At 52.4% G+C, this 69,318-nt stretch overlaps 3 protein-coding genes and 1 long non-coding RNA gene across 5 annotated transcripts in view; 2 read left to right on the top strand and 2 right to left on the bottom strand.

Moving 5' to 3' along the window:
• Positions 1–137, top strand: part of LOC135318925 (uncharacterized) — a 3,635-nt gene extending 3,498 nt beyond the window's left edge. Inside the window, exon 3 of the long non-coding RNA XR_010377389.1 lies at positions 9–137. This is a non-coding gene — a long non-coding RNA (uncharacterized LOC135318925). The remainder of the gene's footprint in view (positions 1–8) is intronic.
• A 16,190-nt stretch (positions 138–16,327) lies between these two features.
• FOXL1 (forkhead box L1) lies at positions 16,328–19,530 on the bottom strand. The gene has a single exon (XM_031436624.2). The coding sequence runs from the start codon at positions 19,244–19,246 to the stop codon at positions 18,206–18,208; it is 1,041 nt and encodes a 346-aa protein (XP_031292484.1). The 5' UTR covers positions 19,247–19,530; the 3' UTR covers positions 16,328–18,205.
• Positions 19,531–27,714: 8,184 nt separating this feature from the next.
• Positions 27,715–30,546, bottom strand: FOXC2 (forkhead box C2). The gene has a single exon (XM_031436623.2). The coding sequence runs from the start codon at positions 30,059–30,061 to the stop codon at positions 28,556–28,558; it is 1,506 nt and encodes a 501-aa protein (XP_031292483.2). The 5' UTR covers positions 30,062–30,546; the 3' UTR covers positions 27,715–28,555.
• Positions 30,547–38,180: 7,634 nt separating this feature from the next.
• MTHFSD (methenyltetrahydrofolate synthetase domain containing) lies at positions 38,181–58,473 on the top strand. Of its 2 annotated transcripts, none has more exons than XM_031436622.2 (8): positions 38,181–38,233; positions 41,631–41,734; positions 42,263–42,376; positions 44,489–44,602; positions 46,993–47,083; positions 50,013–50,125; positions 50,379–50,504; positions 57,687–58,473. In XM_031436622.2, the coding sequence occupies exons 1-8, from the start codon at positions 38,218–38,220 to the stop codon at positions 58,173–58,175; spliced, it is 1,167 nt and encodes a 388-aa protein (XP_031292482.1). In that variant the 5' UTR covers positions 38,181–38,217; the 3' UTR covers positions 58,176–58,473. The 2 variants fall into 2 exon arrangements, with proteins under 2 accessions (XP_031292482.1, XP_031292481.1); XM_031436621.2 differs by lacking the exon at positions 42,263–42,376 and adding an exon at positions 42,409–42,522.
• Positions 58,474–69,318: the final 10,845 nt, after the last annotated feature.

The following is a 69,318-nucleotide window of genomic DNA, read 5'->3' on the forward strand; positions in this document are numbered from 1 at the left end:
TCTTCCAGAAGGCGGGTGCAAGGACGCTCCCAGCAACGTGACCCTGAGCCGTCGAGAACAGCAGACAACCCGAGCCGCCACCAGCAGGAGCACGAGGAGCCGTGGTTCATCCGTACGCTGCAGTGAGAAGGCACAAGCCACTGCCACACACAACCACGCGGGTGAGCCTTGTTACCATGGCGCGGAAAGAAGGCAGCCCACGAGGGCACGCACCCCATGAGGCATATTATATGGCAGACAGAACGGATAAAACTAGCCTGTGCTGGTAGGAGTCAAAAGGGTGGGCACTTCTGGGGTGGGGGTGTTTACTGGGGCTGGGCACGGGGGAACCTCCTGGGTGACGGAAATATTCCCAGTCATAGCCTGAGAGGTGCTCAAAAGAGTGTCCAGAATTTTATACATGGGGTGTGTGTGTGTGTGTGTGTGTGTGTGTGTGTAAAAAGTAAGATATGATCATAGAAATGTCAAGGCTGGACACTGAGTCAGAGATTGCCTTATGCTCCAGGGACTGCAAACTCAGAAGTCTACAAGGCCCAGGAAGGGAATGAGCCGCTGGTGTGGACCAGGAGACAGACCCTAGGCTGCTCAGATTGCTCCCGAGGATAAGATCTGTGAGATACAGTGTGTTTTAAAATATTGTTGAACCAGAGGAAACAGCTAAGGCTGGCGTGCCCTCCACCATCAGCTGCAGTCCAGGGTCGCAGTCTGCAATCCTTCACTCCCCAGTGGGGAGCACAGGGGACCAGAGACGCAGAGGGCCTGCCCATGCTGGCACAGCTGAGTGACAGAAAGCAGGCCAGGAGAGGAATCCGAGAGGCAGCCTCCTTCAAACGCTGTAAACCGGGCAGCAGACTGCGGGGGAAGGAGCCGACGGGGAAGGTAGAGAGGACACGGCCATTTGTGCCCGAAAGCTCTAAGGCTCCTGGAGTGGTCACTTACCCTCAATCAGTGCCTCACTTTCTTTATCAAGTAGACAGTGACTCTTGAGCATCGCCTGCTTGGCTGCAGAAACTCTATGTCGCTCACATCTTTGCCGTCCCTCTGGGGAGCCCCACTCATTGTAGGGGCTCAGCCAGTCAGTCATCCTGGACCACACTGGAGGGATGCTCTGAGAAAACACAGTAACTATGGAAACACAGCCAGGTTATCAAAATGCAAGTTGCTAGCCGGAACAGTGCATCACAGGAAGCTAGCCATCAGCATCGATGGTGCTGAGGATGCTTGGGTTCCGGGACCTGATCTAGGACCGTGGCTTCTCCCTCCAGAGCACTTCAGGTCGGCCGTCGCAAAGCAGGGAGACCAGTCCTAAATCTGTTTACAGATATCCTGTGGTCCAGTCACCAAACTGTCCAATATGTGCTTTCTAAATGTGATTTAAACTGATCTATTTCATTAGGACCCTTGATTGAAGGTGACAAAAACTCAGCACACTCTGGCTTAAGTCAGCTGGGCTTAAGAATTTATCAGCTCCTCCAGCCGAATATCTGGGGCAGAGCAAGCCTCAGAGACTCAAATGCGGTCCTCTCTCTCCACCTTCTCTTTTTCCTTGCGAGAAGAAAGAAACCACCACACTGACACTCTCCTGAGCAGAGTGAGATGATGTGGGAGAACTGAAAGGGGGGGACCTTCCCTCCGGGTGGCTCTGGTTCAGCTCCGCCACCCACCGCCAGGCGGGAACCGCCACTGCAGGCAACCCCAGGCTCCCATCTTTCTCAAGGAGTAGCTGCCTCCCCGGTCCTGTGAGAAAAGTCCTGCATTGGACTCTGATTGGCCCAGCAGGGGTCGCGTGGGTGAAGCTGGGGCCGATCGCTGTGGCCCGGGGTGGAGTCTGATGCAGACAGAAGCACTGGCGGCGTCGGGCCGCCAGCCCCAGCTATTTCTGGCACCTCCAACGAGGAGCTGTGGTTTTCTTTTCATCTCTTCCCAACCACCTGCGCTAGCTCCTGTTGAGCTCCAGAAGGGTGATGAATGAGCAGGGTGTCAGGAAGAGAGGAAAGACTGTGTTGAAGGACGAGGAGAGAAGAGAGAAGAAATGGTGGCTACAGGGGTGCAAAGCAGACGATTGAAGTACACATGGCAATCACTATTTACAGGGCATCACATTCCTCATCTCCGTTCCTCCACCGAAGCCCTGGGAGGTGGGGCAGGCGTTCAGGGCATGGATTGCCTCCCACTGCACTGGGGAGACAGGCAGACTGCAGGGGGGCCAAGTGACCACCTGCATTCACTGCTTAGCTACGAAGAAGAGGAGGGAAAGGACCCAGGCTTTCTCACTGCTTCCCCCGGGGCTTCCTCCTCCCCTGCACTGACTCTGAACATCAGCCACCCGTGAGCGTGAGGCTTCCCACAGCACAGACCGCTGCCCCACGATTTCACGAGGGTTTTCCTTTAAGTCGACATACTCTTTTCACTCTCACAGTTTTTAAAACTAAAAACTTTGAAGGATGGCTGTCCATGGACAGTCAGTATCTCTTGATATGTGGGCTGTAACCAAAAGCAGATATGAGAAAAGCAAAGCAGTGTTATTCAGCACCAGCCAGACATCGTTACCCGCCCACGGCTCTGCGCCCAGGCCTGGATCTGCCTTCCTTAAGTGAGAAACCTGGCAGGTGTTAGAGGGAAGTGAAAGCCCGTCCCACTGACTGAGACTCTCCTTGGTGCAATCGGATGGCACAGAGGAAAACGGAAAGGGGAAACGCTTCCTCGCCGGGGGGCTCAGTGATACGTAACGTGCAAGATCGAATGTGGAAAAGCGTGTTTACTGGTTTCTACAGCGACTGTACCATTTTCCTTTCCCACTAGGAAAGCAAGAGTGATCCAGCATCTCCTCACCTTCTCCAGCATTTGGGGAGTCGAGAGCCAGCGCCCACTGACACTGGCTGGAACGCCGCGCGTGCATTTCAGCTGAGGGTTCATTACCACTAATTAGTCTATTTTCATCCATTTAGCATCACTGAAACCTGGGTATGCAGTCATGTTAATGATACCGTTTTAGAACAATCTAGTTAAACTAGAATTATACGTGAAAGAAGAAAAGCATGTTCATTGTAGTTGTGTGTTCATTTTCGGGATTATCTCTGCTCTTTCCTGTCCCCTCATTCCTGATGGGTCTTAGCACATGATGGAACAGGGACCTGCCACTGCAGCACTTGATGTCTTGTAACCGCAGGGCCAAGTAAGTGAACACGTGTGTGTGTGTGAGAGAGAGAGAGAGAGAGACGGGGGCCGGAGAGGAGTAACCAGAGAATGAAGTTGTAGGCAGGGCCAAAGGGGATATTTCAAGGTAGATAAAAGGAAATATTAAGCCTATCAATATGTATAATAAATTCTTCTACTAGAATTGACTCTATGAAGTTTTTTTTTTTTTTTTTTTTTTTTTTTTGTAAATACATCAGCCTTAAAAAACTGTACTTTGTAGGGGAAGAGAAACCTGTTAAATGCAGGGACATAATCAGAAAAATCCAAAACGTGGGAAATGCCACGTGGTAAACGACCTATGTCTTCAAGAAGTAAACTGTCAAAAGAAAGAGAGAAGACAGTTACCAAAGGACTAAAAGCAGCCTATGAGACGCCGCCACCAAGTGCAGTGCGTGGCTTTGTCCAGATGCCAAGTCGAAGAACCCCGTTTCTTAACAATATGAGAAAATAGGGGGAAGTTAATGAGGATGTGTATGGCGTTTAGGAAAGTGTTGTCAATTTGTCACCAGGGTTTTGTGGGTGTTTCAAGAGTCCTTCCTTGTATTTTAGAGATATCGGCTGAAATACTGAAGAATGCAATGATGGAAAATCCAGGACTTAGCTCCAAGTCCAGGTTGATACTGCGGAAGCTTGGTGAGTACAGGGGGCATCCTCTACTCTTGTATGTGTTTTAAATGTTGTGTTGTAAAAAGTTTAATAGAAATCAGACATTATAAACACGTCAGAAGGCCCTTCTAAGTTCTGTTCCCTTAAAGCGTGTGGAGACCAGTCCTCGAAAACGCCTTCCAGCCCGTCCTTCTCTGGGCAGAACAAAGGTAGTAAATTAAAGGGTTTATCATTCCTGTCCCTCACTTGGCCATCGGCACGGCTCCTGGACGCAGAGCGGGCAGGACCAGGTCCTGGATTTGGGGGAGAGGGTCCTGACCGGTCTTCAAAGGAGACAGGTTTTGCCCATTTCACAGCCTACTGAGAATTCACAGTTCTCTAATTGTGAACCAAACATGAACCTTTTTTCAGCTAGGGAGCTCATTTATGCTTGGCAAAAGGCAACATCTCATTTCAAAGCCAGGAAAGGAAGACTTTACAATGCTTAAAACCCAACTCCAAAAGCTCCTTGGACATCAAATAGACTTTTTTTTTTTTTTTGAAACAAGGTTTTGATGAGTTAAGAGCAAATGAATCAGAAACATATGGATTAAATTCCCCTTAAAATCCACATGGGTTTAAAAAATGAAGGGGAATGGAGCTCGGCAAATACCTTTTTCGGTTTTTATCAAACCCCAAGCATTTTAAAAACAGCATGAGATGGTCAGCAAATCCAAAATGCAGCTGAATTCATCCAGTGCTGACAGCGGGCCTCGGGAAAGGATCCGCTGAACAAGCTGGGGACGCCACGCCAGGGGGCTGGCAGCGTCTCCTTCGTCCAGCAAGCTCAGGTCTTCCCTCCGCACGCCGGAGGGCTGTGAGCGGAAGCCTCCAGCTAACGGTGCCACAAAGGGGTTCTGGTCTTCATAGCGGCCCATCCATCTTGATAACTGCACTCGAGGAAATTGCAAAAGGCAGCATTTTCATTTTGTTTTGATCCCCACCCCTAAATCTGAGACACCCTCCATACCCCTCCTGGTAGCATTTATGGGGAACCCAAACGGCTCTCACCCAAAGAACATGATGTAGTCGCAGCTCTGTGCCTGAGATGGGGGCCCCCCCACCTCAGGCTCTGGACAAAAGCCGAGCTCACGTTCTTTGAGAACCCAGTCCCTCTGGAGGGAGGTCTGCGATCAAGCATATGTGCGGGGGCCCCTCTGAACTCAGAGACAGACAGACACCTGAAGTGTGTGACAATGGAGCAGCCCTCAGCCAGCCCGGGGCGAGCTCCCTTTATGACAGGCGAGGAAACAGCGCAGAGGGCACGGGGCCGCCCACGTAGGGCCACCTGTCCAGGTGTGCAGCAGCGATGCCGGCCAGGGGTGGGATCCAAGCTTCCCAGTTCCCAGGCCATACATCGGCTGCATCTCAGAACGCGTGTCGCACAACTGGAACGCATTCTGAAGCATAACTCATGATGAGAATCCTGTGGATGGTGTCCCAGGAGTGGGGCAGAAATGCGTCGGTGGCCTCGTGTTCCCAGAGCAAGTGTGTCAGCGCTACGAAAGGGGTGGCGCCTAATCCATCATATTTACGGAGGACCCGCCAAAGGGGTGGGTGGGAGAGTGATGGGAGAAGGGACTAGGGGCCAGCCCGCCTCCCGGCTCAACCATGTAGAGCTGTGTGGTGACGGGCAGGCTACCACCCCTCTCTGGGGCCGGCTCACTGGTCTATAAAATGAGCGCGGGGCTGGCAGGCCTGCGTGAGTTTCTACACTTGGCAAGGCTGCTGGCGCCGGTCTGGCCCTGGGGAAGCGCCCGCTCCGTGCCCGCTGTTGTGATTGTTACATGGTGCCCGTCCCTGCAGATACATGACCTCATCCCATTCCATCCTCACCACCGCCTTGAGGTCGTCACCCCATTTGAGGGATGAGACATCTGAGGCTCCAAGAGGCTGAATAACTTGGTAATGAGCAGCAAAGCCAGATTTCCATCTAGATCGGGCCGGCTCCCTGGCCACGGGAGCCCAGAAGGCGCCTCTTCACTGGGGTGCACAGGCTGGGTGTTCAGCCTTGGCCCCTCGGCCAGCTCTGTGCCATGGACAAGCTGCAGGACCTGTCGCCACCGTCCTGTCTGAATCCAATGCCTCCCACTCCTGGGACTCCAGTCTAGACTCTAGTCCCAGCTGCCACTTCCCTGCTGGGTAACCTTGAGCAAATTCATTTGCTGAGCCTCAGTCCCCTTGTCTGTAAAATGGGCCTGCTGTGAGTATTTATAGCACAAGGCTGGGAAAAATAAATGACAGAGGGCCTGCACTGCTCTCAGTTGGCAGGGCTCCCAGCACTTGCTAGCTGCCCGATAATTGTGCGGCTTAAGGCTATGTTGTCACTCCCCAGCGCGCCAGCCCCCACCTTTTGAAGTACAGACTGTGTCCATCGCAGGGTTCTACAAGAGAGGTTTCCTTTCCACAGCTCATCCCTCCTGCCCACCTGGGCACCCAGCCTCATGCCTCCCAGGACCTGCCCAGGACAGGGGCATAGAAATGCAGGGAAATGCCAGGCTCCCTTGTCTGCGTAGCTTCACTGACATTTGGGGGTTGGCCCTCACAATTGTTTGGTCCCTGAACCTGCCAGTGGCCACATACAGTCACGCTTCCAGATCCCAGGCCAAATGAATGGCCACAGTTCTGAGATGCCACCAGAGACGGGGTCCTGCAGATGGGACACGTTTCTGGCCCAGCGTGACAGCTATGGACTCAGCCTCCCTCCGCCTTGCTCTTCCCATCTGCAGGACAAAGCCAGTGGTGCCCGCTTCCTCCTCAGGGTGCACCGTGAACACAGGGAGGGCTCGGGAAACGGTCTGCCCCCAGGGGCGACTCCACTCCATCCCCAGTCCAGTGTCGCAGCAAGAGCCAAGAAAACTGGAGATCAAACCATAAGCCATCGGCCCAGGGATGAGTCCATCCCCCAGGCTCATCTACGATGAAAAGACGTGCTTCGCTACGTCAAGATCACAAACCTATTACACTTTTAAAGCCCAGAGAGGAGGCTCAGGCCCTTTGAAGCCAACGTAAATACAACTGTTTAACAGCTTACTTTAACCGTCCAGTGGGGGCCCAGCAGCTTAAATGGATTCACGCTGCCAGCAATCGCTTTTTGCGACACGGTGTTTGTTAGAAATTGGGGTTTTACTTCGCAAAATGTCCTGCGGTCGCCTCCACTTTGTTTCTTAACAGCGCTGTCTTTATGTGAGTTTTCTTTGGCTTGCCAATAGAAGAGGAACAGATTCCTTTTGAAGTTTTTTATTGATGAATGAGCCTCTATAAATAACCCATCGTGGCAGCCGCCCGAGCTCTGAAGTTTACTCTGGAATAATAGTAGCTGAGGGAACCGAGGGCCGTTCACGGCAGCGTGTCATGAAATACTTTAATGGGCTTCATACTGTTTAACTTAATCTTTACAGATGTAAAAACAGAAATACAATTATTTTAACAACTATTATTACATATTGCTTTGCTAATGAAAACAAAGCCTTGGGAAGCACCGGGAGACACTGAGGGGGTCCTCAGGAGACCGCTGGATGCCGGCTGCGGGTGAGGAGCCCCCTGCGATGTGGGGACAGATGGAGATTTTTGATTCCCCCCAAAGTCTCTTTCTGCCTCCCAAAACACACACACACACACACACACAACCACACACATGCAGCCACACACACACACACACGTCCTAATCACATGGTCGCACCGAGGGCAGCTTCTTGGAGCTGATTTCAGGCTCGGCTCTGCGGTATGAATTATGGGGCCCACGGAGAATTTCTGTTGCTGGGAAAGACAGCCGCTTGCTTTTAATGGAGCTCGAAGGACTTTTCCTGTTTCTCACAGTCCCCAGCTGCCACTCCATCTCCTTGTTCCTAACCCTCCCCACCCCCCTCCCCACCACCCCAGCTTCCAAGGAGCACCCTCTCGCCAGAGGAGACTGGGATACAGCTCACTCAAAAACCTATAAATCCAGAGGTCGCGTCTGCAGCTTGAACGTTCTCCCTGCCCCGCAGGGACGTCGCGGAGATTAAAAATGGGACCCCTGGGTCTCGTCCACGGCGCTGTAAAGACTGCCCTCCTCTTTGATTCTTCGCGGAGGTCTTTGCCTGCGGAGGCGCATCCAGTTGAGAAATGCATTTTTCTCATGAGCTGCAACCTGAGCCCCCCGACCCCTGCACTCCAGGCTGGGAGCTGGGAGCCCCCACTCGACCCTCCACCATATAGCTCTGTGCCTTGGGGAGCTCACTTCTCCCTGCTCCTCGGTGGGGTCCTCACCAGTAAAATCAGGAGATCGTCTGGATTCTGAGCCATTTGGGAAATGACAGGATTGGACAGAGAGAAGTTAAAGATACTCATTTTGAAAGCTCAGCTGGAGACTGTGGCTTGTGTCCTAGATGAACAGCAGACTCGCCCACTAGTCCATGGCTGCTCTAGACCCCCGCAGCCCCCACCCCATAGTTGTGGGGGGAAGTGGGCAGATCCTTGAGAGCAAAATAGAGGGCAGCTCACTGCCAGGGGAGAAGAGCCAGGCTGTGGCCCTGGATGCCTGCCTGGCTCTGCCCATGTTTACCGGTCAGATAAGCCCCACCGCCGCCCACCTGCCCTGGGCTGAGTGAGTGAAGGTGTGGCGAGCAGCCTCGCATGGAAGGATGCATTTGGAGTCTGGCAAGTGCCTTCCCAAGATTCTGCATCCTACAGGTAGTGACTGTCTGCCATGCACCGAGCAGTCGGTTGCAGTAAGCTGAGGGACATTCACTCTGGCAGGAGCATCAGACGTGGAGGAAAAAGCAGTCCTGTAACAAACATGTTTTGGACGCCTGCTTTTGTGGCAGGCACTGGGCTGGACATAATAGAAAAAAAGGGGGCACCGCAAAAAATGAGGTGACCTCTGCTCATTGCGTAGTGGGGAGGGACAGATGCGAGACTCATTATTGGGCAAATAATTACTTAACTGCAGTTGGGACGAGTACTCTAAACAGCTGTAGAATTCTAGAAAAGTGTGTGAAAGGGCAACCAAAGCGCATCTGTCCGAGCCGTCAGACGGGGCTGCGGCGGGGTACGCGTGGCTCTTTGCTTTTGTTTCTTTGTTTGTTTCGCGTCGCTCTTAGAAGTGTGGCTCGTCTAACTTAAGATATGGATTTTGCAGTCTTGGTACCAAAACAATGTAAAGCCTGCCAATAGCTTTTATATTAAATTACACGCTGAAATGATAGTATCTTAGATGGGTGGAGTTCAAGGAAATATATCACTAAAATCAACTTTACCTGTATCTTTTAAGTTTTTCTTTTTAAAATATGGCTACTAAAATTGTCACATTACTCTTTCTTGGCTCACTGGTCTAGAAGATCCAAAACTGCAGCCCTGATCAAGAGGCATTATAGGGCTTGAAAATCCGGAGAGATTGGAAGAAAATGGTACCGTGTCCAGTGCCACTAGCTCTGTTCTTCAGGCGTGGGGTCTCACCGAGGGACTACGTGGGGTTTCTCAAACCTCAGGGCTGTAAGAGTCGGATGAATCTCCACTGGGGGTACTGTCTGTGCTTTGCAGGATGTGCAACAGCACCCCTGGTTCCTCCCCACTGGGTGCCGTCAGCACGTCTCCCTTGGTTATGGCAACCAAAACAATCTCCATCATTGCCAACAGCCCCAGCCCGAACCCAAACCCAGCTCTGCCACGGACAGTTATGAGACCTTGGGAAATGACTAAGCTCTCCAAACCTGCCACCTCATCTGCAAAAAAAAAAAAAAAAAAGGAGGGGGACTACCATCCCTAACTCACATTCGGTGGGGGTGGGGGGGGAATGTGAGTGAATAACAGTGCATGCAAAGCGCTCAGAACCGTCCCCAGCAGGGGCCGGGCACTCAGCAGATGCTACAATGACAATTAGCTCCTCACAGAACTTATCTCTCTTTTATTGGCTTAAGTTTGTACTGCAAACTCTCATTCCATTATACAGAAAGAATTTGCATGTCGCTCACAGGATCTCTGAAGAGGCTACCCAGGGGGACTCTGGGCTGAGCTCCCAGGACTGAGTCCCTGCCCGGCACAGCAGGGCTGGCCCCCACTGAGGCTGCCCCCTCCATAGGTTGGGAGGACCTCAGTCCTGGGCAGCTCGCACGGCTCCCGGTCCCAGGACCACTTCCGTGGCCCCAGCACCACAGTGGGCGCACCGCGCCCCCCTCCCTGCCCGCCCGGCCCCTGAGGTCGCGCCTCTACGCCAGGGGTGGGGGCCACCCTAGCACACAGAGCCGGAGACAAGCAGGCTTTCGTTCATTTTCTGTGTGAAAGAACGGGAATCTGCCAGGAAGTGGAAAGCCTTTAAAAGATTTTGAGAAGCCGTAAATGTCAACAGTGCGTGTTGACGCTGCTTCGCCCGCCCGCTTTCCCCACCTGAAGATAAGCCCCTCCAGGGCGGGACCAGGTCCGGTCCCTTTGTTCACGGCTAGGGTGTGTCAGAGGCCAGCACGTGACACTCACTCTTGGATGGATGGAGAATGACAAACTATCCTGGTGGCAAAGGCACTGAGACGTATGTGCACGTGTGTGAAACGCAGCGTGCGCCGCGCAGACGGTGTGAGAGAGGACTGGAGCTTTGGGAATAAATGGCCTGGATTTTTGATGCAGGCACCTCCTGGCTGTGTGCTCTGTGCTCATCTATCGAGTGGGAAGGCTCCAGGCAACCGTGCGGGCTTGCCGCACTGATTACAAGAGGCCCCAGGTGGCGGGGTTCCTGAGCTCAGGACCTTCTCTGGGGGGGACAGTGCGAGGCGAGGGGAGGCCGTGAGCCCTGACCAACGGCGGCAGCCAGGCGGCTTCGTTCAACTTGAAACCCACTTTCTGTTTGTTCTTCCGCATAGTCCGGGCACTTGACCCCACGCCTTCCCGTCCTTACTGATATCGAAGCCGCTGGCTCCCGCGTCCACGTGCCCGTGCAGATGGGGGGCAGGTTCACACCTGCCCCACGTGAGGGTGATTAAATTTAAATGAGAAAATGGCTGTGAAGATTCTTGTACAAAATAAGTCTTGTTCACCTCCCCGTTCATTTCTGGGCACCTTCCTGCGAATCTGTAATTATTTCAAAACAAAAGACTTTTAATAAATAAATAAACAAATCTGTTTCGGTTCGCCTCTGTCTGTGGCCAGGCTGTCAGCAGTTAAAGGGCTGTGCCTTCCAGAGGCCTCAGGCCCGGGACGCTGCGTGTGCCCCGCATGGGGAACTGCTCAGCTCTAGGGTGGTGGCAGCACTGATGGAAGTGAAAAGCAATTTGCACTTATACATCTGTGTCTCTAGCTACGGTGCTATGAAATGTACAGAAATGTGTGACTTGGGGGGAACGCCAGCCGTGATCCCCGGTGCTGGGATTACTACAGGGGCCACACACCTGGTCTCTTTTCAGTGCTCTTCTAAATGCTCCACGTCTCTTGTGTGGACACACAGCTTGTCCGACGAGTGTTTGAGTGACGGCGACTCTGCCCTGAGTGAAGGGAAAGGAAGCTCGAGGTCACGGAGAGAAGCAGAGTCTATAACGACGACCGAGTGGAAGCTGAGTACAGATGCGCATAAATACGAAGGAGGAAAAAGAGACTCGCACGTCCCGCACTGCTCTCCCACCTCGGAGACCCGCCGGTGGCGCCGGTCTGGCCCCGCGTCTGGTACCAGGCTCTCCGTCCCGGCCCCAGAGCAGACCCCTGAAGAGCTTTCAGAAACACGCCATCGGGTCCCACCACAGGCCAGCAGAATGGGACACAGGCACTGGGGGGGGGGGGTCCTCCTGTGACACAGGGGTGGGCACACGGCCCCTGGTTTGTCCTTCCTTGTGCGGAGGCCCAGGGAACCCCCGGAACAAGCAGCAGAGACAAGAAGTGACACGCATTGGAAACAGATTTCTTTCTCCTTCACTCCTTCCCCCTCGTGTCTCTGAGTGGCCCTTACAGACACTGGCCTGCCCTGGCCCGGAGGTGGCTCCCACCCCCACCGCGTCCCTGCGCCCAAGGAAGGGGAGGAGCAGCCACTTGCGGGCTGGGCGCCCACGGCCAGAGCCCGCGTGAATTATTCATCACCCCCCCCTCAAGATGGAGCCCGCAGGGCCAGCACAAAGTCCAAAAATGTGGGAAAGTTTATTTATTTCTCCAAAACATTCCTGATTTGTAATGTGCTTTCTAAAAATGTCCAAGCTGACCAGACCTCTGCTATATTTAGCCACAGCATTTAAAGAAATGTTCCTTACGCTTTATAAGGCGGGCTGTGAAATGCATGAATTTCGGAGAAGCTGCACCCCAGTCTGGTCCCTTTGTCCCCAGGAGAGGGGTGGAGCCTCTCCTTGGCCTACAGGCCTTGTCTTCCTTGGGGGAGGGGGCAGAAATAAAGACTTTTAGTCCTTCCCAAGGCCCTTGAGTTCACAAGAGCTGGATGGCCAGCCCTGGGGGGCCCTTAGCTCCTGAGCAAGACAAGGAAACGCCGAAGGACTTGCTCTCCTCGCCTGAGAAAATCGCTCCCTGGGGTTTCCTAGGACCCGCACCCTGTGTGGCAGCCCGTTTTGCTTTTGGTTTCACGTTCGAACGGTTGAATCATCTCAAGAAGCGTAACGCTGCAAGGACGAGGTGAAAATGGCTGCCGGCCAGCCCGGGAGGAAGCGCTGAGAGAAGCAGTCCCAGGAGTTTCCAGAAAGCTCCAGAATCATGGACCATGAGCAGAGCTGTGGGTTCGTGATTTCGCTCCAGAACCAGGAAGTCACAAATGGACTTGCAAAGCACATGTGTTTAGATCAGAGGCGATGTCTGCGTACAGAGACAAGACCCCTGTTACTAAGAGCCTCTCGCGTGCCAGGTACCTACGTGCAGTGACTGATCTAATTCTGACAACCGCCCTGTGCAGGAGGCGTTACGATTATTCCCCTTTTTTCTAATGGAGGCTCTGGCGATCGACCCCAGGACCTTGTGCATACCAAACATGCGCGCCACCAACGAGCGACTCCCCCGCTCCGACTGTTCCCGTTTACAGATAAGAACTGGGGAGGCGCTGTCCCACGGACTTACAGCCGTTATTAAATTTGCTCCATACAACAGCTTGATGAGGCAGCTGCTAACATTGTCCCACTTGTGCAGACCAGACAGTGAAGGCACAGAAGGGTGAGGGCATTTTGCTGACATCACACAGTCCATCAGAGCAGAGCTGGGTTGTCAGCCTCTGTCTGGTGGGCTCACTCTTGCGAAGGCTAACGTACCCCTTCCCACCTTCACCTGAACGTCAGATTACTGGCTGGTCATGTGTCAGTAGGCGTGGGTGGGAGGGGCTTCCCTCACTAGTAGGCATGTCCAGAGAGACCTGGGGACGTGTGGGACAGCAGACGGTGACTCTACCTGGAGAAGTGTGGCACCCGGTGCTGGAGAGGCAGGATGTTTGTAACTTTCGCACTGAACAGCACGCGGACCACGTCATTAAACCTGGTGTTGTCCCAGATGACATGGTCTTGTGAGCAGCAGGGGGTCGTCCCCACTCTCCCCAGAGGGCCTGACCCAGCCGCTGCCGCGGCCGAGACTCTTCCTCTGTGCCTGATCTCGTCTGGACCTGGGCTGGGGGAACGCCCTCACCAGCCTGTGGGCCCCAGGAAGAGTGAGATAGCATCCTTCACTTCCAGCCCACTACCCAGGAAGGAATAGCTTTGTTTTAAATGCTCAGCCAACGGATACAAACCATGTGCAGCCATTCGCAACCCCCAGCCACTCAGCAAGTCCTCTCCAGGCTCAGAGATGAAGGGCAGACTGTACCGCCAGTAGCGGGGCCCTCAGGAGCTGAGTCCAGACCCTGCCCACCTAAGAGGGCCTCAGATTAGGGCCTAGAGCCACCTTCTCCTGGAAGCCTGCCAGACGGGAGAATCAGTCTCTGAGAATGCCGGATGCAGCTGCCAGTCTCGTCCCAGACATCCTAGCCTTGGCCCTTGGACATCGACAGTGTGGTCAGGGCTGCTGCAACCAACTGGCCCCGGAGGAAGAACCCTGCTCTGCTGGCCACGCTCACTTCACCTTGTCCCTACCCAGGTGCGTTCTCCACCCGCTCTGGCCCTGCGGGCTGACCCCACGGACTGCCTGCCCTGGGTTCCCTGCGGGACTGGACTTCTGGTGGGGTTTAGCCAGTCAGAGGTGTCAACATGAGAGGAGAGAGGTCTGCTCCTGCCCGTACCAGCTCTGTGGCTGCATCCACATTCACCCTGCTCACTCCAGGGGCTCCCTCCCAGCCCACTCCCCTGTAAACAGTCCTTTCCAGTGGCCCATCCGAGTGGGTCTCTGTTTCCTGCCGGAACCCTGATTACATAACTGATGGGAAAAGGAGGCTGGGACCCATGCCCTCCCTCCTTACTGCCAGGTAAACAAAGGCGCCCGAGGCCCAGGGCTTCTAACAGGCCTCCCACCCTCCCTCCAGCCACCTCTCAGGGGGAGAAGTGAATGTTGCACTCGGTCTTATGTGTCCACCAAAGTGTAGACCCTAGGCTGGAATCCTCATCTGGTCTATGAGCCACTTGTGTGGTTTTCCCAGTGCAGTTGGCATCTGGACACCACCAGAAGACACGGGCCCCCAGAGTTGGGCCCAGGCCCCACAACTCCCTGTGGCCCCCCCTAGGGTGCTGTACAGTCTAAAGGGTCTGCCTGACCCCGCAGAACCCCAAGTCTGGGCCTCCGGATAACGACAAGTGTGGACAAGAACTTGCCACTTGGCTACTCAGGCGTAAAAACTGCTTGGAATGTGGATTAAAAGAATTTTCCTTTTCCAACAAACTCATGTGCTTCAGTTTTAATAATCAGCTCGGCTTATTATCACATGTATTTCTGACTCTGTGAAACAACCCGTTTCAGAGAAGCAAGACTCCAGCCACCATGAAGACGGGGAGTCCACCAAGTCGTGGCTCTCACTTGGGCAGCCAATTCCTGGAAACGGCACCCACTCTTGTGACGTTAACAGCAGCCCACCCATGTCCTGGCGGATGGGCTCTGGCCTCCAGCTGTAACAATAACATCGCGTGTGGCTAATTTGTTAACCCTCACGTGAATATACACTGACCACTCTTCGTGAAATGACAGAGACCACAGGTGGGCTCCTTTCTGGGGAGATGCACTTGTATTGGAAGATGGCAAGACATATCCCATTCTGGTTCTGGAAAGCCTCATGGAGCACGGGAGACCCAGGAGGGCATTAGCTCCCACAGGAGCCAGCCAGTACCCAAGACCAGACGAAGCAAAAAGCCGCTGCAAAGTTCTCTTGCTTTTGTGAAAGTCGTGTCGGTAAAGGTCTCAAGTTGGTATGTCTTCCGAGATTCTTTGGTAAAGCCTTCGTTAGTTTCACTATAATTGTACAAAAAACTAAATTCTTGCTTGTTCAAATTATACAGAAAAACAAAATCTTTCCAAAAGTACCAATACTTGGGTTAATCTAAAAGAACTCAGCACTTTGACTCTATGTTCTAATTATGCAAAAAAGGTGAATTTCTGAGCATTTGTGTATGCAGCAAACAAACACACATGTGTACATACATACACACATGTATACATACACATACATAGATATACACACTTGCTTATCATTACACCTGCACCTGCCATACTCCCCTTTATGATCAGTGTACTAATCAGTGTGCGTGTGTGTGTGAGTGTGGGATCAGGGCTTAAGCCAAAGGTCATTTACAGAAAACTCTTTGTTCTCTTTGTTTACATGAGAACACAGAGGCCATCCTCAGCTTGCCAAAGACCAGAACGATAGGGTTGCTTCTGGTTTACCTGAAATAGAGCTGATTTTGTTTTTATTAAGAGTAGAAGCCTTTTCTTGGTCTCACTGATCCATAATTTGGAGCACATGATTAAAACTGGAACATTTGAACAGCTGTTTCAATTACTAAAACCCAAAGGCCCTCCTTCTCTTCGGCAGGAAGGAAGGAACGCACACGGAATCGTGCAGAACCATGGGAAACGGCCCCGCTGCCCCCTTCTCTCTGCTCTCCTATACCAGGTGAACGTGGGACTGGCTCACAGCTGAACGTGGGACTGGCTCACAGCCTTCCTTTTTCTGTAGGAATACACACTCTTACCAAGCAGACACATCCTCCTGCCTTTTTTTTCTGTGCCATAAAAATAATGTCTGTACTATACTTTTTAGTATTGTAATTCTAAAATACAATCCTTTTAAAATGACAGTATTAGATTATTTGCTTCTCCAGACAACAGCCACATGTACATTAAAAGCACACAAGATAGCAAATCAAACATAAAAAGGAAACATTGGAAACACGTTCTGTACAGTGAGGGGGTTCTCATCGTATTGCTGACATGCAGGCAGCATCCTCTGGTCCTGGGGTTTTCAGCTCTGGCCCCTGCAGTCTATGTGTGCACCCCACCCCGGAAGCCAGAGCCCCCCAAGATGCTGACGGGGTTCCCAGATGCAACCCCAGTCTCCCTTTTCCTGTTACCTGGTTTGTTTATTCCCACCCCCGCCCCATCCATTGAGCCAGTCACTGAGAGGTTAATGAAAAAACAACTTTATTCACAGGTGCTGAGACGTCGGGATAACAAAACATCCAATGATGGCCCTTGTACTACATTTTGAGTTAATCACAGTGACCCTGGACCTCAACCACAGGACCTCATCAAAGTTCTTAAAATCAAGGACACTGAAGCTCGCCGAAGTGTTCCCACCAGCCTGGGCAGGGCGTGGTCACGGACACACGTTTGGGTAGGTAGCACACGGCTTTCAGGATGAATTTTCAGCAAGTCATCTCTGTGCCTACTAATTATTAAGTTATTACGCTTGTCCGAAATATCCTTTCCAACATGTTACCAATAAGCTCTCTTGATGTAAAGTTCGTGTTCACTTTTATATAAGTCATGGAAACTGCTTGAAAAAGTTATTTCATAGACCTATCTCTGCCTGTCTCCAAGAACTCATGACTGACTGTGATTTTCCCACATCAGATAAAGTAACTTGGAGGCTCAGGGAGTCAAGTTTCAGAATTGCCAAAACAACCTAAAGAGAGATACCATAAGAGGTTACGTGCATTTTCCAAAAGTTCCAAGCTGAACCGGGCTGCGAAACTCTCAACTTCCATAACCAGACCTTTGTGGAGGTGGCTCCCTGCCTCCCGGCCCTGCACCAGACTCCTAGTCACCTCCATAAGGTGTTTATTTAGCTGCAGGCCCTGGGCCTGCCAGGCCGGGGCTGCAGGCTGGGAAGCCTCCCTCCAGCCTCCCGTTCCTTGGGGTCCAGAGAGCCGCCCTGATGCATGCCATGTTCTGCCGGGCCCTGACCCATCTCTCCCTCTGCCTGCTTCCCACGTGTTTGCTTCTCCCAACGCTTTTGATTGAAAGTAGTCCTTCACTACACAATTCTAGAAAAGGTAACAACATCAAACCTAGGTCTTGAGAAAAACATGGGAATCAAAACTCCTCTGTTGCCCGAGACCTCTTCCCTCCCCCTGACGCACTTCCGGTGTCCTCAGAGTCTTTTGATCCTTTAAACACAAAAACGAAGAGACAGGAGGGCTGCTGTTGTGGGAAACACGCATTGGGAAACATACGTGTTGATCAACAAGCTATCATAATGCAACAAAATGCTATATTATACAGAGTGCACTTTCTTAATAGAAGTTGTTAATGTCGACGTTTTCACAGGGCGATCCTTATAGTAAAACGAGTCAAGGGTTTAGCCAAAGAATATAGCATATTCCTTTTATGGTCTAGGAAGGAAAAAAGAGGAAACTTCTCTATTTAAAATAAAAGTGTGGTTTCTCAGCTTTCACCTGAACGTTGGTCCCAAGTCCTCCCCAAGCCCTAGGATCTGCTAAGGAACCTGAAAAACAGGGGTCACTCCCAGCATCCCCACAACTGGACTTCAGGGACAAACCTAGCTTCAAACACCCCCCACTCTGGTGGGTTCAAAGCCAAGGCCTAAGCCACTGCCCAGCCAGCAACGGGCAGATAGTGGCTCTCAGATAGAAAGGACCACACTGCGGCCATCTGTCTGCCCTCAGGTCGTCTGGGCCCCCGTTCCCCAGACAGGCAGGGCCTGCCATGAGTAGCTAGCAGAAGATCATGCCATCAGACTGACCTAAGGCCAAGGGAGTCTCCTGCTCCGGCAGTAGAAGGTCTGGGATGCCCGAGTCCTGGCGGGAAAGCGTCCTTTAAATCCCCGAAGCTGCTCTGGTTCTGGGAAGGTGCGCCTTGCGGGAGGCAGGTGGGGGTGTACCCATCTGTGCGTAGAGGTGGGTGATACTTCCCGGGATCCACATGTCCGCAGAGGAAATCATTAAAAAAAAAAGTGACTTCTTGACCCCACGGTGGGAGTCGTGGTCGCTCACAAGTAGCTCAGACCCGGGCAGGGGAAAGAACCTCGCCACCGATGGCTTTAGTGGAAGTGAAGCACCGTGTCGGGGAGCTGCAGAGGGAAATAGGAGAGGAAAGGGATCCCGAGCTGGTAAAAGCCGCCCTGGACGTGCGGGTCCAGCATCAGGGAAGCGTTGAAAGGCGGACGGAGGCTGGAGGAGGTGGCCAGGAGCGAGGCGCCTAGGAAGCCGCCAGGGCCCTGCTTGGCTCCCCCCGGGAGCTCGCCCCCTCCAGCCGGCTTTTGCCCCTGCCGTTCCGCCAGGATGCTGTCTATGCTGAAGCTCTTGGACTTGTCCGAAGAACTCTTCGGAGAGCTGCAGGAGGCGGGGTGCGGAGGGGACCCCGGGCCATCCATCGTGCGCGCGGGCCGGCGGACGGCCACAGCCGCTGCGCCCTGGAGCGCGTCCCCCGCGTCCTCCTCTGCGGACGCGGGCCCGGGCCAGTGGAGGGGCGCGGGCGGAGAGGAGCCTTCCCGGAGGGGCGAGGGGCGCGCGGGAGCTCCCTCGTGGCTGGGGGTCGCCGGGCGGGGGAGTACTCCCCCGCGCCCCACCTCCGGCTGCGCCTCTGCGCCGCGCTCGTGCGTCTCGGCTCGGGCGCGCTTGAACTCCGGGGCCCCAGGGCCCGGCTTGGGCTTCCTCTTCCGGCGCCGGTAGTTGCCATTCTCGAACATGTCCAGGCAGCGAGGGTCCAGCGTCCAGTAGCTGCCCTTGCCGGGCCGCCCTTTCTCGCGGGGCACCTTGACGAAGCAGTCGTTGAGCGAGAGGTTGTGGCGGATGCTGTTCTGCCAGCCCTGCCGGTTGTCGTGGTAGAAGGGGAAGCGGTCCATGATGAACTGGTAGATGCCGTTGAGCGTGACCCTCTGCTCGGGCGCGTCCTGGATCGCCATGGCTATGAGCGCGATGTAGCTGTAGGGCGGCTTCTGGGGGGGCTCCACCCGGCCCGAGGCGGCCAGAGCGGCCGCGGGGGCCAAGGCCAGAGGCAGCCCGGGTCTCTCGGGGCCGTACAGATAGAGCATGGGCGAGGCGGCCAGAGCAGGCAGCCGGGGACTGAAGAGATGGCTCATGGCGAGCGGAGACGGCGCTGCGCCCCCGGCAACGCAGACGACCCGGGTGGCTTAGGGACTGCACCCCGCGCCGCAAGGGCCCTCCCGGGGAGCCCGCCCTGCGTCTGTCTCCCGCTCTGCCGCTTTCCCCAGCCGCTGCGCACTCTGTCCCTTCTTCATGGCTTTAAAAATGTTAAATAATTGTTGTAACTTTGCTATTATATGTTGACTTAGCGCTGGAAAATAAATTGTCTATGATAAACAGTCGCTGTGTTCTCAGCCCACCCACATTAATTAAAATTTCATTGCTGAAAAACTCCAAGCTTTTCCCTCCACGTGTCTTTTTGATACCAGCCAATCGGTTTCGGGGTTATTCCTTCATTTGTTTATAGAATTAGTCTGTTGATAAGTCCGCCCACCCAAGTTGAATCAAGCTGTGTTTATTTGGAAAAATTTCCGGGCACCCAATATATAAACGCACTGATCTGATGTTTGAAATATCACGTCCACCCCTTGACGCTGTAAGCACACACAGTCAGTGAGGCAGGATGTGGATCTCCGCGGCTCAGAGCAGGGTCTGGCGGGCCAGGAAGGAGAGTGGAGGTGGGAGGGGCGTTTTACCTCTGGCTTGGGGGAGCCCCGAAACCCTAAGGCTTCCACAAAAGACCTTTTCTTCCCCCAGGCCTAATGGGAGCTGTAGGGGTGGGTGCCATAGCCTCACAGCTTGCCTTCTGAGGTCTTTGAGAACTCTCAGATATTTGGCGGGGGAGATGTCTGTCTCAGAGGAAATAGATGGGAGTCTGACTTGAAGAGTATGCGGCCCTCCTTGGAGAGATGCTCTGGATGCCCCCAGAGGAATTGGGGGTGGGGGCGTACCCCCTGGGGGCCTAGTATCCCAACAGGGGCAAGCCTCCACCTCAGGGCTCCCTGGAGACCTGAGGAAGAGGACTCCGGGAGCCCAGCTCGTCCCAAAGCCAATGGCATAGGGCACTGCAGAGTCGGAGAGGGTGTGCGGAGGTACCAGGTCCATGGCTCGGCTGGAGGAAGTCTCAAAATAAACGCCTTTGGAGAGTGGAGGGGGAGAAACTAAGGTCTTTCTGATGGATCTGAGGTTGCAAGGGAGGAACACCATAAAAGGGGAATTTGGCAGCTGGCGCGGGAGAGCTGGTATTTGTGAATGCGGGTCTCTTGCTTTATATTCTGCGCTTTCCTGTTTATAACAAGGAGGGGGTTATAACAACTTTACAAGTGCACGCAGCTGGCCCGTGATTACATTAAGCATTTGGGAAGCCTGCTCACTCTCCACCCACCCTACCCCACCCCCCGCCACCCACTCACCCTGGGGTGTAAGCACCCCCTACCCCCATCTTATTTTACATTTAGCCACGTCCATACTTGAATCAAAAGCCTAAGTGATGCCGATGTAGAAGGAGGTGTCCCTTCCCCCACGTCACCGCGTGGTGGGGGGGCACATAGCGTGACTAGTTCCTGTTTACAATCGCTGCTGAATATGGAAAGAAAAAAAAGAGCTCTGGATAACTGAATTAGCATTTCATTTAATAAATTACACGAATGCCCAAGAGAAGAGGGAGGGGTGAGGATGGCAGGTGGGGGGCCCTGCCCACGAGCCCCCCCCCCGGAATTGGGAGACACAACAAACGTGCATTAATTGGAGGGGGGAAGTCTGCCACTGCTGCTGTAACAGGGAGGCGACCCCATGCTGGGGACTGGCTGCCAGTGCTCAGGTCAAAACTGAACACCGAAAAACAGGGAAAATCCTGCTCCAAAATGGGGAATCCAGAAGATATCTCATGTGTTTGGAGGTTCCGGGGGGACCGTGTGGGGAGCAAATACATTTGAAATATGGAAAAGGAAGCCTCCATCAGGGTCGAAAAACCGGTTTGGGTGCAGGCAGGGCGTGAGGGAATGCCAGGCCAGGGCGGGGGACACCTCCAGGCCTCGGTCCCCAGCGCTCCATTTCTAACCTGAGCAGTGGCCTTGGGCCTGGGGGCGGCCCGCTAGCAAGAGGGGCAGGCGCTGTCTGCTCTGAGTGTCTGGCTTTCATCAGAGCACACCTTTCACCCCGAGATGGGAAGAGAACCTCAGTGTCCACGCTTTTGCAACCCACAGGTCCCACAGTCTCCGGAGCCACCCAGCCCCTCCTGACTAGCAAGATCAAGTCTGGATCCCACTAGGTGTCGACTCTGACAGATCCAGAGGAAGAGACAAACGAGTGTCGCTATGTGGATCCCCCACTCCGCACCCGGAGCCCTTCCTGGAGTTGCCTGGGGCACCCGAAGCCCAGCACTCACACCCCTGCCTTTCCCTAAAGGCGCTCTGCAGCCGCGCTCCTTCTAAACGCTAAGGCGAATCCAAGCTTGAATTCGTGCAATAATAATCACCGCCCAGTTTGGGCATGGGCGGGACGCAGGCGGAGACCAGCGCAGCTGGTGGGCGGGGCACTGATAGCAGAGAGAATAAGCCAGTTCTAGTTGCGGTTTGGAGAGGCCGGTCCAGCCCCCACGTGTTTGCAGCAGTTAGCAGCCTCTATGGGAGGCTCCAGCCACAGACCTCCAGCAGAGCGCCCCAGCCTGGCTCTGGGCGCCGGGAGAATCCTGGGCTCTCAGGTGACGTGTGTAACTTGAACTTAGGAGAGGACTTTGTAGGAAGGAACCCCGAGCTGGGACTTATTTCCGGGGAGTGCAGGGCAAAAGCACAGAGTGCAGGAGCATGGATGCGCCCTCGTGCGGAAGCCTGGTGGGTGAGGACCGATCGGAGGCTCAGTGGGGATCAGCCAAGCCTGGGAGACAGCTGGCCGACTGAGTGTCTCAGAGAGCCAGATGAGGACACTGCAAGTCCCTTGCAGGTTCATAAGCCTTCAGATCCCAGAAAAGCACCTTCATCTCTGAAGTCAGTGGGAGTGCAGCTTCCAGCCTGCAGAAAGGCCCTGAAATCACGCTTCGGGAAGGACCGTGGCGGTTCCCAACTCTGGGGCCCAAGCACAAATAAGGTTTGTTGAGGGGTAAGAGCAGAGAGTACCCTTTCCAGCTGCCTGGCAGAAAGCCTGCTCCTTGGGAAGGCCAGGTGAGCGAAGGCCAGGCAGTAGCCTGGCCCAAAGAGGCCTCAGGGGGAAAGGCTGAAGGGACAGAGACAGGAGCTCCTCCCACCCCACCCCCATCTACCTTTCTTCCGCTCCACCGGTAAATTAAAAAGCAGGCATCCAAGTTAACGATGATGGCGTCATATTTCCAAATATCTGCATCACTTTTCTAAGTGGGAAGACAGGTTACAAATTATATATGTGTGTATACACATATATATGATTCTACCATACATGTGAGAAGAGTGAGGGTGGAGAGATGCAGGGATCCCTCAGCCCGGTCTCCTTACTGACGACATAAAAGTGCCAGAGAGGAGGTTGATGATAAGGACAATATTAATAACTAATCATGACTTGAAGACTACTACGTGCCGGCACTGCTGTAAGTGCTTTCCTCGTACTAAGTCCTAAGGAACAGAAATCTTTATCATTCCCATTCCACAGACCAGGAAACTGAGGCCAGAAAGTTAACTCACCTCGGGTCTCCTAGGAGGAAGTGTTCCAAAGACAGGAAAACAATCACGTTATAGTAGCTATTGTGTGTGGATGCTAAAGGCCCAGTGGAAATTCTCTTGAGAACCCTGGCAGTGTCTGTGAAAGATGGGGTAGGGGAGTGGATTCACCCATTTCACAGATGATGAAACTGAGGCCCAGCACAGAGTACCTGAAGACAATGGAGGTATTAAATAGAACAGGGATTGGAACCCACAGGGTTTCCTTCACTGGTGGATTCACTGAGGTCAGACACCCTCAGGTGTCCACAGAGGCTGAGAGGTGTGTCTGGAGTAATCAAAGGGGAGGGGCCCTCTGGAGAGGAGAGAGAGGTGGGTCCCCAGAGCTGGGAAATTTGGGACATTGTAAGTGGGAGACCCAGTCCTTTATATCCCACCAAAACCAGAGAAGCCCTTCCCCCCCCTTACCCTCCTCTCCCCCCTTGAAAGGATCAGGGAGCAGTGTCTTTTGCTCCTCTTGGGAGAAGTGAGCCATGAAGCTTATGGTTGGCCGGTCAGCTAATGCTGATTGAAGCCCAGTGAGCAGGGGCAGTTAGGGCCTGGGCAGGGCCCTGCCCAAGGATATCGCATTTAGCCTGACATATGCAATTAACTGAGACTCAACAATCCTTCCTCTTCTGTTATCCAGGTAAATCCAAATAGCTAACAGTCCTTACTGTGCACTAGACATTATCAAAGCACTTTCCCAGCGGGCGTTGGGCCCACTGATCCTCAGGATAACCCTATTCGTGATCCATCATTTTTCCAGTTGAGAAGTGGGTCCAGAGAGCTTGAGGTAATGTGCCCGAGGTCATCTGAGCCCTCAGTTGACCTGTGCGTAGGCCCTGAGTTGGTGCATGTGGATTCAGCTTAGAGAGAAAGTCTCCACTGGGGAGCCTGTCTGTAAGAATAACGTGAGGGCAGCAAGAGCGCCCCAGAGGGGCTGTTGGATACGTAAGGCACAGGGCCAAGGGCCACTGAGCCTCCGTGAGGTCAGGCGGCCTCTCTGGCCTCCACGACTTCCCAGCCTGGGTGGCCATAGAGACTGAGCACACAGCAGTACCCCATGCCCGGAGGACGGAAGCCCCCCAGTGCTCCCCAACTCCACTCCCTTAAAGGGACCATGGATGCCAGCCAGCTCATCAAGCTGGCAGCCCACTCGCTCCTTCCATTTCAGCTTTCACACCCTCACAGCCCCAGGATAAAATCCCCGCTGACCCGACACAGGAAAAACCATGGCACCAAAGAGACACCTACAAGAATCGAACCCCATGCAAGCAACGCCCTTCTGCTTTTGCTGCAGAGCAGAAACGTTGCAGAAGGGTGGGGAATGCTCGCGTAAGCTGAGGCGGTGGTGTCTTCCCAGGAGCAGCGGCTGTCCCTGTCAGGAAGGCAGCTGCCCAGCCTTCCAAACTCCCTGCAACTTTCTGCCCCTGCCTTACATGCCTGTGTCGAAAAGCAAACATTTCAAATGCCTTGGTGAGCTGAGGCCATGGAAGGAAGAGGCAGGCAGGAATGCTTCTCAAAGTTTGGGAAAGCATGTCAAGTATGTGGTGCCAGAAGTCACTTGGATGGCTCTGACCAGTGCATCTCGCTCACCTGGAGTGGGGAGTCTGGCCCCCCACTACCAGCCATCCTCGGCCTGGCCGCACCCAGGGCATCCAGCCTCAGGTCTCTACTGTCACTTCCACCACACCCTGGGCTGCGGGAGTGCATGGTCCTGACGACGCAGGCACACATCCCCTGAGGCTCCGAGACCCCAGTGCTTCCTCCAGAAACTTGGTTCTGCTCACTCATCAACGAGTGTCTTTTCTCTGAGTCGCTCTCTCCACCCACCCTCAGGTTTATGGTTATTATGGTTATTATCAATAACTTCCCATTGGCCAACCTTGCCCAACACCCCTGTCCAGGTTTTTGGATTTGGGGTGGGGATGAGGATGGAGGAAGGAAGCACTCAGCCACGGGGGCTCATTTTCCACTGGAACCTGGGAGCTCTGCTCTATGCTTTGAGTGAAGCTCACAAGCCTCTCTCAGGCCAAAAGGTGACTCCCAGGCAGCCTTTTTGGGGTAAAGGGGAGGAGATGGACCCCAAAAGATTTATGACCCAAATGCTGAAGTTCCCAGGACTCGAGTTTTTTTCTCCCTCTAACTTCTGACCTTCATTTCTTGCTGGTAGGGAAGGGGAGCAGGGTAAGTGACGGGTGGTGGCTGGAGCTGGGCTATGCAGGAAGGAACAGCTGGGGTGCCCAAAATGCCCTTGCACTCACCTGCTCATTTTACAAGTGAGAAGACTGACCAAGGCCAGGGAGGGGAGGAGCTTGTTCACACAGTGAGATGTGGTCCTCTAACCCCAGCCCAGCGCTCCAGAAATTAGAGGATGCATGTTGCCACCAATTTTGGGTCCTAGGGGACAAGCCACTTGAATTAGGGCAGTGAGGGCCACCCAGCCACAGACCCAAGTCTGGCCATGGGAGAGTGGCCCAGCTTGCAGTCTCTCTCCCTGAAAGCGGCGAGCTTGGGGTGTCTCTCAAGTCTTACAAGAAGCAGAGGCTATTCCAGCTGCAGCCTCTCCAGGGCTTAGAATAAGCCGGATGCTCAAAGGCCACCGGGTCTCTCTGGCCGCCGGCGACTGTCACAACTGGACCCTGTTAGAGACACAGTCCACCCAGCCAAGGCCAGTCAGGGACCCAGGATTAACTCCGTGGGAAACAGTCTCTGTTGTGGTGTTTGGGTCGCTTCCATTTTATTTGCAGAATTTTTGACACCTGCTGAACTGGGTCTTCCTGGGTCAGGTAGGAACAAGGCTATCAGACACAGCTTCATGCAGACGGCGTTGAGTGAGCCGCCGAGCAAGGGGTCCCGGCAGCCTGCGGCCGGCATTCCCCGGACCTCCTTTCCCCCTTTCCGGAAGGGCTCCCGAGGAGCGCGGCGAGCGGATGCGTGGAGGCAGCCGCCCCGCGCCCCGCGCCCCGCGCAGTGCACGCACGCCGGCGGCGGACGGCCGGGCGGCGCCGGGGCTCCGCGCGCTCAGCCCGGGGCCGGCCCTTCGCACTCCGCGGGAGCAGCAGGCGCCCCGCGGCCGCGGAGCCCCTCGGTCCGCGCCGGCTGCTGAAGGCCGGGCGGAGCCTGGCTCCGAGCGCAGCGCCCGCACGCGGCGGCCTTCCCTCCCGGGCCTGCGACGGCGGGAGCCTTCGGGGGTCCGGCCTGACGGGCGCCTCCTCTCTGACGCCGCCGGCGGCCTGCCGAAGCCCCCAACACAGTGCCCTGGGTGCCCACGTTCCCAGGGGAACGGAAGGGCCCCTCGCCGTGGCCCGCTCGGGGTGGAGGAACCTTCTCGATCTACCCGCTCGGGCGAGTGGCCGGCGCACAGCGGGGACTTGTTTAAGAGGCCTTCCCCAAGGTAGGAGGCCCCGGCGCGGTGTCCCGGGCCGACCAGACCTCTGACCCCTTCCTTACGATTCTCTCTCCGCGCTTTTCCCCGTGTCTCTGAGACCTCCTGTGCGTTCCACATCTTAGGGCGAAGGCAGGCTTTCAGGGGGGCCTCTCTCAGACATCTGGGGGAAGGGAAAGCCAGCTAGACCGCTCTCCTCTGCTGCGCGAACAGCATAAAGCAAACGGGAGTCAAGTGAAACCCGCTCCTCTCTCTCTCTGGTCCACCTCACGCAGACGAGCTCGGCAGCCCGCGGCCCTGCTGAAAAGCAGGCACCCAGCGCGGACTCCCCTCTTCTGCGGTTGTGAAAAGGCATAAAACTCAGTCTTTAAGTCTCAACCAGGTGCCACCTCTGGGGCCACAGATGAGAAGAATCTGTGTCCCACAGATGGGGACAATTATTATGCTCACACTTTGCCCAATTCTGTTCAGCATAACATAGAGACAAAATACCATGCTTAAAACAACTTAACACCCAGGTTACGGTCAAGGCCACTGCATCAAGCAAAATCACCTTTTGGAAAATCATCATCTTCCAAAGGTACAGCTCACCTGCTGGGGTGGGAACTAATTCCCAGTTTGGGGCTCTGGCCCCCAAAGTCACACACAGAGACCAGGAGGGGAGTTGTGTGTTTTAGCCAGTGAAACGTATAATAAAGCCGCCCCTGCCCCCGCCGCCACACCTCACAAAGGTTGTATTGCTATTTAAAATTTGGAAGATGAAATACCAGAACTGAAAAGAAAAATAATCTATCATTTGAAGTCCTGGAAGAGTTGACAAATTTAAAACTCTTAAAAGCATTGTACATTATTTTTGAAGGGCTATAAGGTTAAAAATTTTTTCACTGCAATAGGGTAAAGATTTTGAAATCAAATCAAGAAGTAAAGAGGTCTGAAATTCACCTCCGATCTGGCCACCGCCAGGAACGGTCATGAAATGGAACAAAATCAATCCCATTTGGATTTTCGCCATCCCAGTTCAAATTCTTTTCTGGAAAACCTTTAAAGTGGGGAAGGAAGTCCGCATTTTAGGAAATCAAGGGAAAGCAGGACTCCCCCTGGTTTGCTGTTAGCAAATGGCAAATGTTTATCCTCCCCTCTGTCACCTCCTAAATTGGAGATGGCTGGACACGGGGACGGAATGGTACTGTTTGTTTTGACTATTGGCATGTTTTTCTGCATTTAACAAAATGCTTTACAGCAAAGGACATTATGGCACACAGTCCTTCAGGCAACCACGTCCAGCCAGGACTGTTTCTTGATTGCCTTGGTCAGGGTGGGATTCTGAATTAATCGAAAGCCTTTTCTAACACTAGCAAGACGGGGGGGGGGTCCCCCAGTCCCCTGTGATCATCTGTAGAGGTCTACACGTTTACCCACCTGTGTAACAAGAATAACAAAACAGGTGGATTCATGAAATCACCTTAATTTTTTTTTTAATTTGAGAATACAAACACACTGTTCGGACTTTGGGCAGAAAAACAACATGGGTTTATTTTAAGGCAAGTACAACAATTAAGACCACATAAGACAAACACAGGTGAAGTTAAATTTTTAGTTTTTTTTTTCTTTTAGGAATGCTTGGGGAGGACTCTACTATACAACACCATCACACTTTGTAAATAAAAAGTATCAGATACTTGACTTCTTTATCCGCCAACAACAAAAAATAAATTATTTTCTTGTTTTGTGAGAGACCTACAACTGGGAAAAGAATTATATCTCATAATTGTACAGGGGGGGAAACCCCACATAAGTTTCTTGAATTTTCAATTTGGCAGTTAGAAATGGGCAACATGAGAAATTATCCAGTGAACTCAACTTTAAATATTATATTAATGGCTCTGAACAACAACAAAAAATAGCCTGATTACAAATCCACACATTTGTACAGCACGGTTAGAGAAATTTAAAATTACACACAACACGTACATAATCTGTAGAGACCCGGGGTCTCTACAGAAAGTCATTACTGGGTCGCTATGGGATTTGGTCCATAAGTTATAATTTTGAAACCCCGAGTGGAGCAGTGAGCACAGCCCTCCTGGAAGGGGAGGGGGATTTTTAAACCAATATTCATTTCGCTGGGCCGCGTCCCTGTACAGGGGCTTCTTGGGGTCTCAGAAACGGGGCGGCGAATTAAAGTTACCTGCAGCTTCGCAGAGGGAGGAGGCTGGTGCGCGCGCTCTCTCTGCTCCCGGGTCAGCGAAAAAGCGGTGGGCATGTTTTGGGGTTTTTTGCATCTCTGCTGCCTGAACTGTCTGAGAGGGTAGCGTCTGGGAGGCATAGCCGGAGCGGGCCGGGGCAGGTCAGTATTTCGTACAGTCATAGGAATACGGGGCCGCGTGGCGGTAGAGAGATGGCGTGGATCTGTAGGGCAGCTGACAGCTCGCGTTGCTGCTCACCTGGGGTTCCCCAAGGGTCGAGTTCTCAATCCCCAGCCGGTGGGAGTTGAACATCTCCCTGACGTTGGGGAAAGTCTGCTGCTGGGCTGCGAATGTGTGGCCGGGGAGGTGGTTCAGGTCCCCGCTGTGGTTGAGATACCAGGAGGCTGCCTGGGCCGCGGCGGCCCCGGGCTGCGGCGCCGGCTGGGGCTGGGGAGCCGGCGGGGGCGGCGGCGCCTGCGGGTGGTGGTGGCCGTGATGCTGGTGGTGGTGGCCGGCGGCGGCGAGCGCGCCCTCCTGGCCGGCGGCGAGGTTGAGGGCGCTCAGGGGCGACGTGGGGCCGCTCGGGTGGTCTGAGAGGGCCTCGTCCAGCGCGGGCGGGACGCACATGTGCGCCGGCCGCTCGGCCCCAGTGTACAGGCTCATGGCGCGCATGCTGCACTGGTAGCCCCCGGCGCCCGCTGCCTCCAGGCCCTGCGCACACGGCTGGCCGTAGGCGGCGGGCGGCGCGGCGGCGTAGGGCAGCGCCAGCGGCGGCACCACCAGGCTTGCGCGCCCAGCCGCAGGGCTCAGCTCGCCTCCCGGCGACGACGTTCGCAGCGTCATGATATTCTCCACGCTGAAGCCGGGCAGCCCGTTGGGCGCGCCTGCGTGGTGCTCCGGCAGCGAGCCGTCGGGGGAGCCGGCGGGCGTGGAGGCCGCGCTGCGTGGGCTGCCCTGCAGCGCGCTCTCGGGGCTCAGCGTCTCCACCTTAGTGATGACCGGCAACGCCGGCGACGCCGCCTCGCTCTTGATCACCACCTTCTTCTCGGCCTCCTTGGGGGCGTCCGCTAGGGGGGGCCCAGCCGGGGCGCCCTTGGACGCCGCCGGGGGCGCCTCCTTGAGGTGGGCCCGCTCCTCCTTCTCCTTGGGAACGTCCTTCTTCTTGAAGCGCCGCCGGCGCCGCAGGAAGCTGCCGTTCTCGAACATGTTGTAGGAGTCCGGGTCCAGGGTCCAGTAGCTGCCCTTGCCAGGTTTCTTGTCGTCGCGGGGCACCTTGACGAAGCACTCATTGAGCGAGAGGTTGTGGCGGATGCTGTTCTGCCAGCCCTGCTTGTTCTCCCGGTAGAAGGGGAAGCGGTCCATGATGAACTGGTAGATGCCGTTCAGGGTGATCTTCTTCTCGGGCGCGTTCTGGATCGCCATGGTTATAAGCGCGATGTAGCTGTAGGGCGGCTTCACGAGGTCCTTGGGCGCCGCGGGCTGGTGGTGGTGGTAGGGCGCGTAGGAGCGGCCCATGCCCGCGCCGTACTGCTCCGGGTGGCCTGAGTAGACGCCCATGGGGCTGGCCATGCCGCCGTAGCTGCCCGCTGCGCGGTAGTAATTCTGCTCGCTCAAGTAGGGCACCACTCCCAGGGCGTTGGGGTCTGACACAGAGTAGCGCGCCTGCATGCTGCGTCCGAGACGCCACCGCCTGCGCGCACGGACCGCGAGGAAGGCCCTAGGAGAGCGAGCGCGAGCGAGAGAGGGAGGAAGGGAGCCGGCGCGGGGAACCCCGGGCGCCTGGAAGCCTCAAGGCTGAGCTAGAGGAGGCGCCGGCGCTGGGCGCCCGCCTTCGGGCCGGGAAGGGACGCTCGTTTTCAGCGGACCGGGCGGAGCAGCATCCTGGAGGGCGCGCCCCGGCGAGCGCAGCGCCGGCCCTTGCTCTCTTGCTCGCTCTCGATTCTCGGCGGGTGGCAGCCCGGGCGGGCAGGCGGCCGGGGACGGAGCAGAGACGCCTTGCGCGCGGTGGACCGAGGCTGGCCCCTCGGTCCGCGTCAGGAAAGGGAGGGCGGCTCTCCAAGCCCCCCAGTAAATCGGCAGCCCTGAGGGTCAGCGAGCCGGGATCCAGAGTGCTGCCCTGCCGAGCCCGGAAAATGAGGCAAAGTCCCTTTTAGGGATTGGGAAAAGTTTCAAAAGTCTTCTTGCTGAAAGCGAGTTTTTACTTTGCTCCGGCCACACCCCCTCCGGGAACTTTGGACCAATAATCCAGCCGCTGTGGGGACTTGGCGCCAATCAGGATGAGGAGCGCCGGAATCCGTCGGCTCTAAGACCCAGCCGCGCAGAATCATACTTCACTGCAGCTCAGTCTTAACTTGAAAAGATTTTTTTTTTAAAAAAGAGTTATATCTTATTAAAATTTATTTTATTATCACATTTTGGTTAATGGGCCCACGTGCCCAGAGGGGAAAAAGAACCGACGCTCCTTTGCAGATAAAAGTTAGTCTGAGATATAAAATCGAATTGATTAATGTGGTCCAATATCTCCCCAAAGACCTTGTAAGTAGCACAGAACCTGAGACTATTTTTTCTTATTAATGAGTGATGAGGCGAATAATTAGATTTCCTAATTATCGGGGCCCAGGTGTAATGGATTCCAAGCGAACGTGCTGGTTGGAGTGGAGGGGCGTCCGCTGGGCGTTGTCATTATTAAAGCAAAATAATAATAATAATAATAATAACCAACGGGGAGTTTCCAGGCTTAGGGCCGTCAAGAATGCCCTATAAAGGTTTTAGAGGCAAATTATAGAAACTGAGTGGCCCTGACCCCCACCTGAGGAGGCAGGCCGAGGCGTCCATGGGGGAAAGGCGCAGTGGGGAAAGGAGCGATATCCTGAGAATATAATCCTCTAAATTCGCCGTGGATTCGTTAAATGGTCCACGACATCGGGAACAATTTTGTGGGGTTTGGGGAAGAGAGTGAAATAATTTTACTCGTTCCCCCCTTCCGCTCCCGCGTAGACGCTTGCGCCCACCGACTCCAGCCTCGCAGCCTCTCCACCTTTTCCCAGAGATAAATTCCCTTTGACAAGCGGACTCCCGCGCTCCCCAAACGCGGGAACAATGCTCCAGCCACCCGGCCCCGGCTGAGCCGAGTTCCTTTGCCCGCGAGGAGAGACGCGAGCCGCTCTCCGAGGGGGCTTCGCCAAGAAGCGCGTCCTTAGCGCGGGCTGCGAACCGCGGCCGCGCCGGCTGGCACCCGCAACCCCGGCGCGCAGCCCCTACCTCCCGCTCCTGGCGAAGCCCCCTTGGGATTCTCCAAGTTGACTGTCTATATTTCAGTCTTTTTTGCTGGGCTGCTATTTGATGAGGTGATTTGGGCACCGGGGCTCCGTGGGAGGTTGGGGCAAGCGATTACAAACGGTTGAAGACACCCCCGGAGAGGGTATTATCCGGGATGTGGACCTGAAACGACTGGGAGGCCTTCGCCCTTCAAAGCTTTCTCCTTCCCTCTAGGAATTCCGGGAAGTTTGTTTGTTTGTGGACTGAGTATTCCTTCAACACCTCGAATAATCGGGTCCTCCTTTGCTAGCTTCCCTGAGGGGGCAGGACACCCCTAAGAAGGGCTAAATGCTGGTCAGAATTCTTCTGGAGGTCCTCTGTCCGACTGGGTCGGGAATACTTGAGATAAAAGTTTTTTATTTCAGGATTCCTTTTCCCCTCACTCTCCCATCAGATATTTATTAGATTCCTAGGAAAAGGGTTTGAGAGAATCCACCATCACTCTTAGCTTCTACGGAGATGAAAAGAAGGCTCTGGGGACACTTCATTCATTTTCAATAAAAGGACAAAAGACAAAAATAGGCATGGGCATTATCTATGAACAGTATTATCTCCTGAAAAATCCAAAACCAAAGGGGAAATACAGAGTAGGTTCCTATTACCTGGAACATTCTACTTTTGAAACATTTGCTGTTTTTTTTATGGGTGCTCTGGGTTCTTTCTCTAACTTGATTTTTTTTTTTTTTTTTGCAACGAAGTAAAATAAAGCTGCCAGTCCTCAGCTCACAGGTGAATGGTTCGGCATTCTCCCCACCCTTCTAACTCCCACTACAACTTTATTATTTTTCATACATCTAGCATTTTCACATCCATCAAAAATAAAAAAAATAAAATAAAACCTCTGGCAAAAAGTGTCTTTATCCTGGAGTATGTGACAGGCAGCCTGAGTTCTCACAATTTTACTGGAAATGCAAACTATTGATCAAGAAACACTCCTCAGTCTGTAGACTTCCTGGAGGAATACTGTTTACTCTGTTTTTACGAGGTGTTTAAAAGAAAAAGAAAGAAAAAAAGCTTTATCACAGCACAGGGCAAAAACCAAAATAGCTAAGGACTATGGAAAATAAGTTCCCAAATGGCAGTTCCTGCCTGGGTTTCTGTTTACAAGGACGTCCAGGTTTAAACCAGCGGCATCTGAAAAGAAATAGGTTGAGTTGCCTGAATTATTTCCCTCCCCCTCCAAAAAAAGTGGGGTGGGAGAGGGAAAAAATCCTTATAATCAAGACAGAAAAGGTGAGAGAGACATTTTCCTTTGCCCCTGGAATTAGGTTTCTTCTCCGCTCAGTAGGACTCCAGGAGAGATGTTTGTTCAGGTTATTAAAACAACACCTTCCACACACCTGGACTTTGCAAAAACCATGTTTCCGATCTTTTCTTTCTCCTGCCAAAGTATTTTGGATTGGGGGCTGCTGATTTCTTCCTTTCTTGACCTTGCTGTCAGTGAGCCGAAAACTGAACCGGGCCCCAGAGGACCCTGTGCGTTACTAGAATAATAAGCGACGATAAAGGCAGAAGATACTCGAGTCACTGCCGCACCCCTCCCCCACCTCCCACCCCTACGACCCCGACCCCTCCACCGCATCGCGTCCTCCCGCAGCGCCGCCAGCTCCTGCACCTGGAGGCGGCTGGTGCGGCCCTGTGGTTTTGGCGCCACCTTGAGGCCCATTGGGGAACTACTCCTCAAATAAAGTGGTGGGAGGGGGCGGACTCCCGACCGTCTGGTTACCATGGAGGTGCTGACACCTTCTGGATGCACCTTAGCATTGCACGGCAGGAATAAAGCTCAGAATCTCCAAGTGGCAGAAAAGATAAACTGTGTGCGGCACGTCGATTAAGAAAAAACAAAACATTTTCCATAGCTTTGCAATGTGTCACGAACATGATCTGTTGGAAAACAGAAACGTCCTTGAAACTGTTCGGGGAGCAAGAAATCCTCTCTAGCGAGACTCGCTGAGGTTTTAAGCAAATAAAATCTGCGCCTCTTGGGTGTCGAGAAGTCTGGCTGTATTTTTTCCAGGGTTGTTAACAAATTGCTTGCCCTCCTTTTCTTCACACGGCAGCTGTCTTTCTGCCTAATGTGTGGCGTGAGTTTCAGGGAATTTATCAGAAAATGTTCGTGCTGCGTGTGTGCGCTGGCAATCGGCTTTAACAAGGAGACTTAAACACCTCTGCAGTCGCTTCTGCTTTTGAGGTACAACAGAGAACGCAAAGACTGGATAAGTGAAAGGGATTTTGTGTCTTCTCTCATTATGTTCAGTACATTTCCCTCCAGGGCTCACGAGATTTTAGGGAAAGGGACCAGTAATAAGAGTGATATCAGGCTTCCAAAAGATACTTGGGATCTGATGAACCATTGGGTTAAACAGAGTCAGTGCTGTTTCCTAAAAGTCCATTGCAATCCAGCTTCTAGACATTTTTTCCGGGATAAAAAGGGTATCCCTAGTGAAAACTGTCCAAACCACTGTTTGCAAAAGGCAGTTCCATGAACAACAAAATAACAGGGGTAAGGACTATTCCTGGTTAAAAGATTAAAGAAACTCAACAACTAAATGCGATACCTAATCCTAGATGGAGGAAATTTTTTAAAAAAAATAGTAAAGTACAAGTTTGAGAATACCTTGGGAAATTTGAATCTAAAGTGCAGATTAGATAATAATCTTGTATCAGGGTTAAAATTCTTGAGTGTGATAATTATATGTGGTCAAGTAAGAACGTGTTTTGTTTTTAGGAGATACATGTCAAAATATTTACAGCTGATATTCATCATCTCTGCAACTTTTAAGATTCAGCCGAGGTCGAGGGGTGGGGTGGGGTGCGTGGACAGAGAGGAAAAGGAAAGAGAAAGTTATCTAAAATGTAAAATGAGAAACGTTGCTGAACCTATGATATGTGGGTGTTCACTGAGTATCATTCTTGCAATTTCTCTGTAAGTTTGAAATTTTTCAAAATTTAAAAAATTGGGAGAAAAACACCCTTGTTACTCTGGAAATTAAAACGGGATGTGAAGCTTTTGCACAGCAAAGGAAACCATAAGCAAAACAAAATGACAACCTACGGAATGGGAGAAAATATTTGCAAATGATGAGACTGACAAGGGATTAATTTCCAGAATATATAAACAGCTCATACATCTTAATAACAAAAAAGCCAAACAACCCAATCCAAAAATGGGCAGAAGACCTAAACAAGCAATTCTCCAATGAACACATACAAATGGCCAATACACACATGAAAAAATTCTCAGTATCACTAATTATCAGAGAAATGCAAATCAAAACTGCAATGAGGTATCACCTCACACCAGTCAGAATGGCCATCATTAAAAAGTCCACAAAGGATAAATGCTGGAGAGGGTGTGCAGAAAAGGGAACCCTCCTACATTTCTGGTGGGAATGCAGTTTGGTGCAGCCATTATGGAAAACAGTATGTAGATTCCTCAACAAACTAAAAATAGACCTACCATATGATCCAGCAATCCCACTCCTGGGCATGTATCCGGAGGGAACTCTAATTGGAAAAGATACATGCACCCCAATGTTCATGGCAGGACTAAATAAAATAGCCAAGACATAGAAGCAACCTAAATGTCTATCGACAGATGACTGGATAAAGAAGTTGTGATATATTTATACAATGGAATACTACTCAGGAATAAAAAAAAGGAATCAAATAATGCCATTTGCAGCAACATGGATGGACCTGGAGATCGTCGTTCTAAGTGAAGTAAGCCAGAAAGAGAAAGAAAAATACCATATGATATCACTCATATGTGGAATCTTTAAGAAAAGAAAGAAAGAAAGAAAAGAAAGAAAAGAAAGAAAAGAAAGAAAGAAAGAAAAGAAAGAAAGAAAGAAAGAAAGAAAGAAAGAAAGAAAGAAAGAAAGAAAGAAAGAAAGAAAAGGAAGGAAGAAAAGGAAGGAAGGAAGGAAGGAAGGAAGGAAGGAAGGAAGGAAGGAAGGAAGGAAAAAGAACACTAACGAACTCATCTACTAAACAAAAACAGACTCGAAGACATAGTAAACAATCTTAGGGTTACTGGGGGAAAGGGGGTGAAAAGGGATAATTAGGGTATTTGAAATTTGCAAATGTTTACCACTTATATACAAAAATAGATTTTAAAATTTATTCTGTATAGCACAGGGAATTATATTCAATATCTTATAATAATCTTTAATGAAAGCAAATATATGTATGTCTATGCATGACTGGGACATTATGCTGTACACCAGAAATTGACACATTGTAACTGACTGTACTTCAATTTAAAAAAAAAACAAACAGGATGTGACACAAAGCAGACATCTTTCCATGGAAGGAAATTAGGGTTTCCACATTGAAAACCCTAATGTGGGGGCCCAAATTGGTCCCAGTGTCCCCTCTCCTTGTGTTCTGGAAGTTTTTGAAAAACAATCTTGAACAGCCATGGAGTTTATCACATTAACTTGCGATTGTTAAAAAAAAAAATTCTCAGGAGCTTATCCATCTTTATAATTCAAGCATTGCCAGAATTAATGCCATCAAAATTGCAAGAAATCCAATAGAATACTGTAGATGTTTTCAAAACAGAATATTAAAGATACACATATGTTTCTTCTCAAAGAGTCAGTCACACACCTCTCTCTGCTGCACATTCCATACAAGTCCTAGACTGTTGCCGTTAGCTGTGTTGCTGTGAAATGGGTTTGCTTACATGATGCATCAGTTGAGGCTGGTGTATGCAGCGGTAACAAACACCCCAAGTCTCAGTGACTTCATTTTGAGCCAACTCAAGCTGGGTGTCACTCAGGAGTCTGGATTTTCAAAGGCTGCCTCTCCTGTCACATTGGCAGGGGCAAGAAAAGGAAATTCTGCCCTGGGAATTGAGTGTCTAAGGCCAGAAGTGACATGCCACTTCCATTCACAATTCATTGGCCTGAGCTGATCGCATGGCCCCAACACACCCTTGGGAACAAGAAGTTCAGTCTTCCCTGTGTCCAGGCAGCTGGGCAAGCTGACTTTGGTTTAGCAGCCTAATCTCTGCCACACACGTCTTTCCTCTCCTGGCAGCGGGTGACTCTGTCTTGTTTCTCTCTGCAGCCCCAGTGCGTTGCATGATACCTTGGAGCATAATAGGTGCACAAGAAGTGCTTATTGAATGAATGTATGACTTTTTCTAGACTTTTCTCCCTAATAAATGAGGGAAAATGTAATGCATGAATACCGTGTACCAAGATGGTCTGACCATGACATCTCATTTAATCCTCTTTTGGGGTAGTTACTGTTAGTATCATCATTTTACAGGTGAGGAAACAGAGGTCTAGAGATCTTAAATAACTGACCCCAAATTTTCAGCTACAAGTGAGGGAATCAGGATCTCTTAACCCATTACTTTGTTGCCTCTTTGAGATTAGGGTGAGGGTCTTGGAAATTAGAGGCAACTTAAAAAGTTCAAATGGACACTTCTATATAAATAGTCTATATGGAAACATACATTTATGTAATTTCATAACTATATATACACTGTCAGTAGTGTACACATGAAGGCATGACTTCTGAACACATAACTCAATGTCTATAAAGTTTTAGCTTTTTATACCACCAACTTGCAAGCCTGTAATTAACCCTGTTGGGTTAAAGGACTCATTATCAGACCCTGCAAGAAGCAGACTGCTCTCTGGGAGGTGCAGACAGGGCTTTGATTGATGGGCAGGGCAGGGAGAGGAAGAGGTGAGGAGGCTATTTGTTCTTCACCAAATTTGCAGACTGTAGGATGCGTGTTCTGAGCTTCAGGGAATGCGACAGACTTTGAATGCGACAGACTCTGAATCATCATCTTACCTCAAAATGACCACCGTGTCTCACGGTGGCAATAAGCAAAGGAGGCCCCAGAGGGGTTGTGAAGGATGGAATGAAGTCAGGAGAGAAGAGCGGCTCCCCAGAGGGAAGGGAATCTTCTACCTTCTCAGGAGCCAGCCTTTTTTATTAGAATTATTCATTATTTTATTTTACTTTCAGGACTTTGGGAGTTGTGTGTGTGAAGAGATGCAGGGAGAAGTCAGGGAGCAGAAACTAGACTGTATCATTTAAATTCTATAGGATCTCAGAGGACAGGAATCCCGTCACGGAGGAGCAATCGAGTCCGGCTTCCTGGAGGAGGCCATCTATGGCGACCAGAAGAAGTGGGTATGTTGGAATTGGCAGTGGGCTCCGACAAGCCAGGGGCTTGTTCACTTGGTAGCCCCCCAGCGCCCGGCGAACGCCCGTCAGAGCAAGTGCTCAATGCTGGCCCGCTCCAAGAACAAACATTCAGGCCCGGGAGTCACACTTGTTCCCCCACCAGACCTACAGCAGCCCTGCCTGCGGAGTCGCATGCTCATGCGCTGTGGGTCCTTCCCGCCAGGCCTCCTAGGCGGCGCCCCCGCCCCCCGCTTCCAGGCCAGTGCGCAGGCGCGCGGAAAGCGCGCACGGGTGACGTCACTTCGTACGGGACTCCGCCAGAGGGGGAGTCGCGCGCTGACGGCGTCGCCATGGAGCCGAGGGAGGGTGAGGGACCGCTGAGGGGATGGGCTGGGGACGCTGAGGGGCCACCGGAGAGGCGGGCGCGGGGCGCGGAGGGGCCACCGGAGAGACGGGCTGGGGGCGCGGAGGGGCCACCGGAGAGACGGGCGGGGGGCGCGGAGGGGCCACCGGAGAGACGGGCGCGGGGCGCGGAGGGGCCACCGGAGAGACGGGCGGGGGCGCGGAGGGGCCACCGGAGAGACGGGCGGGGGCCACTGAGGGGCCACCGGAGAGACGGGCGGGGGGCGCGGAGGGACTTCCGAGGATTGGGCAGAGGGACCGCCAGAGACAGACTGGGGACTTGGAGGGGTGGGCGGGGACGCGGAGGGCTCTGAGCGGGGTTTCGGGGTCGAACCTTCGGCTGACTCAGATCCGGAACCCGACCCGGTGGGTGGAGTAAATGGGAGAAAACGAAGTAGGCTACCTTCTGGGCACTTGGTGGTGTGCGCCCTCGTAAGGTCTGCCTCCCATGTCATCCCCATTTTATAGAAGGGAAAACAGGCTCACAGCTGCCGGCAGGGGCAGGACTGGAAGCCAGTTTAACCTAAACGCTGGAGGGCTTCATCACTGACCTCTTAAGGAATGCTTCCTGAGACCTCGGCTGTCCCAGGCCCTGAGGAAGTTGGCTCCAGGGCCCTTGAGCTTTGGTGATTCATTGCAGGATTGCCTGGCAAAGAAATTAGTAAGGCTCTTGGTGCCCCAAGAGTGGACAGCCCTGAATAAATCCACTCCTCCCTTACAATGTGGGCAGCATGTAAACAGTACAGTAAATAGGTGCTGGTAGTACAGTGGGATAGTAACAAAGACCTTTGGAGACGCCTGCTGAGTGCCAGGTCGGCCCAGGGCTAGAGGTAGAAGGAAGAGCAAGACTCATGCTGACCTGACAGGCACTTAAAACAGAACAGGGTTCAGGCACTTCTCACATTAATATATGTCGCCTTTTATTATCCTAATCGTTTCCCGTGTTTTGGTAACTTTCCAAGGGCAAGGATCTGCCCTTTCATTCTCTCCCTCCTCTTGCAGTTATCCCACCGCTTTCTAAATGGGAGTCACTCAGATGCTTGTGATTCATTGACTCTGGAGCAAGGGCCACGATTCCTACATTTCTTGTGTCTCACACCATATCCTGCACAGTGTTGGGGATATTGTAGGACCTCTGGGTCATTAGTGAAAGTGATAAATAGAATAGCCTTTTAATAGTTGTATTGATGTAATGGTTTCTGTTTGAAAAAACAGTGAGGGTCCTCTGGGTTCCTAAAGGAGGGAGGTTCTTAAAGAAGGAACATGGGTCTGTGATCGAGCACTCAGAGATTGCTTTCTGGGGGAGGTGGCATCTCAGCTAGACCTGAAGCGGGGAGGGGAAAGGAAGGAGAGGGGTACAAAGGCCTGAAAGAGAGAGGAGGGGCAGGTGTGTGGGGCCAGGGAACAACACAGTTGGGACACTTTTTGAATTAGAGGTGAAGGGTGACAGGAGATGAGGCCAAAGAGGCCAGCAGGGCTTTGCAGCTCATCCACACCCTATGCCAGGGGTCCAGGGCAGTGGAGCAGGATGTAAGGGAGACTTCTGGAGGTCTTGCCAAAGCTGGGTCTTGAGGAGTAAGGGTTTTCCTGAGGGACAGTGCTCCCAGCAGGAAAGAACAAGCCAAGCACTGGAAAGTACCCATGTAGCCCTACCCAGGCCAACAGCAGTATAATCTTGGCCTGCATCTTTGGAGATGCATGTTGCCTAAGTACAGTCAAATCTGCATTCTTGGTTTCTGTGGTGGTTCAGAAGCACAGCTGGGATCAAGAGGCACCCGCAGTGTTTGCAGTGGGCTCCAGAAGGCTCTGGCGTCTGGCTGTGAAGGGTCTGGTATGGGTGCTGCTGTTCCAAGGGGATCTGTGTCTAGCCTGAGGGCATAAGCAGTAGAAAGCTTTGGCTCTGGCCCTTAAAACCTTAGAACTATTTGTAGAGGTTTAACAAATTGACATAAAATGGGTGAAGGTTGTGAAGACACCCAGCAGTAACAAGGTTGGAAACCATCTGTTGCGCATCAGTAGGGGACCACTTGAGTAAAATGTGACCTGCCCCCATTGCGGAATACTGTCTAACTGCAGAGAAGAATGGGGGTGTTCTTTGTGTACCATGTGGACTAATCTGCAAGACAGCAAGCAGCAGCAGAGTTCAGAGCAGTGTGTGCAGCTGCACGCATTGTGCAGCACCTCAGGGAAAGAGAGTGAGGGCGAGAATGGAAGTGTCTCCTATGAGAAGCCTGAGGCGCCTGGGGAAGAATGCAGAAGAACAGGTGCACTGAGTGCCTTGGGGAAAGGGACCTGGTACTTGGCAGATGATGGGGAGAGGCTTTTCATTATGGATGCCTTTGTATGTTTTAAAGCCCTATGTACAAAAAATTAAGTTTTTAAAACGTAATTTATTCATATGATTCAAAGCCACACAGTTCATAAATGTTTATGGTGAGAAGCTGGCTGCCAGCCCCACCCCACCACCCAGGCTCCCAGCTCTCTGGCCATGGGACTGTTCCCTCTTGTCACCTTGAAGCAGCCTCCACTCATGTAGGGAAGACTGAGGACCCGAGAGTTTGAACCTGTCCCTCTTTCCTGCCGGGGTGGTAAGAGGTGCCCCGTCACATCAAAGTGATCTGAAACAAAGTTCTGTATGAATGCAGAGATATCCTTCTGGACCGAGAAAAACAAAAATTCAGTGAATACTTTAGTGTGTTTAGATGAATGTGCTGATTTTATCTTTTTCTGCTTAGCTGGAAACTGCTTTTTGTTTTTCTCCATTCTAAGAGGAGAACATGGTTAATGTAAATTCTATTGGGACTTACCCAGTCAAATAATTAAAGACTGCCTGTTGCCTAAAACTTCATTTCCAAAATTGGATCTAGAGTAAAAGATTCCTGCAATAAAGGGGGTTGTAGTTGGTAATTCAAAATAGTAGCTGACTTAGAAATCACTTATGCTTAAGGCAAGTATACAGGACTTACGGCAAGAGTGAAGTAATTGTGGCTGTCTCCAGACTAAGTAGACCAAGGGTGAAATCACAGCCTTGACTGAGCAGAACTCTCATCTCCAAGTGAGGACTTGGGAATGCTTGGGTCCATGGTTTGGGTTGCATTTGTTCTAATGCTCCAAGTTCATGAGACTAGCCTAAACATTTGGGTTATGTTGAATTTACAGTGTTTGGACTTTTTGCAATTTGTTGTGAGGGTAAAACCTATCACTAACCTGGGTTTTTTGATATAGGGATCAGAAGCCCCAGATTCTGGTCTGGCGTGGCAGAGCTCAGGGTGCAGTGGGAGCAGGTGTCCTGTGACCTGGGACTGCTGCGCTGCATGGCTCTTGTCTCTGTGTTCATCAGTCACACCCTTTATTGCCATAGGTGTTTCCAAACAAGACATTCGTGAGCAGATTTGGGACTACATGGAGTCGCAAAATTTAGCTGATTTTCCTCGGCCTGTTCATCACAGGATTCCCAACTTCAAGGTACTGAGGCATTCCTGGAACATTCACAGGGGAAGCACGCTATTCCTAGATGAGTAACAATAGTAACTCAGTTACCATCCTGCTTCACGGTGGATTTGAACTCGGTGAACAGTGAGTGGTGTGAAATCCGAACCAGATGCCAGGACTTTTGTGTTTTGAGATGCCCCTCGTTGCGTTAACCTGCACCCTCAAGTGCCTCTTCCTTTTCTGTGCAGGGTTGGTGGGTGGGTTGCATCTTGCCATGAGGTGGTGCTAAGGCTGCTGTTTGCTGACAGAGGAAAGGGTTTCTTTGGCCAAAAGCTAGAGATTGTTGTGGTGCTTTTCACACAGTTGGCTCCCTAAGAAGCCCAGTGAGGCTGCTTCTCAGCCCTTTTCACCCTGGCTGCTTCCTTAGATGTTTCTCAGGTGACCCTGGATCTTGTCTCAGAATTGGCCCACATGCCTGTTTGGGTGAGATGCTGGAGCATCGGGCTGTGGGCGGCCCAGTGTCGTGTCCTCTCAGTAACATGCACTTGCATTTAAAAACAGGGTGCTTCTCAGGCTGCTGAGCATTTCCCACGCTTGCAGGCGTTCAAAATGGCCAGAACCATTAAAGTCAATCCTGACGCTCCCCAGAAAAATGCCCGCTTCTTCGTCCTGGACGTAAGTGCACCTCTGTCTGTCTGCTTAACCAGGGCTCTTATGTGGCTTGCCAAAACATCAAAGACCTCGAGGCTTTTGCCAGAACGCAGGAAGTTAAAGTGGACCCTGATAAACCGCTGGAAGGCGTCCGGCTGCTGGCGCTGCAGGTAATCCCATTTCCCCGAGCTGGAGCCCTGGCCACTGACCAGCCCACCTTCCCCAGGTGTTGGCAAGTGTTCACAGTCCCACATTTAGAGGATGGTGCTTATGACTCCCTTCAGTGCAGAACGTGCCCTAGGAGTCGTTTTTTCCAGGACTGTCTGGAAATTTTTCATCGTCAGTCAGAGGTCCTGAACATTTCTGAATTCAAAGAGAAAGCGCTTTGAAACAGTGACTTTGAGTCATCCCAGTTCTGATGTATCTATCAGAAGAGAATGATTACAATATGTGTATTTCCTCTGCTACATTTGTAACACTAAAATTCTTTAAAACTTAGGAACCTGTGAGTGAGAAATCTGATAAATGAGTTCCCAAAATATATGAATTAGAACAGTGTTTCTTAGCTTAGATATAATAGGCCCCTTTTTGAGAAAAAAAAAAATTCCCCCAGGCTTGCTTTAACTTATTATAACTTAATCTTGTAAGTATAAGCATAAAACTTGGCATAAATTTTAATGCTCATAGCTCTTACGCAACTGTAAAGCCAAAATAAACATGTAAATTAAATATAAGCAAAATTAGAAAAGCAATAACATTTGGATAACAGCACTCATTTAATGTAACAGCTAATGTTTTTTGCTGAAACAAAGCACTGTTGACAGTGTTAGCGTGGTGCTCTGTGTGTCAGTGCAGGGTCTGTGGGATTCTGCCGTCCACCACTCGACCTCAGGTGATGACTCAGGTCCCCCACAGCTCCTGAGAAGCCTCAATCTGTGGGGCGCCCCTCACTCTGGGTGGGGAAGTGCATGCCCTGCAGGCAGGGGTGGTGGCGCACAGGCCGCAGACCACACCAGGAGGCACGGCTTCCCAGGCTCAACCCCAGACCCTCATTTGGTTCTATAGCCTATTCACAGTAAATGCCCTGGTGGTGTTTTGAGATCCCCTGGCCTGAGCACCCTGGCTGTAAGGTAGCACCTCTCAGGGAACTTTGAAGACTTCTGTGGCCAGGTACCGGTTCTGAGTCAGGCTCAAGCTGATCGGCTCTTGGTGAGTCTCAGAGCTCCCCGGGGGATCCTAGTGTACAGCCAGGGCTGAGGTCCACAGAACTGGGCTGAGCAGAGTAGTGTGCAGTGCCCCTAGGATCTGGAGCCTGCAGACAGAGTGACCCACCTCTGTCACACACAGAAGGAAAATAGCACGTACTCGTTATCTGTGTTGAAATAATCTTCTTGGGGTTGAAAACCTTTATTTAAGCCAAACTCTGATTTTACAGTGTTTTATTGGTCTTAGGTTGTCATCTCCTGCACAAAAAGTAAAAATGCTGTTTTTACATGAAAGAGTTTACAAGTTTTATGATTGCCTTATGGCCCACCCTGCATAATCTACAGTGGTGGCCTTGGGCCATGGGTCTCGAACTCCTCCTGTGCATCAGAACACACAGTGGGCTTGTCCAAGCAGGTTGCTGGGCCCCGCCCCAGAGCTTCTGATCATTTCCACAGGTAGCCAGGGGCCCCCACTTTGAGAACCCCTGCTCTGGGCCTCACAATAGACATTTGAGAACTACATAGAAGAAAAGGGCTATCGACATGGGTCAGTTTTTATATATTGATTGTAACAAGTCCTGATCTCTCAGACTGCGATTTACCGAGCAGCAAACTAGATATAAATGCTTGATGGGATGATGTTTTAACGTGGCTGTGCAAGGCCTGCTTCAAATGAAAACATCGTTGTAATTGTATAGTGTGTAATGCTGGCAACAGAAGGCATAGGCAAGCTATGGTTGGAGTTTTAATGAGAACAGACCTTCATTTGGGTTTGCACTGCCACTTTAACCTGTGACAATTCTGAATGGCAAGTAGAGTCGAGTCAGAAAGCTTTATGACTTGTGACCTGCTTCTGTTTCTGAAGTGTTAAAAACTTACGCAAGAAGGTTCCCATGTTAAACTTTGTCATTTATTGACTTTCTTTTAAAAGAGCAAAAAAACGTTGCTGGTTCCAACACCGCGACTGAGAACGGGGTTGTTTAATAAGATTATACCACCCCCCGGGGCAACGAAAGATGTCTTGAGAAGGTGTGCCACCTCTGAGGTAAGTTTGAGAAGCAGTGCCCGCCACTGGGAAGAACTGTCCTCAGCCGCGGCTTCCGGTGAGTCAGAACAGTGCAAATTCACCACAGGGTTGAAACTGTGCTTAACAAACCCAAATGAGGAGCAGCGTTAAAGTAATCAGCAATGCTGTCATTAAAGGAGCCGAGGAGAAAAACTGCAACTCGGTTTTCTTTTGCACCAAGTTGGCAAATTGTAAATTCCCGTTGAGAAAAGGAGTAGCCAGTTTTCTGGTGCTCTGGCGCCCTCCAGCGTTATTCTGTGGTGCCGTTCAGTGTCCCATACAACTGGGGACACGAAGTGGAATTTCCGAAATATGTTCAATGGGAAATTGCCTCACCAAGTGCTTAAGTGATGATGGCTTTGGTGATTCAGCATCATGATTTTCCCAATTGCCTCACAGTGTCATAAAGCCAAGCTGTGCGACTCTTATGCTGGGGTGCCTTATAATGGCATTTGTCTAGTTTTTTGAAGGCAAAGAAATAGAATTTGGTGACATTTTTAAAGTTCTAGAGTTGACCCCAGATAATTTTATTTCTATTCAAATAGGAATAAAAAATAGGGCATCAAGATACTCCTTTTTAAAAGGGATTTTCTACTTTTGTCTAGTGTATACAGAGTGAAAGCTTTATTGTTTATTGATAACCTGGCTTATTCCAAAAACAGACTTTGACCTGGCGTACAAAAACACATAAAATAAAGTAAGATAATAAAACGTGTAGAGAAAAGAGCAAAGGGAAGATAAGCTCAAGAGACACCCATGGTTCTTTCTGGTCAGTGTTCAAAGTGCACACCATGTGTCCCCTGAGGTGGGCAGACGTGGCCACAGGTCTGAGCCCACACCTCGGAGAGCGACAGGGATTGTGATGGGTTACGAGTCGTAGGTTCTGGACAGTGAGAGCAGCTCTTTCCTGGGGTTGAGGTCCAGGTTGGACATGGCCGTGGTGCCGGTATAGTGGTCTGTGTCACCCTGAACAGCACCCTGCTCCCCCTTCTGAAGGGAGTCCCGTGAAGCGCCGGCACCGGCTGGTCTCTCACAGGCTCTCCCGACAGCACGGCCCTGCCAGGGTAAAGCCAGGCGGGCTGTCGGGACTGAATCCCATACGGACTGAACAGCGGTGTTTGGGCTCTTTCACATCATGAGATACTGGATGGAAATCAGAGATCAAGTCATGAACTTCAAAAAGATTTTCATTTTCTTTATGGTAGCGGAAAAAGTGGAGAGGCTCCTAAGGCCACATCTACATGCAGATGCAAATTTAGTGTGGTTATTATTTAGGTTGTTTAAGTCCCTTACCCATCTGGGGACTCTGTGGACTAGAGCAGGACTTTGGGAAGTCAGGAAGACTCCTGGATGCTCGTGCTTTGGTCAGACTCAGCAGGTGAGGCTGACCCACTGGAAGAAGAGGAGGTCAGACAGGTTACAACACAGGAAACACCATGCGGGTGTCGCTTCCCGAGGCTACCAGGCACCAAGCCCACTGAAACAGGCTTGAGGACGCAGGCTGTGGACATGAGATGCCTGCCTGCATGGCCGCTGTGAGCTTCAGGGAAGACAGGCTTTCCTACTGCAAGGGTGCCATGGGTCGATAATGGTGGTCTGACTGTTGGGAGGCCCCAGACTAAGCACAGTACTGATCCTATGAGTAGCCCATCTTTATCCATCGACAGGGCCCCAGATCACATCCGCACAGCATTCTGGTCTAGTTTCCTAGATTTCCCTGTCGCCCGTTGTCAGTCATGGCTGCAGCAGCCTCCCTGTGCAGGCCTCCCTTAGTCAGTACAAGGGAGGTACTTTGAGTGCTTTCTGGTTGAATACTTAATACGTCAGGAGTGATCTGCTGTTCGTGAAGAGTGAGAGAGTATTTCCTGGTGAAGTAATACACACAGTTAACAACCACATCTTATGTGCTCCACGCTTTACCCCCCCCACTGTCATTTCACCCCAACACCAGGGGGCGAGGTAGGGCTGGTGTCCCTGCCTTACTGAGGGAGAGACTCAAGCTGAGTTTCCTCCTGCAGAGACCACAGGGCAAGGGGGGATGTGGACCCAGTTCCCTGTGGCCCCCGAGCCTGTGTTCTGAACACTGTGCTTTCTGCCTCCTGGGAGAGGCTGATTTGCTGAGCATTATGAAATGACTGTCTTGTTGGCTTGTGCTGTCAGTTCCTCCTGAAGTCTTTGCTGGGGAAGAATGGTGGGCAATGTCCTAAAATGGTTCTGATCCCTGGTTTTCCTGGGCTGCCACCTCCATGGTGCTGAGTGTGTGCTGTGGGGCGGTGCGCTTCCTGTGGGGCTCATTTGGACTCTGAGTTGTGAGGCAGGGTGGCCACTCTGCTGGGGAGCTCTCAGGCCGCGTGTCTGTCCCTCCACAGGGTGTGAGGAACTACAGCGCTCCCGTGGGCTTGGATTCCAGGGTCCTTGTGGACTTGGTGGTGGTGGGGTCCGTGGCTGTTTCTGAAAAAGGTAAGAGTAAGAACAGAAACTCTGGAATGTGCCCACTTACCCTGTAGCTTGCTATTCCTGGTGCCCCTGTCACCTTTCCGACGTTGAAGGTGAGTAATTTCAGCTTTCTGGACGCATGCCTGGCCTCCAAAATCACTGCATCTGTTACTCGCTGTGAAGAACTAACTCCGTCCCTCCCACTCCTGGCCCCATTCAGCACCTTTACATTATTTTCACTTTTTGTAACAGGAAAAATAAAGTGAGATAATCTCTCTTCGGGTGTTGAAGGATGTCCTTCTGTTCTTAAGTTGACTGGAACTGGAGCTGGATTTATTTGCAGCGTGTCAGTGAAGAGTTGGTTTTGGAGAGCCTCCAGTAGACAGAAGGATGTTGGGTTCTGGCCCTTGTTTTTGCTGTGAAGCAGCGGCCCCTGGACAGCGGGGTGTCCTGAGCCTGCCTGTGGGCCTGGCACTTCCCGCAGGCAGGTGACAGGGCCGGGGCTTCCTGGGGCCTCCATCCCCTCTGTCCTGCTCCCCGCAGGCTCAGCTTGGTGCTGTGTGGAAACGAGCTGCTGGTTCTGCCGTGGGCTCAGGAGGCTCCGGGTAGGGGTGTGCAGTGTGATTGGGGCCCCGCCTTGCTGGGAAAGCTCCCCCTCCCCGCAAGGGAAGAAGTAAGAGAACCTCCCGCGTCATCATCCGCAAAGCTCTCCTGTGAACGTTAACTGGCCGAAGCCAAGTTCTTCTTTCAAGAGCGGTTCCCAGTAAATAGTTGGTGAGAGAGGCTCTGAATCCTTCATTCCAAACCCTGAACACTGTGTTTTTAAATGTTGGCTTTTAATATCGTCACCTTAAGTGGACTCTTTCCCTGCTCCCACTCTGAGCCAGCAGGTGAGGTGCTGTAGGAGTGAGGTGTTGTAGTTCTCAGTCCTTGCTTTCTGTGTGTTCCCTGTCACAGATAATTTATCTGTGACCTCAGGGACAGGTACACAAGAGCACTCGTTTCCTCCACGCCGGCACACCAGCACCAGGCCAGCACTGGGCGGGCTCTGCTTTGGGCCGTCAGTGCGTGGGAGGAACAGATGTGGAGCTGAACTACCTACAATACAGGGTGCTCAGGGCTGGAAACAGCAGCCAGGGGGGACATCAGTGGGCTTGGAGGAGGGACCCGTCAGCCTGAGCAGGGCCCCAGCTCAGTGGTGACCTCAGAGCTGGCTCTGGCCTGCCAGGTGTTTCTGAGGCCAGTGGAGCCAGGCAGGGAGAGGGAGCAGCATGGTGATGTAGCGCGGCCCTTGGTGGTTGGTGCCGGCTTTCCCGAGGCCTGAGGCCGGAGGACAGGCTTCAGGCTGTACTCTTGGCGGTGGGAAATCAGCAAAGGTTTCTACTTTTAAAGGGACATTAGGATGGATGAACAAGAGAAAAGTGTTTGTAAACATCACTGTTTAAATTAGATAAACTCTCTGATTAAAACAACAAAATTACTATGTATGTTTTTAAAATGTGGATAGCACAGAAAGCATCACCAGGCCACCTTCCCTCTGCCTTTCCCCAGGTGCCCACGTAAGTGTCAGCACGGTGTGAGGTGCAGCTGTCTCGCATGCTCCATGTGCTCATCCTGTGCGTTCATCCAGCTCCTTTGCTCGCGCTGCAGCGCTCTGTCCTGCTGCTGGGGTCGCCCAGGCCTCTGCCCATCAGTGCGGGAGGTCGGCCTCCTGTTCAGCAGCCCTGACTGACAGACATCTGTCTCCAGCGTTGGCTGTGGTCTTTCCCTTGCATATAACGCTAGAATGACGTGTAGTCTTATTGTATGGTCTGGGGTGCCCTCAAGGACTATCTTTGGGGTGATTCTTAGAAGAGGGAAAAAACAAAGTGTTTTAAATCCTGATGGATGTTGCCAAATTACCCACCAGAAAGGGTACCCAGCCCGCACCCCGGACTGTCTGCCTTGCCTCTCTCCCAGCTTCCCTGTTAATAACTAGCATCATCCCACTTTAATTTTTCTGTCTGATAGTGAACCGTGGTATTTGAATTGCCTCTTGATTTGCATCTAGTATGGGTGAGGCTAAACATTTCTCCTGTGTTCACCGTCCATCTGCCTGTCTCTCTGGGCTGTTCATACCCTTTGCTGTTATGCTGTTGCATTGTCTTTCTCTTGCCTCTTTGCATGAATGGTTGAAGGCTTTTTGTGGCTGAAGCAGCACGGCCAGGTGGGCGTCTCAGAGGGACGCAGGAGCAAGGTGCGTGCACGCTTGGCGGTGATGCCTGTGCCGAGTAGGAGTCAGAAGTCCTGAGCCGGCCTGGGTGTCCTGCTGAGAGGGCCTTACCCGGGGGCTGGAAGGCGTGCCAACACCCACTGTCTTGCTGCGTCCTTTTCCCCTGCTTAGCTTGTCCTTCACTTTAGGTAACGAGTCCTTTCCTCCTGTCACATTTTGAATTCACAAGATAGCACTAATGCTGCTTGAACTGCTTCCTTCCGGGCTGCAGGGCTGCGCCGGGCCGCTCCTTGGTGCTTTTAGCGGCAAGGCTATGCCATTTCGCCTCCATATCGCTGAACTAGACATTGTATTTTCCCTCCAAGATGAAAAAGACTTGCCTTTAGTAGGAATTTGTTTGTAGCCTTTTAAAAATCTACTCTTTTCATTACTTTTAAGTTGAGCTCCGCTAATGTACAGCTCACATAAGTGCCAGCTCAGTCTCCTTTGTAAAGGAGATGCCTCTGTGTTGACAGGATTCCAAGTTCACTTCAGTGTGTGTTGACCACGCGCCAGGTCAGTGTGGCTGTTCCTCTCACTCCTCTGTTTTCGCTGGGCTGCTGAGGGTTACCTGGAAGCGTCTGTGAAAGGATCAGGGATACCGGGTTCAGGTCTCTCCTTCCGTTGTGACCCGATGAGAGAGGTGCTCCGCACGATTCCCCAGACCCCACAGAGATGCTCACTCTCTGCATTGCCTCTTAGGCTGGAGAATTGGAAAGGGAGAAGGCTATGCTGACCTTGAATACGCCATGATGGTGTCGATGGGAGCAGTCGGCCCGGGGACGCCAGTGGTCACCATCGTCCACGACTGCCAGGTGCTTCCTGGGGACAGGCCAAGCAGAGCTGCCGCTGCGCCCTGAGAGCATGACAGGCGGGGAGACGGGCCTCTGCCTTCGCTCCATGCCCTGTTCGCCGTGGCATTGCTCGTCCAGGCCCAGTTCGCCACTGGCAGGGCAGCTGGGCTTTGTCCGCCGGGGTTTGGGAGACATGGAGCTTCCGCTGAGCGGTACAGTGAACACGGCTGGAGCTGTTCCCCATCAGCGCTCTTACCTGCTTCTGTTTGACCAGGTTGTCAACATACCTGAAACACTACTTGAGGATCACGACCTCACAGTGGACTATATCCTCACCCCAACGCGAGTTATCACCACAGGGTGTGAGCGCCCTAAGCCAACAGGAATCACATGGTCCAAGGTGGGTCACTGTGGCAGGCAGCATGGCTAGTACCAGCCCGTGGCTTACAGATACCTCCTCTTTCCCTGCCTTCTCTGTCTAGTGTGGCTACCGTCCCCAGGCCTGCATTGCATGGCTGTGCGTTTGAGTCACCTGTGAGCTTTTGAACAATTCAGCTTCTGAATCAGTCTCCATGCGTGGGCCTGAGAATCTGCTTTGCAAACCCGCCTGTTCTGATAAGCAGGCAGGTGTACTGTCAGCTGGTACCCAGAAGTGATCAAGCTGATGCCTTGAATCTGCTTGCCAGCTAGTTTTCATTTCTAAGAGCTGTCTTCTGCCATCCCGGCTATGCATGGTCCTAAATCATCAGTCTTTCCTTTTGCAAACCCAGATTTTCTTACTGCCATCTGCATCCCCAGGCTGAGGCAGAGCCTTCGTGAGCTGATGCCTTGGTGACGTCTGTCTCCAGAACAGGCTGTGGCGCGTGTTACAGACTAACCTGCAGTCGGGGTTTGACCCCAAGTATCAGCCTTCAGGTTATGATGCTGTCTGCTGGTAGAGAGCCAGAATCACTGAGAAAACAGGAGACACTGTGCTCCCTTGGGATTGAAACTTGGTCATATTAGCATGTTTATCCTTGTGTCACATTCCTTAAACCTGAGTCATCCAGAGTTGGAAGGCAGCCTTCCTTTGGGCGTGGGAATCAGTGCATGTACCTCCAAGGATGAGCCGGAAGAGAGTGCCCTGTGAGAGCAGAGGGGAGTACCCAAGACCAGACAGGGCAGGGTGGGACCCTTCAAGTGCACCCTGAGTTCCAGGGAGGAGGCCTTGGCACCCTTTGTGAATATTAAAACAACCCTCAGGACTTTTAGAACTTAGGGTACCTTGGAATTTGGGCACACAGCCCCCCTTTGTGTGGCAGCCGACACACGAGTCAAGGGAGAGAAGTGGCTGTGCTCAGGGGTGAGTGCTTGGTCTGCGGAGGTTACACCAGAGGGGCCACCCCAGCGAGGCTGCAGGTGCCCTGGGACCAGCACTTCACAGTCGGGCCAGCTGCAGCACCAACTGCGCCAACTGCAATGCGGTAGGGAGATGCAGGGGGCCTCTCCAGGGAGAGAGAGACGTGTGGCCTTGGAGAAGAGCTGCAGATTTTAACAAGAAAAAAACAAAAATAGCGACTACTCAGGTTATCAGTTATGTTAGAGGAATATAATCCCTCTTAGATGAAAGAAAACCAAACTCAAGCCCAGCCTCCTGAGACACCCCAGCCATGCTGGTGCCTGCGGGGTCCTGGGCTGTACCGCCTGTGGACACCTCGGCTTCCTCCTCTCCTGAAGCGTGCTAGTTCCTAATGGGGCCTTGGCAAGATGCCCCAGCAAGCCATTTCTCATTTTGGGTCCTGTGTTCCCAGTGCTCTCTCCTCCCGGCTGGTCATCCCTCTGCACAGGTCCTGTAAAGGCACAGATGCCCCAGCCCCTCCGGTTTTTGTCATGACCTTGCTCTGGGTGCAGCCAGAGTGTGTTTTCATCGACAATGGGGAGGAGGCCCCTAATTCCATTAAGACTGGGGGAGGTGGAGGGGGCAGTTCAGAGCTGGGTTGTGGCACTGTTTCAGGTTGACCACTGGCACATACTGGTAAATCCTTGCACGACACTCCACCCGTAAACTCGTTGTCATGTAGGTATCAGAATCCAGAATCCAGGAACTTGCCTCTTGTCTATTTCATTGGAGTACCTGGAATTCATTTTTTTCTAAACACTGTAGCCCTCTCAAATGAAAGGTTGTGAAATAAGTACAAAATGTGGCGCCTTAAAAAAAAAGAAAAAAAAACTCATTCTTAATACACAAGGATTGTGCAGCATTTGATTCCCTGGCCTTTGCTTCCACATCTCAGGAAGTGTGAGTGCTGCCCCAGCCCACAGGCTGGTTTGATATGGACTCTGGTTACCACTCTAGGTACTTCGAGCAGTGAATCCCCTCAACCTGCCTTCCAAGTCCACGTGGGCCTTTCTCGGCTCATGTCTTGTGGTTTGAAGGCCAGAAGGCATGTGGTTTAGAAGCTTAGAGCTTAGAAGTGGCAGTGGCCCACTGAGTGGTGGTGTCTGAAACCAGGGCACGCCCTCTCCAAGCCCCCCGTTTGTTGACTGTAAAATGGGGACACTCAACACTGATGTTTCAGGCGGAGGCAGGACCTGGTCATCTGGGCTGTCACAAGTGCCGAACAGTGGTTAGTAATTGCGAGAGATCTGCCTGGATGTGGCTGTATGGTTTTTCTTCTCCTGGCTTCCGGCAGATTCCTTAACTGAGCCAGGATGGCCCTGCCCAGTCTCTCCACAGTGCATTGTCACCATGTGCCCTTTATTGCCTGTCAGTGAGAAGGAGGGCAGAGGCACAGGAAGGAGAGAGGCACAGGGAGATAGCTTTTCCTTCCTCCTTCTGGAAGGTGTGACTGCTCTGAGCACGTGGGCCTCTGTCTCTCGCGCTCTCCTCGCCCTTGGCCATGTATGAGTTGCAAGACACACAGCCGCTCCAGCCCATCCGCCTGAGAACCTGGGGTTCCCTGAGTCCACCTCGGGGAGAGGAAGGCTCGAGGATGGAGCGAGAGACCTGGCATCGAGGTGGGAGTGTGGTTCTGAACCTCTGAGCACTCTTCCAGCTCAGTGGCCTTTTAGTCTCTGGGACCATAATCCAGACATCCCTCCCTGTGGACAGCCATGTGTCAGATGATCTGTGAGGGGCCGCCTCACAGATGGAACCCAGGGCACCTGGGAGGTCGTGCTCCCTGCCACCAGGGCCCCAGTCCAGGGAGCACCCTCCTCTACTCCCCGCAGTCATTGCCGTAAGGTACCAAGGAGAGCAGCGTGACGCCATTGGCCAGAACCTGAACAACTAACTTTCTTGTCAACTCATTTTCTCCTTAATTAAGGAAATGGGATTCTGCCAGGGCCGTTCTTGGGCTTAGACACAAAGAAGCAAATAGTTCTGTAGCTTCCACACCGTATAGCCTGTCCACCCCTACCGGCCTGCGTGGGAGGGCCATTCTCAGAGGGTTGGAGCATGCCACATTGACTTCTGAAGGGTGGCAGGGCGCCTTGGGAACAGGGATTCAAAGAAAGCACCCCTGCAGGCAGCAGCAGTCCTGGCACCTTGAAGCTCAGCTCCCCGGCCCACATAAACACTCATCCGATGCTTTCATTTCGAAAGAGTGACTGCATTTGATCTAGTAATTCATCTCGTAGGGATCTGTCCTAGAGAAATATTTATAAACTCAGATAAAGATATTTGTGTCCTCAGGTTTGCAGTGCCTTAGAATGGGGAAAGTTAGTGACCTAAATGCCAGTAGGCTGTGCATACAGCATTGTTAAAGAATGTTTAATGGCATGAGGAAATGTTTGTGGTATAAGAAATTTTAAGTGTAAAAAGCAGAGTATAAATTTATATATGTTTGAAGTATAATTTTGTGTTTTGCTTATTATGTTAAAATACGCATAGAAAAAACACAAAAGGAAACACACTGGAAGATTAACAGTAGTTATCTCTGTGGGATAGGGTTTCAGATTTGTTTTCTACTTTTTTCCCTCAAATTTCCCACAGCCAGTATGTATTACTTTAATAATCAAACTATTTAGTGGACAAAACATTTGGAATTTTATGACTGTTTTCCAAAGCAGACTTTTCAGCTTTAGCTATGTTTGAATCCAGTTTTGCAGAATTAAGGTGTGGCCTCTGTTCTCAGTGTGCTCTCCGGAGGTAAAAATGAGAACTCGAGATCCAAAATAGTTAAATATGCAACAGTTCTTAGAAGTCATACTTGTGTGAGTAGGTGACACTGGCTCATCCAGGATGTTGTGTAAAGCTTCTGCCTGTGTGTGAAGTGGGCCACACACACGGGCCGGTCTTCTCCAGGGGCTGGCGCTCTGGGCTGTGGGGTGAAGCCGAGAGCCATGGGGCAGGCGTTTGTCCCCCCAGGCTCTGAACTGCCCGGTGGGAGGGAGACCGCACTACTCCTGTGGGCCTGGCATTCTGCCCCCAACTCAAATCAGGACCAGGCGGGAGCCACGGCATGCAGATGGAAACTGGCATTTTGTAGCACAGGTTGTAAGGTGATCGTGTCTACCAGAAAATAAAAATGTTCTTTACTAAATAGTTCTTAGTGATGTCCATGGCTGCCACCAAGCAGCCACGTCTTCCTGACCCCAGGTGTGGTCCGATGGGGCAGTGGTGTGCTCAGGGGCCAGCCCGTCCTGCACTCTCACTGCGGAGGGGCTGGCCCTGTGGGGCCTTGTCTACTGAGCGACATCTGTGACCAGTTATGTGCAGAAAGGTGTGTTAAACAAGCCACATTGCAATTAAGAGATACTGTCCTTAGAAAACCCCTGAATGACATCCGTGGAGGACACCGCATTTCCTTTCTCCTCCTGAGCAGGCCTCCTCTAGCAGGACTTCACCTCGGTCATTGGGAAGTGTCTAAAAGCATTTTCATCAGCCATGGTAAGCGTAGACTTGTGCAGGAGAACTAGTGGTTTTTGTGGAAACTGTAGTTCACGTTAGAGATGCTTCTGGTGTTTCTGTGTGTCTTTACTGTCCTAGCATTATTGAGAGAGAAGGATTTTAAAGGTCCTCCTTCTCAGGCTCCTTTATCTTCCACTCAAGTGAAGTGGGAACCAGAGAGAAAAGCAGCTTACACCAAAATGTGACCCCAGTGTGACAGAGGTGAGATTAGAACCGAGTGTCTTTTTCTGGGCAGATGCCTTTGTGTTGGACTTAGCACCTATTTCTAGGGTTTTAAATTTAATCTTTAAAGGGGACACATATTTATAATTGACTGCCATCCACATGCTTCAGCAAAAGTGATTGTACTGTACCAAAAAAAAAAGTATCAATTTTGCTTTATACTAACTTTTTAAATGGGGTGATTAGTTACAGAGAGCATAATTTTTTTATGTTTGATTAACAAGCAAAATCTTTCGTTTCACGTGGCAAATTGACAAAATGTAATAAATGTTCTTGATTGCCAGGCAGAGAAAATAGAGTAGCATTGCCGTGGGCCCTGCATGGAGGTCCAGCCCATCCACTTGGCTCCTGAGGCTTTTCTGTCAGCCGTGGAACTGCCCTCAACCCCTGCCGTCCCCTCCCATGGAGCGCAGAGATGGCAGAGGTGGCAGGCAGCTGGAAAGTGGCAGAACCCGCCTGGTGATCAGGGAGATTTCTCCTTTAGGACTCGTGGAGGGCGGAGAGGGAGCCAGCATTGAGCTTTGTCATTCTTACCCAAAGAATGCAGGGCTCCTGAAACAGCAGTCTCACATGAAAGCCGTGCGTCTCTGCGTTTCCAACCCCAGAGACCCCTGGTGTGTGCCTCCGTGGCCGCTCTGTGGACCCGGGCGGTTCACGGTGCATGCTGGTTGCTTTCCCGATTCTGCAGCTGATGGCTGTTTATAAGTGTGCCAGCTTAAGATAAGGTAGCGCCAGGGAGGGGCACAGAAGGATGTGTACTCCCTTCACACACATCTCAGCATGGATTCCTGCTTCTTGAGTGTGGAGCCTTGCCCCGTGGGTCAGGCTTCCTGAGAACACACACTTCTGCCTCAGGTAGCCCTGTGGGTCCCCTGGGCAAAAACCCACAGGAGTTTCAGCACTTCAGGGGCAGTCACCCGGCCGAGACTGCCTCACGGTGGCCCCGGTGGACACACGGTGTTTACCAGGAGGTGCAGCTTCGTGGTTCCTGCTGCTGGTGCTTGGAGTGGGGTAATATTTAGTCTTTCATTTAATGACAGTCATACTTTTTGTTTGATTGTAATTGCAGTTGATCGGCTTTTCTAAATGCTTAATTTAGTAACTTAAGAAATCCTGAAGAATCTAATTATGACCAGTTTATTTAGGTCTGCTTTAGAAAACTCTGAAAGAACATGAGAATCTGAGCCGACGGAGGTGGACCAGGGACAGGGAGGGAAGCCCAACTTCTCTCCAGGGTCCTTGATATCCTGCCAAGGATAAGAACCATTACCCTAAGCTATATGTGATCCTGCGTGTACTGAGAACACTAGTACTCATTGAACTGTTTATTTTTGTGGAAAAGTCTGCCTGTCTGCCTGTGTGCTGACTAGTGTTCTGGCCCGTGTCTGGGCATCCTGTGTTTGGCCCATGCTTGCCTCTTGGCAACTGACCGTTTACCAGCTTTGTGTTCCCAACACAACACAGAAAGCATCTCTAAAGAATGAATCATCGGGGGGAAGCGCATGAGGTCCTGGGTTCAATCCCCAATACCTGCATTAAAAAATAATAATAATTAAATAAAAAATAAAAAACCCCAAAAAGGCAGTATTTAAAAAATGAATTATCAAAAAGAACTGACCATGTCTTTCTGTCCCTCTTCTGCCATGTGATTCCTCAAGAGATGTGAGACCAGTTTTGCCCGGGCTCAGCTGTCCAAGCTCATGCTGGCCCAACAGGCAGCCCCCAGAATACCTGCCCTACGGGACGGAGCCATGGGTGTCGAATTCAGGCTCTGTCTCGAGTACCAGGGCTCTTCTGTTGCCTCCATTGCTGCAGGTGCTCAGGAAACCTTTGTTGATCGATTTGACCAAGAAACTAAAGATGTCCTAAGATGTCCTTTGTATGGAAGGCCTGCTCGTTGAGATGGAACGTGTGTGCTGTTTGTTATTTTGTAGCTTGATGACACGTTGCTAGAAAGTGTTTTCAGTGTACGGTTCTGCTTCAGATTCTCCTTGTTGGTGCTTTTTCAGTGACACCTTGATGGATTTGGCCCTTAAGCAGAGAGGCAGGGAGGAGGAGATCCCCATGGCCCCATTGAAGACCTCATCCTACCCAAAGGCATAGGTTGGGGGCAGGGGAGCGAGGCACGGAGGCAGAAGCCCCCCCATTATCCTGGGGTTTCACCAGGGCAGGTGCCATTTGTAACCCCATAACCTTTATACCAGTGACCTTAGCTCTTCCTTTTCCAGGTGGGAGGCCTCGGTTATCTGCTTCCTGGGCCCCCAGGAAGATGGAGAAAGCTGCCTGTTCTGGCGAGCTGCCATGGTGCACTGGGCAGACGCAGAGTGGCAGGTGGAGGTGGATGGCCTGAGTGTGCTCATGTCTTACACGAGCCTCTGTGCCAGAGGCCCCTGAGTGTCTTCCTCCCTCATGAGAAGTCTTGGTCCCTTGGGACACCCCGAGACTAGCTGAACTGCTTTACTTTTTCAGATCAGCTGGGAGATGCTGGGGAAAATCCCAATTCTCAGAAGCCTGCGCTGCAGAGAGGAGCAGGCTGGGAAGGATGTCACCCTTCGGGATGAGCCCCGGCACCTTCTGGCCACCCCAAGCATCGTCAGAAAGCCGCGGGGCCCGCCCCTGCCAGAGCTGGGCTCCGGGCAGGTGGAGGATGTGCCTTCCAACACTGTTTATGTCGGGAACCTCCCACGGGACGCCCGGGTGAGCGAGCTGAAGACAGCCCTCGGCGTGCTGGGTGCGGCACCCCTCCGGCTCACCTGGCAGGGGCCACAGCGCAGGGCCTTCCTCCACTACCGGGATGCCGCCTCGGCCCAGCGGGCCCTCTTCTGCCTGCAGGGCTTCCACCTGGGCGCCAATGCCTTGAAGGTGGCACGGGCCAGGCAGCAGAGGACCAGCGATCTGGTGGGTGGCCGCGCGGAAGAGCCTCACCCTGACCATCGCCCTAGCGTCGCTGACCCATGACCATGTCTCGCTCTGGTCCCCAGCGAACTTCGCAGCCAGCACAGCAGGATGTGGTGGAGCGAGTGCTGCGTGGCCTGCTTTGAGTTCAAGCCTTTCTGGGGAATCGGCTCCAGTTACTGCCCTGCAGTCCTCAGAGGAGCAGGGAAGTCAGCCCATAATGCACGCCCCACCTTCTGGAGCCGGAAAGCTCCACATCCAGGTTCTGGTTTTCCTTGGTCCTGCAGCCTGTTGGATGTCACAGCCCTGCTGGTTTCTTGGTTTAGGGGACAGAGTGGGCAATAAACAAGTAGGAAATGGCGGCAGCGATTTAGAGGAATCTGAATTCTGGACTTGTGAGGCGCAGAGGATTAAGGGACGGTGGATGGAGGATCCGGCCGGGGAGGCCCAGATGTAGGAGCACAGAGGGGCAAAACCAGGAGACACTTTGTGTTCCTGACTCCTTAGCCTGGCACTGCTGGAGGGGGAAAGGTACATTCAGATCAGAGAAGCCCGGTGGTTCAGTCCCCTGGGTACAAACTGCTTGTCACATCTCAGTCCTGGTGTCGGACATGGAGGCTGGTCTGACGTGGCCCCTCGGCTGTGTGGTCTTACCTTTGTCCCTTCCTTACCTTTCCAGCCAGGCTACTCCCTCTGGGTGAGCACCCCTGCTCTCGGCCAGCTCCTCTTGCACAGCAGGGAGCTCTGTCCTAGGGGACCCTGGCTTTGGAAAATGGATTGTCCCAGCCTATATCACAGGCGGGGCCAGACATTCGCACTCCTGCTTGCCCCCTGCCATATGATTTCTGGGTCTTTTCCTCCAGTTCTCTGTTCCTAAAAAGCAAGCTGGAGTTTGGCAGAACAATGCTTTCTAACCAGAAGTGCTTTTGCAATTGATGCTAGACAAAAAGTCAAAATAAGCATTTATGTGGAGATTTTATTTATTCAAATGTATATGCATTGGAAATTTTTATTTTTTCACCAAGGGTCTTACTGAGTGTGTTTTAAGCCCATTATTATGTCTCAAGAGGCCAGCCTTGCCCACACTGTGAAGAAAATGTTCTCTAGGCACTCAGTCTCCCTTTGGAAAGAGAATCAGTCTTTAGATTTGCTTATTAAATGCAGACTTTCCACGTTGTCATGAACAAAACAAGAAGGTAGGATATCTTAACACAGGCCAGGACCAGCCCTGAGGCCTCTGTGCTGGCTCTTTTCCCACCTGAACCGTCCGTCCCCATCCCACGGCTGGTTTAGCTTTGTCACTTGTGTTCAGCTCGGCCGTCGCAGGCCAACTGACCGCCTGGTCCAGAGGTGCAGCCTGCTCATCTGAACTCCTCACTCCGGTTGGTTTTCCCCCTTTTCCCAGAGTGCTTCCTGTGTTTGGCATGTTCTTGTCCCATTCTTGCTGGCGGTTTTCTTGTGGGTTTGCCACGTTGGAGTCACACTCCAGGACAGGAAATGGGCCTGTGCCAGTCTTCAGTCCCCGCTGGGCCCCAGCCTCGAGGACCACAGCAGATACACAGCAGCTCAGGGAAGATGTGAACGTGGATGGGTCTCTTGGAGCCGAGAGAGTGCAGGCATGGGTGTTCAGGGAGCCTGGCGCCAGCACCTTGCACATCAGGGATGATCCCCGGGTTGAGCCAGGTCGCTGGGTTTTCTGTCGCTCACAGTGAAGATAACCCAGATGTACTGATACCCAGATCCTCTGAATGCGCTCATCATGTTTCTGTTTGTGAACAGTAGATGATCATGATGGAAACTAAGACCGAGGGCTTGAAATGTAAGTGCCCCAGACGTATCACCTGCGCGCCTTCCCAGCATCCACCTCGGGCCGCTGGGAGGAGCGCTCAGAGACCCAGCTTCTGGTTCCCAAGGCTCTTGAGTACTTGTCAGCATCATAATTGTATAATTCACATAATAAAAGAAAATAATGGAAAATGAGCACTTGACAAAGCACTTAGACTATATGAACCCCTTTTAAGCAGAGCTCTCACGATTCATGGGTCCCATCCTGTGTTTTCCTAAATGTTAGTGTGGCCTTGCCCACAGATGCAAGGAGACTCCTGCCAAATCTGCAGCAGCACAGTCTCCAGAATCCCACCCTCAGCTCTGTGCCGCACACGCTGGACCCTGGGGTCGCCCCGTCAGCTCACGGGTCATGCGCTGTGGGCAAGTCATGGGGCCTCTCGGGCTTTAGCGGCCTCATCTTTAGAATGAGAGTGTCGAGCGTGTTGGCTTCTAGGGCCTGACCCGTTCTAACGTTCTGTTTCTTAGGAAGCTCACTGCTTACCGTCACTTAGAGTCTTTTTCTATTTATAAAAGTAAACTTACCCATTTTGGAAGTTCTGGAATGTGAGACGTATGAAGGGCATCACCCCCTCACCCCACCTCTTAAGCAGCCTTGACACTGCCCCTTATTTACTTTCAGTCTTTCTTCTGTGCAATTGTAAAACACAGCTAAGATTAACAGCATAAGCTACAAACCCCACATGTGCAGCTGAGGGCATCAGTGTTGCCCTCCTCCTGCGGTGTGGTCCAGCATCTACCTCGTCTCTGAACTGCGTGTGCTTATCCGTGAGTGGGCAGAGTGATAGTGCCCCCTGTGGATTTGTTGCTTTGAAGGTGAATAAAGCAGCATGGATTTCTAAATCATACCACACATAAAAATAAATTCCAGGCTAATTAAATATCTAAACTTAAAAATAAATGTAAAGGAATTTGGAGAGAAGAGAATGTTTGATGACATTGGGGTAGGAAGGATGGGCAGGGCCCTGAATTGAAGGAGGAATTTACTCCCTCATCCCCCCGGCGAGTGTCAGGTTTCAATTGGTCGGTCCAGAATCTTGATGAGCCCCCCAGGACAGCTGCTGTGGGATGCGTCTCTGAGCAGCAGCATTAGCTAGTGTGTTCCAAGTGTCTTAATTTCTGTGTGTTCTTTTCTAATATTTGACACCATGCATTGATGATTTCATTCAGTATTACTTAAATCGTTTTTGAAACATTAGGATAAATGTGTATTACAGCACTTGTCTCCTGCCTCTCCAGTCAGCCTCTGGGATGCTCGGGGGAGTGCTTAGTGCTCCTGTGATGCAGGCAGCGAGCGTGTCACCCTAGTTCTAATGCAGACAAGTACAAGTGTCCCATGTTCCCTGTGGGCCAGACCCCATCACACACTGAACTCTGAAGCAGCAGACAGTGCGCTCCCCATGTTTGCGAATGAGAAGACTGAGGCCTCCCAAGAGGAAGTGATTCCCCCCATCCAGTCCCACAGCCCGTTCTGGAAGAGCTGAGCCTGATAGAGAATTATCTCCATTAGCTTCAAATCTCTTTCCACTTCTGCCCCCCTCCCTGCCCCATTCTCACACCCAGGCCCCACTGGGCTGGAGACTCCCTGAGGCTAGGGCTGCACGTTCCAGTGGGGGAGAGGTCAGCCTTTCGGTAAGAATGCATCACCTGCACCAGTGAATGGATGACCATTAAAAACGGAAACACTTGCTCTCAGAAGGCTTAACAAGCTTATTCAGGGCTCCAGACCCAGGCAGAGGTAAAGTGGGTGCTTGGACCGTGGCCTCTGCCCCAAGAGCCCAGCTGGCTTCCCTGCATTTCAGTTGCCCTCTGTACACACGGGTTCCATATCCACCATGTGTTCAGCCAGCTGGGAATTTTTACCCCTGGGAACCAATCCCCTGCAGATACCAAGGGAATGCTGCAGACTAGAGAGAATAGCACTGTTCACTCTTTTCACACCCCATCCTCCCCAACCCAGCCCCTAAGCCGCCGGGTTGGGGGTTGTGCAGCAGGCAGCCTACCCTCCGGACTCCTTGGGGAGGGTCCTGCCCGTAAGTTCTGTAGGTCTGCCCTCCCATTGTCCTTCAGCCATCACTTGGCCTCCCTCGTTCCCATCCAGTGACACACACATACCTCCCCCCAGACCTCACGTAAGGAGACAGAAACGTGACGACAGAGGACTGCAGCTAGAAAAGGCTGAGGACAAAACTCAGGAAGGGAGCCAGTGCAGCTAAAACCACAAAAGAGCTTACATTTGGTGAAGAAATGGATTGGAGAGAAGATAAAACGGCAGAAACACTTAAAAAAAACAGTAACCAGGTCCAGGGCTGGCAAACGGAGCTCTCCATCCACACCCACACCCACAACAGACATCAGTAATCGATGCCAGCACTCTTGCTGGCTGAGCCTGAGAAACCTTCACACTGAATTGTAAGGAACCAGGACTGGATGATCTTATTAGACGTGAGATGAAGCATCCGCCTTGTTGCCAAAGGAGCAGAACTGAGGCTCTGTCCCTTCACCTCTCCTCTTCCTGGGAAGCACTACCACACACTATATCCTCTCCCTCCCGCCAAGGCCCCTGGGAAGCACTTGGCTTGCAGGTGACTCTTTCAGAATTTCAGTTCTGATTCTCATACACCCTGCTCCCAGCGGGAAAACCCAGTGGGGACTGCTGAACTCACTTCTCGGGTATCTGGATCTAACTCAGCCAGTGTTCCGAATACAACGGGTACCAAGGCCTCCAGTCATTTTCAGAATGGTTTTTTTTGGGGTGGGGAGCTGTCCCGGGGAAGTAAATCTTACACATGGGAAGAACCCCATGTGTAAAAGCAGGAGGAAGAGGTTGGTGTCACCTCCCACAGCGTTCTCTAATGGGCACCGCCTACCTGACCCCGCTCTTCTGCACTGAGGGCGGGGTGACAGCCTCAGCTTGGTTGGCTTCCATATTCTGCTGATACCTTCTGTCTTTCCTCCTGATAATAATGGCTCAAATTTGTTGCCCTGTTTTATTAAATGCTGTGGAAATTGTAAAATGTTTCCCCAAAGTTCTTCAACAGCCCCATTTAGAGAAGGCGTCTGTGTAGATCTTGAATCTGGGATCTGGGACAGCTGGGTGAACACTGCCAGCTTGCATGAAGAGGCTAAGAAACTGGCAGCTTCCACCTCATCTGCTCAGGCCCCTTAGAGCCTGGCCACCGCGCTGTGAAGAAGCCCGAGCTTCCCAGGCAGAGGCCCAGCCATGAGGAGCCAGCACCACCACCTCGCCAGCCTCGCGGGTGCACCATTGAAGTGGGTCCCCCAGCCCCAGATGAGCCGTCTCAGCCGGTGCCTCCTGGAACAGAGACGGGCCATCTCCACTGAGCCCTGCCCAGACTGCAGTCAGGAGTGAGATGAATGAATTTTGCTGCTTTAAATTTGGAGAGTGATTTAGTCTTCATTAATAATCAGTCGCATAATTTCATTGACATTATAGATAATGATATTCATGTATAAATGGTATGATGGATTTATAAATACATATATAGTACTGAAGGTACAACTTCAGAATACAAATTATATTCATAGATATGCAAGTGCATGATATCACTTCACCCTCACAGTCACTTTAGAAGGATGTCCCTCTTCACAGACTGATAACCAGGAGACTTGTCCGTATTCCCCCCAGCTTCCCTAGTGAAGCCGAGAGTCAGGTTGCAGCTGATGGTAGACTAAGCCAGAGTTATCCACGTATCTGTCTTGTGTCACTGTGGGTCACCTGCACCTTGCAGACAAAACCAGGGGCGCTTTCTAGAAGAGGAATGCGGGGTCGGGGGTGGCGGTTTCCCCCAGGGTGCACATGCTGGTGGCAGAGACACACTTGGGGCCAGGTCTGCTCAGTTCAGAAGCCTGCAGGAGAGTCTCTAGGCAGTGTTCCCACTCTGTGTCACGTCTGTCCTGCTGCCTTCAGCCCTGGTCTGCACATCATTAAGTAGCTCCCCTTGTTGGAAGCCCAACATGTGATGGTCATCGGGCCAGCTTTGCCTCTCTTGCTGGAAATAGCCCTGTATTTTACTGCATGTGTGGATGAAGAGACTGAGGCACTGAATTGTGGTGCATTGTTCCCTGGCACATGGCGGAGCCCCGCTTGTCCCCATCCCATGCCGTGTCCTCCCCTGCAAGTCCCATCGTTTTGCCAGTCCTTGTCATCATCCTAGGTTTTCAGCAGAGACAACCTCGGCAATCTTGCAGACAAGCAGAGGCTTCTGCATAGTGGAGCCCATGCTCCCATTCCTCTTAGTGGATGGGGTAGGATTTCTTCTTGTGAATGGAATCCTTTATTTTCGATGTCCATAAATCATGAAGGGTATAATAGGAGCTGACATGGGACCATGTAATGTGGACATTTTGCACTTTGGATAGTTTGGAAGCAATAAACTCAGACCCTAAACTGCTGAGTTGTGAGCAAACTAAACACCCTTCTCTGCCTTAGAGTCGGATTAACTCACTTAACTCTTAGAAGAACCCACAAAACAGATTCTGTTATGTCCCCATTTTCCAGGTGAGAAAGATGTGTCTCAGAGAGCTTATATGACTTGGTCAGGTCACACTGCATGGCTGGTTTTCAGCCCCAGGGCCTCGGCCCCCCCCCCCCCCCCCGGCACAGGAGAAGCCCATCCTCTGGGGATACAGGGGTCCATCATCTCAACCACCAACAGGCCTCAGGAGTAGCTGGGAGCCACGGTGGCCCGTGGGACACCAGAGAGACCATCGACTGAGTGGCTGAGGATGTGGTGTTGAAGCCACGCCCACCAGGGTTTTCAGTGCATCCAGCTCTGTCTGTCCTAGCTGTGCATCCTTAGGCAGAGTGCTTGCCCTCTCTTGGTTTCTTCACCTGTAAGCCCTTCAGAGGTTTTTTGTTTGTTTTTGTTTTTCTAATTTACTTAATGCTGAGAGAGGTGCTCCTGCCATCATCCCCATTTTACAGACGGGGAAGAGGAGGCGTGGAAAGGACAGGCACTGGCCAGAGCTCACAGGAAGAGGTGGAGTCAGGACTCAAACTCAGGCCCTCTGACTCCCAAAGTCTCAACCACTATGTTCGTGACCTGCCTCTTCAGGGATGGCAGGGTCTGTGTGTGTGCAGGGAGGTGTCTCCTGGGGCCCACATGCTGTCTTGGGGGCCGGGTGGCGTATTGAAGCGATGTTTGCTTTCTTCTTTCACTTTTCTATGGCTCATTTATTTTATTTTAAATAAGCCCTATCGTTTGTGTAATTAGGAAAAGATTAAATTCATTTAGTTTGGCCCTCTCCCAAAAAAAGCTAGCTACCTACCCCCTAACAAAGGTCAAAGGGCCTAAAACATCAAAATCGGGTTCATTTCTGCACAGCTTCCGTCCCTGTTCAGGAGAAATAGCTTTCTTTGTGGGGCCCTGCTGGCGGCCAACACAAACCTCAAAATGAACAGCAGGTGGCGCTGCCGCCCCATGGAGAAACAGCCAGGGGCGAACCCGGGGCGGGTCTGATGCTGGACTGCCTCTCCTCTCCCAAGGAGGGTCCCTTGACCCTGAGCTCCCTCCCCAGGGAAGGACCCGCCAGGCTTCTCACCTTTTGGACAGAGGTGGCCCAGCCCTCCCCACTTCACCCAGGCTGTGACAATGTGAAGGTGTCAGAGCAGGACCCGGAAACACGGTGTGCTGATCTATGGCTTGCTTTGGGGGAGATTTCCAAGTACAGAAATGCTTCTTCCTTTTCCAGGGGTTATCTGAGCACCTGCCCCATGTCTGTAAACCCCAGACGCAGCAGGACTCAGGGTCCATGCCTCCTCCCTGATGTGATGCTGTGGTTTTCATAAGATGGCTGGGGAGGCTTATCACTGCCCCTGCTCCGCAGACCACTGTCCAGCTGCAGCGTTTCCCCTAGAGCTGCCGTCCCGTCCTCCTGACGGTGCCCAATGGAAAATAAGCTGCAGGGCACAGCCCACGCCTGTCCCCAGCACTCTGTCCACTCTGGACAGGCTCGCCCTCTCTGCGTCCCCAGACAGACAGCCTACAACTCTGTGAGACTTGGAGGGGACCTTGGTGACCGCGCTCACACTGGGGTCTTGAACAGCACCGGCTTTCTGCTTCTGCTCAGGGCTGGGGTTGCCCCGGCCTTGGTGAGGTCGCCTCTTCAGAGTGTTGACATGACTGACCCCAAGTATCCTGGTGCTGTAAACAGTGCACTGGCCTGTGGCAGCCTCTGAATCCTGTGGTCCAGTGGCCGTGGGTGCTCAGTGTGCCTGACTGGGTGAGCCCTGGCGGCTCCTCCTCCATCCAGTGTTTTGTGCCAACGACACTTTATATTTGCGAACGTCCCTCACCCCTCTTTCCCTGCCCATCCCCACAGCACGTAAATCAATGCGGTTGTTAAAGGCCCATGATTTGTCTTGGCCCCACAGTTAGTCAGTGTCCTGTCGTGAGTGGACTTGGCTTGCCGGCAGGAGATGCTCAACAAGGGCCTCCAGAACTCTGAGCTGTTGATGCTCAGAAGATTCCAGAAGCAGAGCGGGAGGCGCAGCTGCAGTGCTGCCCCGGCTGGCCCCTCTGGCCTTGAGCTTCTGCCTCTCTTTGACCAAGGGGCCCAAGGAAGTGAAGGGAGCTCTCACGGGGGGGCCATGGTGGGAACCCATAAAAACAAAGTCCCTTGTCCCAGAGAGAAGGCGAACCTGACGTTAGGGGTCTGAGCCAGGGCCCCAGGGAGAACCTTCCCCTCCCCGTCCCAGTGGAGGCAAGGGTCTGAAAGATCCCCATCCCCTGTGTGGCCCCTGCCCATTGCCGTCTCCCCAGCCGAAGCCAGAAGTGGCAGAGCCTGGGTCACGGACCACACTTCAGCGTCCCTCTTTTCTCATTAGGCCTCGTGGCTGGAGGAAAATGGGTGTCCAGGAGCCATGAGACATGATGGTCAGGGACATGGGCTTTGGGGCCAGAAAGTCCTGGGTCTGTGTGCACATTCTATCCCTCACCAGCCGTGTCTTGATAAAGTCTCCTAACTTCTCCGAGCTCGTTTCTGCATCTGGAAAGTGGGAGCAGTAAGTCATATGACCTGCCTAAGAGGGCTGCTGAGAAGGTGAACGGAAGTGGTGTGTAGAGAGGGTGGCCATGGGGCCGGCACTCGCTGCCTCCTGAGCTCTAGCCCTGCATCTGCCTGCCTGGACCCCAAGTTCCGCAGTCAGCTGCTGCCTAGATTCGCAAGCCGCCGGGCCGCTGGGCGGGAGGGGGCAGCAGAGGCCACATGAGACGCCTTCACCAGCATTTTCTCAGGAGCCCAGAGAACGTTGGAGGAGAGACTAAACTTAGCACCCACCGGGACCACCTGGAAACCTGTGAGACTGTGGACTCCTGGGTCCCACCTCATGAGAGTCTAATCCAGTGACTCTCAGCCCCTGCCTTCCCCCTACCAACCCCGCATCTGCAGCTTGAGTAGAGTACTGAGTACTGAGTTGAGTATTTCTGATGGGGGCAGTTCCTGGGCCACAGCCTAAGACCTGCCATCAGAAGTGAAGCCCTTGAGTTCAGGGCTTTCTGACCTGGAGTTAGGGGGTCTTGGGGCAGATCCGAGGCAGAACCTCAGACTCAACATCACCCCTCTCCATCAGAATTCCATCTCTTGAGTCAAACAGAAGGTCTCCCTTCTCCCTGGGAAGGGAGCAAAAGTCCAGGTGCGTCGTATTGGAAGATGGGGAGTCCAGCGGTTCCCCAGCCCCTGAGCAGGAGGCCTTGTGAAACACGGTTCTTGCACCTCGTATAGCAGCCGCCTCCAGACTGCAGGGGAGGCAGATGAGAAATGCCAAGATCTCAGGGCTCATTCCTGTCTGGGCTCCACAGTGCCAGGCTGTCCTCTTGCTCCCGACGAGCACCATCTCACTGACCACTACCTTCCAATGGCCAACAGAACATTGTTACCAGAGATGAGGAAAACCGAGGCTCAGTGGTGATGTGGCTTGCCCAGGTCAAGCGGTGGCAGAGTGGGAACTTGAGCGCCCTCTTTCCACTACCTCCCGGAGAGCTGCAGGCGGGGAGCCAGGCCCTCAGTGCCCCTCCGCTGCCCGGTCCCTAGCCCTCCAGCCCCAAAGGAAAAAGAAAACAGTGGGGCATGGCAGGCCTCGAGGGCCAGGCACCTTCCCATCAGAAGTGCGCACCCTGAGCGCCGTCTGCCAGTGGCTGGGGAGCTGGGCTGCTGCACAAGGCGCTGCTGCTGCTCCTGCCGCCGCCCGGGGCCGCAATGGCCAGCAGCCGAGGCTCAGCTGTGTCCTGGGCATCAGCCCCACGCCGAGAACCGCGGCTTCCACGCGCGAGATATCTAACCCACAAACAGAAACCGTATCACATACGTCCTGGCTGCTTCCCTGCCTCCTGGCGTATTATTTTTGGGAGGTGTTCATACCCTTAGGGTACCTTGACTGCACTGTTCCAGGACAAACCCAAACCCACTAAATGTATACGCAGAACTTTTGAATGAATTCTATAGAGAAAGCCCCTAAGCTAGACCAATACACTTCTACGCGCACGGGGCAGGTGATTTTGCACCAGACTCAGAAGCGGCTTTGCATTTTAAGCTGGTAATGTGCACAAGCTGGGCATGCTTTTGTGTTGGCACCCTTGTCTGTGTTCCCTGAGCGAGCCGGGCGAAATTGGCCTCAGGGAAGGCTCGACCCAAGGAAGCATGGTCTCCCGCATCGGCAGCGTGGAATCTCAGGCGCGGGTGCGGAGGCCATTATGCCTGTAGAATCTGGCCCTTCCGGCCTTGCCTGGAGCCAGGCTCTCCTGGCGGAGAAGGCTGAACTTTTCTTTCATGCCCTGGCCCCGGGTCAGGCCCCAAGACAGGCCAGGCCCATCTCTGGGCTCCCCGGGGCCGGTTTTCCTGCACAGGCCCCTCTGGGTGCCTCCTACCCAGCCTGGCCAGGACGCGGCACGCTGGGAGACCCTGCTGAAATGAAGGCACAGCCCGGGAGATGAACAGGAAGCCGGGGTTCACCACCGCCCTGGACGCTGGTCAAGCGGCGCCAAAGCCGAAGTGCACTACCAGGGCGCAAGGCGGCCTCTGGCTCAAGCAGGGGCCAAGCAAATGGGCTCGGGGGCTGGAGACGGTGCACAGGAGACCGGGGAGTGCGCCGACTGGACTGGCATTGGGTTTCTCCTAATCAGCCCCACTTCCCGGAGCCTCGTCCTAATTGGGGCACAGGCTCCGAGGGAGGGAGGAGGGAGCCCCGCTCCTGCCTGCGGAGGTTGTCTGGAGTGTCAGTGCAAGGGGTCCTCGCTGGAGACCTGAGGCTTTTCGATGGCCCTGTTCTCCTGAGCACCGGTGGGAGACGGGGGACGCGGAGAGGTGGCCTCCACCCGGAGGACAGTGCCTTCTCTGCCCT

Source organism: Camelus dromedarius, chromosome 23 (genome assembly GCF_036321535.1).
Source record: "Camelus dromedarius isolate mCamDro1 chromosome 23, mCamDro1.pat, whole genome shotgun sequence".
NCBI lineage: Eukaryota > Metazoa > Chordata > Mammalia > Artiodactyla > Camelidae > Camelus > Camelus dromedarius.

Bases quoted from the DNA above. Each gene is read 5' to 3' on its own strand.
- MTHFSD (XM_031436622.2), top strand. The intron at 50,126-50,378 runs GTGCTTCCTGGG...CTGTTTGACCAG, and splicing joins CCATCGTCCACGACTGCCAG to GTTGTCAACATACCTGAAAC. The intron at 50,505-57,686 runs GTGGGTCACTGT...TTACTTTTTCAG, and splicing joins CAGGAATCACATGGTCCAAG to ATCAGCTGGGAGATGCTGGG.
- FOXC2 (XM_031436623.2), bottom strand. From the start codon at position 30,061: ATGCAGGCGCGCTACTCTGTGTCAGACCCCAACGCCCTGGGAGTGGTG.
- FOXL1 (XM_031436624.2), bottom strand. From the start codon at position 19,246: ATGAGCCATCTCTTCAGTCCCCGGCTGCCTGCTCTGGCCGCCTCGCCC.